This window comes from Centropristis striata, chromosome 18, assembly GCF_030273125.1.
Source record: "Centropristis striata isolate RG_2023a ecotype Rhode Island chromosome 18, C.striata_1.0, whole genome shotgun sequence".
NCBI lineage: Eukaryota > Metazoa > Chordata > Actinopteri > Perciformes > Serranidae > Centropristis > Centropristis striata.
The window spans coordinates 33790492-33862580 of NC_081534.1; the positions used below are offsets into that span (position 1 = coordinate 33790492).

Here is a 72089-nt window from a genome sequence, read left to right on the forward strand (position 1 = left end):
AAACAGAAACAAATTGACTAAAAATAGATGCAAAAATGACTCAAAATAGACACAAAATGAGCAAAAAAAGACCAAAAAATGCCACAAACGAGAAAAAAGTTACCCCAAAATGGTGCAAAATGATAAAAATAGAGACAAATTGACCAAAAATAGATATAAAAGTGACCAAAAAACACAAAAGTACCCTAAAATAGGGCAAAATTACCAACTAAAGACAAAAAAATGACCAAAAAATAAGACAAAATGCCAAAAATGACAGAAAAATTACCCCAAAATAGGGCAACATTACCAACAAAAGACACAAATTGACCAAAACAGATGTAAAAATTACAAAAAAAGACACAAAATTCCCTAAAATATGGCAAAATTACAAATAAAAGACACAAAATGACCAAATAATCTGAGGTCAACTGTTCCCCAGCAGAGAAAATAACTAAAATAATAAAAAATTAAAAATAACCATTAATAATAATAAAACCATGTTAAATGTCTAGATATCAGCTCTTAAATTAAACTCTTATCAGATATTTTTGTTGTCATCATTTCATGTGTCCAAACAATTGAACCTTTAGCTGACCCAGACATTAAAATAAACAATAAATTAAAGAAAACAAAGTGGTCTAATCAGTTTTTCCATGACTGTATGTGACAAACGAAGGTTCCTAGAAGAATAAAAGTTGTTCCAGAGCTGCTTAAAGAGGCTAAAAACAATAAAAACAGCCTGAGACATCAGTGAGTAAACATCCTCACAGCCATGCTGGAAACAAACACCCAGCGTGGAAGACAGGGGGGACCACGGAGACTGTTTCCAGGCAGTAAACAAACAAACAAACAAACAAAAATAAAAATAAAGGTGTCAGTAAACGACATCATCACTCAGTTCGTTATGGAGACAGAAAGGCTCGTTGGAGGAGCAGCAGCTGGGAGCTCAGTCACTGGAGCTCTACTGGTGGTGGTGTTGTTGTTGTTGTTGTTGTTGTTGTTGGTGCAGGTGGAACCCCGCCTCTCTGTCCTCAAGTGCAAAAAGGGACAAGACAGGAAAAACCTCCAAAACTGAGATAGTTAAAGGGAAAGTTTCTCTTTAGACGTGTGTTTGTAGGAGAAAATAACAGTCAGACGGCTAAATAATGAGAAAAGTAACAAACTTTATCTCCAGAAGTTTTAATTTCTGATGGGAGCCATTTCATCTAGATGGCGCCATAGAAAGTCTATGAGAAGCAATATGTCTTCCAAGTCACGTAGAAGGTCAATCTTGGTGTCAAAATCTACATTTTCTGGGTCAAAGAATCATTTAAAGTTATTGAGAATATCACTAGATTATCATTTTATCATAAAGATATGTTTATTTTGTTATTTTAGATTAATATATGTCCAACCCCTTAGGAACTGAACTGTTGGAAATCATGCAAATACTCCATTAATCATCTAGTGATATTCTCAATAGCTTTAAACGATTCTTTGACTAAAAAAATTTAGATTTTAACCCAATAATTGACGTTCTAAGTGGCTTGGAAGATGTATTGGTTCTCATAGACTTTATATGGCACCATGTTAACGAAGTGGCTCCCATAAGAGTTTAATTTCAGAGCTGATATCTAGACATTTAACATGGTTTTCTGGAGAATAACCAAAATCTTTACAAAGAAAACCATGTTAAATGTCTAGATATCAGCTCTGAAATTAAACTGTTGGTATACTTCATCAAGATGGCAGCCATATAAAATCTATGAGAACCAATACATCTTCCAAACCACTTCGAAGGTCAATCTTGGTGTCAAAATCTACATTTTCTGGGTCAAATAATCATTTAAAGCTATTGAGAATATCACTAGATGATTATTTGATCAAATACATATGTTCATTTTGTTATTTTAGATTAATATATGTGATATTCTCAATAGCTTTAATGGATTTTTTGACCCAGAAAACGTAGATTTTGACACTAAGATTGAACTTCTAAGTGACTTGGAAGATGTGTTGGTTCTCATAGATTTTATATGGCTGCCATCTTGATGAAGTGGTTCCCATTATACAGTGTTGGAAAAAAATAGTAGACCACTCTTTCTTCAATGTCTTGTTCATTTTAATGCCTGGTACAACTAAATGTTCATTTGTTTGGACAAATATAATGATAACAATAAAATGGCTGATAATAGTTTAATTTAAGCCGTATTTCTTGATAATGATTTTGGTTATTATCAATCAAACATGTTAAATGTCTAGATATCAGCTCTTAAATTAAACTCTTATCAGATATTTTTGTTGTTATCATTATATTTGTCCAAACAAATGAACCTTTAGTTGAACCAGACATTAAAATGAACAAGAAATTGAAGAAAACAAGAGTCTAATAATGTTTTCCATGACTGTTTATTAAAAAGGATGGCTCTTAGAACTATGAAAAGTTCGTCCAGAATGAAAACGCCAACAAACAAAGCAGTGGATGCAGCTGGAAACCAGTGAGGAACCAACTTTAGCCACGTTCTGCACCTCATAAAAGTAGTGTTTTTGTCAATAAATTCATTGTTCTCCAATGCTGGTAAAAGCTAAATAAGATCATTACTCTACTCCAAATACTACGAATACAAAAAACAAATGCTTGTTAGATAGAAAAGGGGTTCCCAGTAGAAAAACTTTGCCAACCACTGCTCTAAACTGACTAGAATCTCATAGAAACACAGTTTAAAAGAAGCCAAACTGTCCCTTTAAGTGCTCTGGTGCACCTGAGGTGGAGGGTGGAGAGTTTCAGGGAGTTTCTGGGTTCAAACCCCGCCTCGGTTTCCTCAAGTAGAAGAAGAAGAACGGGAGCAGGCGAGTCCTTGAAACGGAGGTAGTTAACGGACCCGCTGGTGGTTCAGGTTCCCTCAGAACTCACCTCAACATTACCTCTAGTCGAACAACAAGAAGAGCATCAGATCCCTCTAAACCACTCCAAACTTTAAGGAAACTAAAAGTGCAAAGACTTTTCCAGAAGCAAGTCCAGACTCAGGAAGTCATATCAGGGGGCAGAGGAAGGGGGCGGGGCTTATTATAGACTGACAGGTCGCCTCTTTCTTGTGTTTTTTTTTTTGCTCTTGTGATTATCTTGAGCCATGGCAGTTTGTCTGGAGGAGGAGGAGGAGGAGGAGGAGGAGGAGGAGGAGGAGGAGGAGGAGGAGGAGGAGGTGCTGCAGCAGCTCAGAGTGAGCCGGTCTTACCGTGGCGTGCGGCGGCGGCGGCCTGCTGCTGCTGCTGCCTGCAGCGTGTCGTCACGGCGACGACACACTCCATCAAGTCTTCATAGCGACACGTCACCAGCGGCCTCCACACCTTTCTCCTGCTAGTCAGGTAACAAAAGGAAGCAATTAGAGAAGAGAAACCAGGATTATATCACAGCTACACACACTTCTACTGGTCTGACACACACACACACACACACACACACACACACACACACAGGTTAGGAGAAAAGTGTGTGACATCATGAGTCAGAAGACAAACGGTGGATTCACAGACTCTCTCCGTTCTGGTTCAACATGCACATGATGCTTCAAACAGGACGACAAGCTGGGAAAAACTGGATGGAAGCTGATTTATGTCAGTGGAGGAAAAATATGGTTCAAAGTTCATCTACGACTCGTTAGAAGACGATCAAGATGAGTATTTTGTCTAAAATTAACAAGAAAATCAACAATTTATCACCAAATGATGATTTAGTATTATAATAAAAGTCTAAATCTTGAAATACCAATCTTCTGCAATGTGATAAAGTATTAAAACATGATTTAGTTTAGCATAATAACGACATATTTGAAAGAAAATGGCATAATAATGTAAAATAAAGACTTAATATTCCAAAAAACTAATAAAAATGACTAAATGATTTAGTTTAGCATAATAATGACATAGTAATTCAATGAAAATGGCAAAATAAAGTAAAATATAAACTTAATATTCGATTAAAAAAAACTATTTTTTCTAAAAATAATGATTTAGTATTGAAAAAGAGTCTAAATCTTGAAATAATAATCTTCTGCAATGTGAGTATTTAAAAAATGACCAAATTATTTAGTTTAGTGTAATAACAGCAAAGTATTTAAAAGAAAAAGGCATAATAATGTAGAATAAATAATTAATATTCCAAAAAAATAACTTTGTTTACTAAATTACTTTGCATCTTCAAATAACTTTTAAAACATAACTTACTGGGAAAAAAAGTTAATTTAACAAAATATAAAAATATTAAAAATGTCAAAAATATTTTGTTTAGCATAATAACGACATAATATTTCAATGAAAATGGCAAAGTAATGTAAAATAAAGACAGAATTTTTTTTTTTAAATAACTTATTTTTTCCCGAAATGGGATGTTTGGAATGTTTTAGTATTGAAAAACAATGACTTTGTTTGCCAAAATGATTTAGTTTAGCATAATAACAGCAAATTATTTAAAAGAAAATGGCATAATAATGTAAAATAAAGACTTAATATTAAAAAAACAACTATTTTTTCCCAAAAATAATCATTGAGTGTTGAAAAAAGTCTAAATCTTAAAATAACAATCTTCTGCAATGTGACAAAGTATTAAAAATGACTAAAATTATTTAGTTTAGCATAATAAAGACATAATATTTAAATGAAAATGGCAAAGTGTAGTAAAAAATAGACTTAATATTCTAAAAAAAACTGCAAATCTTAAAATAATAATCTTCTGCAATGTGACAAAGTATTAAAAAATGACAATATGATTTAGTTAAGCATAATAATGACATATTTAAAAAACAATGGAATAATAATGTAAAATAAAGACTTAATATTCCAAAAAAAACACCCTATTTTTTCCCAAAAATGTTTTTGTATTGGAAAAAAGTCTTAATCTTTAAATAATAATCTTCTGCAATGTGACAAAGTATTAAAAAATAATGACTTTGTTTGCCAAAATAATTTAGTTCAGCATTATAACATAATATTTAAAAGAAAATGGCAAAGTAATGTATAATAAAGACTTTATTCCATAAAAATAACTTATTTTCCCCCCCAAAAAATGATTTAGTATCCCAAAAAATTACTTTCTGGAAAATTAATGAGTTATCTTAAAATGACTTTGCATCTTCTAATAAGGACGGACTTTTTCAACATAACTTAGTATTGAAAAATAATGACTTTGACAAAATGATTTACTTTAGCATAATAATGACTGTAAAATAAAGTCTCAATATTCCAAAGAAATAACTTATTTTTTTTATTTAAATAATGATTTAGTATACGAAAATTACTTTCTGGCAAAATCAGTCATTGACAGAAATGACTTTTTTTGAAGTAATGTTCCAAAATAACTTATTTTTTCCAAAAATAATGATAAATAGTTGCAGAAGATTGTTATTTTAAGATTAAGTATTAAAAACAATAAATTTGTTTGACAAAAGTATTAAGTTTAGCATAATAGCGAAAAAGTATTTAAAAGAAAAAGGCATAGTAGTTTAAAATAAAGACTTAATATTCCAAAAATAACTTACTTTCCCCCCAAAAATTAAGATTTAGTCTCCAAAAAATTACTTTCTGGCAAAATAACGAGTTACTACGTCACGTTTCTCACTAGAACTTGTTTTATCTTCCCCTACATCACACCGACAGAAATTACTTTGACAAAATTATTTAGTTTAGCATTAAAAAATAATAATTTTCCCCCCAAAATTAATGATGTAGAATCCTAAAATTACTGTGTGGCAAAATAATGAGCCATAATCTTAAAATGACATTGCATCTTTAAATAACGAGGAAATTTTCCAACATACCTAGTTATTGAAAAATAATGACTTTGTTTGACAAAATGATTTAGTTAAGCATAATAATGAGTTTTTTTAAAAGAAAATGGCATAGTAATATGAAATAAAGACTCAATATTGCAAAATAACTTTTTTTTTTTCCAAACAAATAAAAATGATTCAGTATCTGAAAGTGACTGTCTTGCAAAACATTGAGTCATTATCTTAAAATGATTTTGCAACTCTAAATAACGAGGAACTTCTTCTATAACTTACTGGAAAAAATTATTTAGTTTAACAAAATAAAGACAGTATTCAGAATTTATTACTTAGCATCTCAAAATAAGGACATAAATTGTTCTTACTATGATTTGTTTATCTTCCCCTAAATCACTGACAGAAATTTATTTGAGGAAATGATTAAGTTTAGCGTAATAAAAGCCAAGTTTTTAAAAAGAAATGCCATCGTAATGTAAATTAAAGACTTCATGTTCCAAAAAATTACTTATTTTTTCCCCAAAATAATGATTTAGTACCAAAAAATTACTTTCTGGCAAAAATTTTTTTACTCCACCTTCAAATAACGAGGAACTTTTTCAACATAACTTACTAGAAAAAAACTAGTTAATTTAACAAACTGACAATTTAGCTTCTCAAAATAATGACGTAGTATCACAAAATAAAAGACAAATAATCCCTCAGCATCAACAAATAGTTAAAATTCTCACTCTGACTGATTTAGTTTGCCATTTTCTTTTAAATATGCTAAAGTAATGTAAAATAAAGACTTAATATTCCAAAAGGACAACTTATTTTCTCCAAAAATAATGATTTAGTATCCCCAAATGATAAGTCATTATCTTATAATGACTTTGCATCTTCAAATAACTTTTTCAACTTTACGTGCTAGAAAGAACGAGTTAATTTAACAAAACGACAATTTAGCTTCTCAAAATAATGACATAGTATGATAAAATAAATAATGATGTAATAACTCAACATAACGACTTGTGTCCTTATTTTGAGATGCTTAGTGATTATTTGTCTTTAAGTTAAATTTCTCACTAGGACTTGTTTTTCTAACCCCAAATCACACTGACAAATTACATTTGACAAAATGATTTAGTTTAGCATAATATTTAAAAGAAAATGGCAAAGTAATGTTAAAATAAAGACTTAATACTCCCAAAAAATTACTTATTTTTCCCATTTTAGTATGGATTTTAGATTTAGTATCTCAAAATAAGTCTTAAAATGACATTGCATCTTTAAATAACCTTTTCAACATAACTTTCTAGAAAAAAACGAGTTAATTGAAACAATTTAGCTTCTCAAAATAATGACGTAGTATCACAATATAAAGACAAATAATCACTCAGCATCTCAAAATATAAGGACACGAGTCATTACGTCATTATTTAAGTTAAATTTCTCACTCTGACTAGTTTTATCTAACCCTAAATCACACTGACAAATGACATTTTTGACAAAATGATTTAGTTTAGCATAGTATTTAAAAGAAAATGTGAAATAAAGACTTAATATTCCAAAAAAAACCTTATTTTCTCTAAAAATAATGAATTAGTATTCCCAAATGATAAGTCATTATCTTAAAATGACTTTGCATCTTTAAATAACTTTTTCAACATAACTTACTAGGAAAAAACAAGTTAATTTAACAAAACGACCATTTAGCTTCTCAAAATAATGACGTAGCATCACAATATAAAGACAAATAATCACTTAGCATCTCAAAATAAGTACAAGTCATTATGTTTTGTTACTACGTCATTATTGAAGTTAAATTTCTCACTCCGACTAGTTTTATCTACCCATAAATCCCACTGACAGAAATGAGCTTCCATAAAATCGGCCTCGTTCTGGATCAGAAATTAAAGTGAGGTGCAGCAGGTGAGACAGGTGGACACGCTCAGACAGACAGACAGACGGACACGCTCAGACAGACAGACGGACAGTCGGACACGCTCAGACAGACAGACAGACAGTCTGACACGCTCAGACAGACAGACAGACAGTCGGACACGCTCAGACAGACAGACAGACAGTCGGACACGCTCAGACAGACAGACGGACAGTCGGACACGCTCAGACAGACAGACAGACAGTCGGACACGCTCAGACAGACAGACAGTCGGACACGCTCAGACAGACAGACAGTCGGACACGCTCAAACAGACAGACAGACAGTCGGACACGCTCAGACAGACAGACAGACAGTCGGACACGCTCAGACAGACAGACAGTCGGACACGCTCAGACAGACAGACAGTCGGACACGCTCAGACAGACAGACAGACAGTCGGACACGCTCAGACAGACAGACAGACAGTCGGACACGCTCAGACAGACAGACGGACAGACAGACAGACAGACAGGAGGAGAGTTAAGAGCAGCCAGTAAAGACTAGAAGCGAGTCATGCACGGCAGTTATCTCTCACAGGAGCACAAGAATATCAGTCGTCCAGATAAAAACATGCAAGATTAGTATCCAGGCCTTCAACAGCTAGTAGATCCTTCTGGGACAAGGAAAAGCTTCACTTGGACGTCAATAAATCAAATTGTGCTTTAATTCCCCCCACGAGGAACAACAGGGGGCTCGTATGGAGGACTGGCAGGGGGCGGGGCTTACTACTGGTGCTGCAGCGACGGTGAATTTGTGGATTTGGACACCAATTTGTGAGAAACATTAATGTTTTTGGACATGTGAGGAACTGATAAAGGATGGAGTATGTCACCACACATACAGAGCACTTGAGAGATGCCGACTAGAAAAGTAGGTGATTTGGAATTTGATGGCATGCAAAGGTGACACTGTAGCATGTGGCCAACACTGGCAAACCTTTAGTCCATTTTCTTCCACAAGGAGCCTTTAAATTTGAAGGCAATTTGAAGAGAGAATTTGCCGAAACATGAATTTGCAACACAATTTGAAGTTTTGTACACGTGTGCGTGTATGTTTATTAAAGCAGACAAACAGCAAAGAATACAAGCCAAAATGTAAAAGCCAAAAAATAAGGACAGCAATGGTCCTTTTTTTTTTTTTTTTTTTTTTTTTCTTTCTTCTTCTCAATAACAAGACATTACTTTGTGACAATACAAATTGTATGTTCATTTGTTTTAAATACAAGTTTAGGAGACATATGCTTTGTTGCTGTTAGCTACTTAAAACATGGAAACCAGAATCTCTAAAAACATACATAAAGCTATAAGCCAAATAGACAGCTCGAGCACATATTTGCATCTAAAATTTTTTTCTCAAACGTTGTTATGGAAAATCTTTTAAAACGACCATCTTAAAAAACAAAACAAAAAAGGAAAAAAAAAGAAAAAGACCCAAAAGGAATAATAATAATAAAAGAAAACCAGTTGCCAGAGACAGGTGGGAGTGTGACTACTGTTTGAGTCCAAGCGGATTATTAAAATATGTACAAAAAGAGATCTTGCCAGATGTCACCCAATTTTGAGGAAAAAAATGCAGGCAACCGTATGGGATTGAGGGCCAATCAGATCAAGTCTCTAAATAAAAAAAAAGACAAAAACAAAAACAATAAAACACGTATTTTGTTGTTATCAAAGCCCTACTGGTTTACTTCCACTGTTGCCCAAAAGAATCCTGATAAAATTCCTGGTTGTCGGATTTGTAACCGGAATAGTTACCAGAATGATCACCACCTTGGAGCGGTTGCTGAGCAATGGGTTGAGAGCCCCAGTTCTGATTATTGGTCTGGCGCCGCTTGGAATCTGGCTGGTTGTACCCATCAGCTTTGCGCTTTCCTCCTACATTTCCACCGCGGCCACCCCGAGCACCACGTACCCCTCCTCGAGCTCTCGGCGGCAGCAATCCTCTTGATCCCCGCCCGCCGCGGCCCGGCCCGGGCCCGCCCCGCTGGGAGAAGTTGGCCCGTCCTCTGGGTGCCCCGGCGCCGCCGCGCCCCCGGGCCGGAGACGATCCTCCGCGGGCGCCCCGGCTGCTGCTCCGCCCCCGGCTCGGGAGTCCCCCCGTATGGAATTCGTCGTAGCCGTAGTAGGGGTCTTCGTAACCGCCGCGGTAGTTGTGGTTGTGGCTGCTGTAGTCGTAGCTGTAGTAGTCGTAGTAGGGGTCTTCGTAGCCGTAGTAGTCGGTCGGGTACGGAGCGTAGCTGCCGCGGCTGCCCCGGCCGCGGCCTCGGCCCGGCGGCGCCATGTGGGAAGGAGGAGGGTAGTAGTAATAATCATCATACCTGAGGAGGAGACAGAATAAGAAACATGACGAGCACGAAATCAGAGGATGGATCCTTATAGCACCCTATGATGTCATCATTTACTGATGATGTCATAAGGCCGGAAAATGTAACAACATTTGCACTTAACTCAATCGAAAATGTAATAACTTCACCAATGTTGCAATAACTCACCAACGTCACCAACAACATCAGCAATAACGCAATTACTTCACCAACTATGCAACAACTTCACCAACTATGCAACAACTTTACCAATAACTTCAATCGTGCAACAACTTTACCAACTGTGCAACAACTTTACCAACTGTGCAACAACTTTACCAACTGTGCAACAACTTTACCAACTGTGCAACAACTTCACCAACTATGCAACAACTTTACCAACTATGCAACAACTTTACCAATAACTTCAATCGTGCAACAACTTTACCAACTGTGCAACAACTTTACCAACTGTGCAACAACTTTACCAACAATGTAACAACTTTACTAATAATACAACAACTTTACTAACTGTGCAACAACTTTACCAACTGTGCAACAACTTTACCAACTGTGCAACAACTTTACCAACTGTGCAACAACTTTACCAACTGTGCAACAACTTTACCAACTGTGCAACAACTTTACCAACTGTGCAACAACTTTACCAACTGTGCAACAACTTTACCAAGTATGCAACAACTTCACCAAGTATGCAACAACTTTACCAACTATGCAACAACTTTACCAACTATGCAACAACTTTACCAACTATGCAACAACTTTACCAACTATGCAACAACTTTACCAACTATGCAACAACTTTACCAACTATGCAACAACTTTCATAATGCAACAACTTTACCAACTATGCAACAACTTCACCAACAACTTCACCAAAACTGTAATATCCTGACTGATGTAATAACATTTTTACTGATTATATAATACCTTATTACATTACTGGGAATTTATTACATTTTCAGAAGGGTTTTTACTCTGATCAGAGTCGTGTCCCTAGCAACGGTGTGTTACACTTAGCAACGGCTCTGTTGTTGCCGCCTATCTTGATCAATAGATGGTGGTATATTCTAGTAATTCTCCATATTCAACCTTTAAATTCAGCATTACATTTTCAATCAAGTTAAGTGCAAATTTTATTAAATTTTCAGGAAATGATAACATGATAAGGTGCTACAATCCTGCTTGGAGTAGAACTCGGAGGCGTTTCTTACATTTGTGTTTTGGCGGCTTGTCTCTGAGCTTTGCGTTCCTTCCTTTTCTGATCTGGCGGCTTGGCAAAAACTATCTCAATGGGTTCTCCCTCCAGCTCCTTCCCGTTCATCTCCTCCAACGCCTGCAAGTTACAAAACACATCAGTTATCTTTTCTAAAGACGTCTTCAGGCTCAGCTGTCCGTCAGAATCAAGCTGAGAAAGCAAAATAAAATGTCTCAGTGTGTAGAAGCGTTACCTTCACTGCTCCGTCCCTCTCCTCAAAGTGGATGAAGGCGTAGTCTTTGAGCTTCTTCACTCGCTCCAGTTTTCCAAACTCACTGAAGGAGGTCTCCAGGATCTCCTCCGTGACGCCGTTGGCAAGATTCCTCACAAATAAAACCTTTACCTGCAAAGAAGAGACAGAAAGATGGTCAGATTTACAAACCCACTGCATGAGCCAAGGCTGCAGAATATGAAAAATATATTATTGTTGCAACACGAGTCACATTACTGGAGGGAACCATCACTTTAACCCTGGGGAGTCTCAGCCAAGGTTATAGTTTTGGATCCAATAGTTTTGGATTTTTCATTAGTTTTAGTTTTAATTTCGTTGTGAATTTTTGTTTTCAAATTCAGTTAGTTTTTAGAGTGAGTTTTCTAGTTTTAGTTTAGTTTTTATTAGTTGTAGTTTTTTTTGTAATGGGCTATGTGTTGGGTGCCAGATTCAAAGAGGTCATAATAAATTTTGCCTTTATTTCTTTTGGTTTATCATCTCAGCCCCAATAAGGTGATTAATTCTTACAGTTCCAAGTGTTTTGAATTTTGTTTCGAGTGTAGACATCCCAGTCTCAGTAAACATATTCACCATGTGTTGCATGTTCAAATAGAAACACTGAATTATGAATGAAAAAAGTTGACAAAAACGAAAACTTAGGACATTTTCACTATAATTTTAGTTAGTTTTGTAATCTCACTATACAGTTTCAGGTAGTTACCATTTTTTTTAAAAACTCGTAAAAAATCGTTAGTTTTCTTTAACTATAATAACCTTGGTCTAATCCAATTTTTCCTGTTTATTTCTGCCTGTTTTTTTTTGTTTTTTTGTTAAATGCATGTATTTCTTCAACCCTTTGATGCAGAATAAAGTCATATACACCATTTTTTTTTTTCAGGGCTACCAGTGCTACCAGAATAAATGGTTCTGTCATATGTCACATGAATGTGCAAAAAGTTATATGAAGACAAAGGAACAAAGCAGAAATTTAATTTTACAGAAATATAGTAAAACCACTCACAAAAACATAACTGCAATGGTCTTTTTCAACTGAATGTTATATTTTTAGGTCTTGGGGATCAGAGGGAATACAAATAAACACTCTACATTACATATAATTACATATATTTACAAATGAGTTGAGACTTTTTTCTCAAGAATAGCTCAACTGTGCTTCACTTCAAAGCAATTCCTTCAACGTGTTTTAGTGACATTTTGCAAAGTAAAATTAATTGTTACTTATTTTACTGTAAAAAAAAAAAAAAAAAAAAAAAAAAACTTTCTTGCAAAAACAATGAGGGCATCCATCCGTCTCTGTCCAGGCTGAGCGCCACACAGACAGACGTATGATGTCACATCCTGTTTATTTCTTCTTCTCTTGTCTTATTATAGCAAACGATACGCAAACAGCGCAGCTTTATGATAGCAGAATGGGATCAACAGCTTATTTGTGAATCACTTTGGTTGGTCATTCTCCACCAGATGCATGCTGGGACTTCCTGTGGCTACCAGTTAGCAGCTTGCACCAAAACAACATCGTTTTATCGCGGAAACATGGATTATTATGCAAAAAAACGGATCAATATGGTTTGGATAAACTCCCCAAAAACACTGTTGTTCCATGTGGGATTATAAAAACCTCTTTTGAAAGCTGCAGATCCGACGGCGCGACCACTTTTTACAGTAAATTGATACAATCCTTCGTTCCGGAGCTATTCAAATATTTTATTTATTTTAGTGACCTCCGTTTGTTTACAACAAGCACCGGACACTGTGCACAGTTAGCGATGCCGGTTTGTTAACGATCAGCGGCTTGTTGTTGTGCAGGTGCTAAAAAATGAGGAAATTATTTAACAATAATTAACAATTTTAACGGTAGTACGAACCGTCTGGAATTTTTCCACGGTTTATCGTCATACCGGTAATGGCTACGTCCCCATCTTCTACATGTTCCTGTTTTTTCTACCACGGTAACATTGCAGCCTACCTTGGCCATGACTTCTGGGTCGGGGTCTTCGATGGGGTCGGCCCACTCCACCGTCACCACGTTGCCCCACACCTTCACCTTGCCGCTCATTAGCCGGCGGCGAGCCTGAGCCGCCGTTTTGTGGTCTTCGTACTCCAGGAAGCAGAAGCCGCGGTTCTTCTTCTTGTCGTCGGGTTGATGGTAGAGGATGACGTCACTCAGGCCCTCTGCAACCAGACGGAAATTAGACTTTATTAGATTTAGAAGTTTAACTCCGTTTTAAGATTGAGTTTTCATTCCTATTTTAGTGTTTTTAGTATTTTATTATATTTGACTTTATTAATCCCACAGCGGGGAAGTTTCTTTGTTACAGCTTTGTTAAAGATAAAAAAAATAATTTAATAGAAAAAGGCATTTAACAATATACAACTTAGTGCAAATTATATGCAAAATGTGCATTTTTCATTGTTTTTATTTACTACTATATTTGTGTATGATTTTTACTGTTTTAATTAACTGTGCAGCTGGTTGTTTTTAAATGTGCTCTGAAAAATGAACTTTGACTTGACATGACGGAGAACAATGACAGTCTGTAGAAACACAGCGAGGTGTTTTTCTTACCTGTGACTTTGGAGAACTCCTCAACAATCTGCTCCTTTGTTTTACTCTTGGGAATGGAGCCAACAAATAGCCTGTTGTTGGCCACAGATATACACACCCCGATGTGTTTGCCAGGGCGGATCTCATGGTTATTGCACTGCAGGACAGAAACAAACATGTCATTCATTCATATATGACGACAATAAATGAGTTCAACTGCTTTTAACTTGAGGCTTTTCCAAGCTACACGTTGCTCTGAGATAAACCTGATTTATTATCTTCATTTTTAAGGCGGGAAAGCATTACCGCATTTCTACCATTAAAACCTGTTGGGGTGCTGTTGCATTATTCTACCATTAAAGCAGGGAAAGCAGATACGTCGTTTTGTAGTATTTGTAGTTTTTTCCACCTATTTTCGGTCTCTTGGCCAATGAAATGCATCAGAATACATGTGTGAGTGTCGCAATGCATCATGGGGACTTTTCCAGAACTGAAATAATCACCAAAAAAAGACAAATGACCAAAAAAAAACAAACAAAATGACCAAAAAGACTCAAAATGACCAAAAAAAGACACATGACTGAAAAAAGAAATTACAAAAAAAAGACACAAAATGACTGAAAAAAGACACATGACTAAAAAAGAAACAAAAAGAAACAAAGACACAAAATGACTGAAAAAAGACACATGACTAAAAAAGAAACAAAAAGAAACAAAGACACAAAATGACCAAAAAGACTCAAAATGACCAAAAAACACACACAAAATGACCAAAAAAAGACAAAGACACAACATGACTAAGAAAAAGACAATGACTAAAAAAATAAATGACTAAAAAAATAAAAGACACAACATGACTAAAAAAAGAAACAAAAAGATACAAAATGACTAAAAAAAAAAAGACACAAAATGACCAAAAAACAAAAAGATACAAAAATGACTAAAAAAAAAAGACAAAATGACCAAAAAAGACACAATATGACAGACCAAATATGTGCCACAATAAGGTTTTTAGGATGGAAAATTCCATTTGTAATTCATATATGACGACAATAAATGAGTTGAACTACTTTTTATTTCATGCTTTTCCAAGCTAGACTAATACTGAACCTAAAGAACAAGATATTATGGTTGATAATTTAATCCTAAGCTTCTAGTTGACTGTTAGTGGAGAATGAAGGGAATGTTTTCTCACTCGGCTGCAGAACAAAAACGACTGTCACGAGCGTCTTTGTGCCAGCTTCACTTTCCCCGAGGAGAAAGTAGTTTTTGTGACGGACTCACCAGCTTGACGGCCTCCTGGGCGGCTTCTTTAGTGCAGAAGGTGACGAAGGCGTAGCCGCGGTTCAGGCCGCTCAGAGGGTCCATCATGAGCCTCAGGTCCCAGATAGGTCCAGCCTTCTCAAAGAGAGGAACCAGCTCATCTTCAAACAGGTCACGGGGAATCTTCCCCACAAATATCTGGGAGGAAACACACAGAAAGGGTCAATAAACAGAATCTCATCCACTCATTCATTACAGCTCTTTAGAAAAGCTGTTCTCAACCTGGGGGTCCCGACCCCAATTGGGGTCCTGAGATGATTTCTGGGGGTCCCCAAATCATTTTGGAAGTCAGCTCTGTCTCCACTGTGTTAAAGTGTTCATGTCTTTTAGTCTTTTTGGTCATTTAATGTCTTTTTTAGATCATTTTGTGGTCAATTTGTGTCTTTATTGGTCATTTTGGGTATTTTTTTTATCATCTTGTGTAATTTTTTGGTCAATTTGATTCTTTTTTGGGTAATTTAGTGTCTTTTCTGGTCATTGTGTGTCTTTTTTAGATCATATTGTGGTCAATTTGTGTCTTTATGGGTCATTTTGTTTCCTTTTTTTTGGTAATTTTGGGTATTTTTTTTATCATCTTGTGTAATTTTTTGGTCAATTTGATTCTTTTTTGGGTAATTTTGTGTCTTAAAACATATATAAATGCACAGACAGAGAGATGTTTTAGTTGTTGTCTGCTTCATTATTTGTCCAAAACTCGTCGTATCAACTGAGTTTGTCTGATCTGAACTGTGCGTTTGAGATTCTGCTCAGTGAGACAACATGATGTTAAATTGGGGGTTGCCACTCAAAAAGGTTGAGAACTGCTGCTCTAGAGGAAGAGAGGAAACTGACAACATCTACACAGACAATTCTATCTCACATGCAAATGTCTAAATGTTTCCTGGTGGAGCTGCATGTGAATGCAAATGTGTGAATCAACTGAACGAGACATCAAAAGGACTTTCCCGCCTACAGTGAGTCATTATAGGGAAAGTGTTTTTAATGGAGCCGTCACTATGTGGAACACTCACAGCGGCATGTTGATGGTGTTTTAACAATACAAACTCACAGGAATTGAGGAAAGAGCTGGAGTACAAGGAAACACAGATGAACATGTCAAACTAGAAACAGACAGGTTGTGGTAGTTCTTTCAGTAAGGCCCCACGCCAAAACATGCAACATGGGGACTTTTCCAGAACTGAAATAATCACCAAAAAAAGACAAAAATGACCAAAAAAACCCCACACAAAATGACCAAAAAAAAAACCACACAAAATGACCAAAAAAAGACACAAAGACACAACATGACTAAGAAAAAGACACAAAATGACTAAAAAAAAAAAGACACAAAATGACCAAAAAGATGATACAAAATGACAAAAAAAAAAAGAAATGACTAAAAAGACAAACATACTATGGTTGATAATTTAATTCTAAGCTTCTAGTTGACTGTTAGAGGAGAATGCAGGGAATGTTTTTACACTCAGCTGCAGAACAAAAACGACTGTCACGAACAAAATACTCAGACAAATCCAAGTAACGTCCACAGACTTTGTTGTTTTTGGCAAAAATGTAAACCAGCTACATGACCTGTATTTTTGCACCATGCACGCTCCAAACAGAGCGTTTCCATTGGTTAAATCCTGCCGTTTTTCCTTACCATGTACAGTCTGTAAAGCCCTTTGAGGTAAATCTGTGATTTGTGATTTTGGGCTTTATAAATAAAATTTACTTGACCTAACAACAGATCTGACATGGACAATCTTCCTGAATAAATACATGTATCAATTGCAAAGTTTTAACATTTCTGCTGATAGACAAAAAAACCCTAGTGAGGCTTCTTAAACATTTAAGCCACTGAACACCTATAACCAAGTGACTTTTAATTCGTTAAAGCAAACTAACATCTTCTTTCATACTAACAGTTAAATAAACTAGAAGGAACAAGATGTTTGGAAATAAACGATTCCATTAGCAAATTCAAATCCACAGCAAAAAAAAACAATATTTACAGGTCCTAAGGAAGTAACGCATAACTAAATTGTGGATAACTTTCCTGTAGACAGACTGACAATATTGCTCAATGTGTGTGTATCTAGAACAGGGGTCTCAAACTCTAATTACCTGGGGGCCGCTGGAGGCAGGATCAAAGTGACCAAAAAAAAGACACAAAATTACTAAAAAAAAACTTTTTTTAAAAATACAAAATGACGAAAAAAAGAACAATTTTTAAAAAAGACAAAAAAATGTTTTTTTAAAAAAGACAAAATGACCCAAAAAAGGACACAAAATGACATAAAAAAAACCTTAATTACTTTAAAAAGGACACAAAAATTACCCAAAAAATACACAATTACAAAAAAATAAAAAAATTTTTTAAAAAGACAAAAATTACCAAAAAGAGGACAGAATTACCAATAAAGACACAAAATTATAACTAAAAAAAAAAAAAGACACAAAATGACAAAAAAACGAAATTACTTAAAAGACAAAATGACCAAAAAAAGACGAGTTTGAGACCCGTGATCTAGAATAAATCTTGATGAGTAATAACACAGGATGTAAAGTCTGTTGTCCCCAGTTAAAGCTGAGTTCTGACTGATTCCCTGTGAACAGGACCAGGCGTACCTCTGTGCCAACGTTGGGTTGGGCCCCTGAGTACACAGACTCTGGGGGGGGCCCTCCGTACTTCCTCTGGCCTGTTGTCACGTCCAGTGTGTATTCGGTTCTGTCCAGGAGCTCTTTGATTTTGGCCTCGTCGGGTCCTTTAGTGGAATCTGAAACCTTCGTCCCTTGTTTCTCCCGCTGCCTGTAAGTCTTCATCACCCCACAGAGAAAGGCACTTTTGTTCTGGACGAGAGAGGAGAAAGAGGAGGAGAAACGTTAGAAACACCAGCTTCACCTCCTTTCGTGGAGAATCACTAAATGAACATTTTACAGGTTAGACGATACGATATATTAGGACCAAAAGTCATATCCCCATATATTTAGACTGAATATCCATTTCTGATATATATCCTGATATTTTTATCGCAAAGTTAGAGCAAATGTTCAGTCAAAGTCAATCCACTTCATTTATTTAGCACAAATTTAGCAAACAAGCTTTCCAAACTGCTGCACAACAATAAATAGATAACACAATAAAAAGATGTAGTAAACAATAAAACAGTAAAATACAATAAGATAAAATAAACTAATAGAATAAAATAAGATAAATAAATAGTAAATAAAATATGCAAGTGTACAAATAAAAAAATGAAATGATAAAAAAGCCAAAGTCAAATATGACATGTGGCAAGTAGTTTTATTGAAACAGTTCATTTCAGTTTGTTTGTTTTTTAATAAATATAAAGTGAACATTTAAATGAGTAGAGGATAAAGAACATTACAGAAGAACTAAATATGACTAACCCTGGTAACGGCAGTATTTCTATATGAAGAAAACATTTTGAACTATAGTTCTATAGAACCTTTCCTTAAAAATCAAAGCTCCATAAAGTGAACATCTGAAGAAAAAATATCTTAAATAAATATTAGCCTATGAAATAAAATAGGCCAATCTTTTTCTGAAATAAATTTATTTATATGAGAAAAGAATAACGAACATTAAGAAAGAAAGAAAGAAAGTATAGAAACTATACAGAAACTATAAAGAAACTATATCGATATGGTCTAATTCCATATCACATTTAAAAATATATCGATATATCGCCCAGCCCTACAATATATATATATATACAGGGTTGGTACACTTTAGCAGTGGTCAAGTTAAAGCATTTTTCAAGGACTTTCAGGGTAAATTTCCAAGCTTTTCCACTATCTTCCACCTGTTGTAAATCACATGTTTTAGATGAGTTCTTACATACTAAAAGGGCAGATTTAACTGAACCATAGCAACAGAGATGGTGTTACACTTTTAGGAGGAACGCTCTTCATTTCAGATCGGCTACTCATTATTTTCTACATTGAACATGTGATTATCTACAGTCTATAGATAGATATACCGTAATTTTCGGGCTATAAGCCACGCCTTTTTCCCCCATTTTTCAATTCTGCGGCTTATATAACGGTGCGGCTAATCTATGGATTTCACAGGTTACAGTCCACCAACTTTAACTCTCTGGGCTCTATGACCGGTCCGCGAGGAGCGGAGGGCTCCAGCAGGGAAAGCTGGAGGCAGGTGAAGGTACCAGATCGGCTCGGGGTCCTTCAGATACTTTTAAGCTATTTTTCACAGGTGTGTATTTGTGTCGAAAGCTACTTAGTTTGTCGGAGTCGCCGTGCCGTAATCAGCGGCAGACGAAGGACCCCGAGCCGATCTGGCAGGACGCCGGAAAAGAGTGAAACAGGTAGCGCGCAAAAGTAAAAGTGAAACAGAGAGTGGAACGAGAGACAGAACGAGAGACAGAGCGAGAGACAGAACCAGAGACAGAACCAGAGACAGAACCAGAGACAGAACCAGAGACAGAACCAGAGACAGAACCAGAGACAGAACCAGAGACAGACCGAGAGACAGAACGAGAGACAGAACGAGAGACAGAACGAGAGACAGAACGAGACAGAACGAGAGACAGAACGAGACAGAACGAGAGACAGAACGAGAGACAAAACGAGAGACAGAACGAGACAGAACGAGACAGAACGAGAGACGGAACGAGAGACAGAACCAGAGACAGAACCAGAGACAGAACCAGAGACAGAACCAGAGACAGAACCAGAGACAGACCGAGAGACAGAACGAGAGACAGAACGAGAGACAGAACGAGAGACAGAACGAGAGACAGAACGAGACAGAACGAGAGACAGAACGAGACAGAACGAGAGACAGAACGAGAGACAGAACGAGACAGAACGAGACAGAACGAGAGACGGAACGAGAGACGGAACGAGAGACGGAACGAGAGACAGAGCGAGAGACAGAGCGAGAGACAGAGCGAGAGACAGAGCGAGAGACAGAGCGAGAGACAGAGTGAGAGACAGAACCAGAGACAGAACCAGAGACAGAACCAGAGACAGACCGAGAGACAGACCGAGAGACAGACCGAGAGACAGACCGAGAGACAGAACGAGAGACAGAACGAGAGAGAACGAGAGACAGAACGAGAGACAGAACGAGAGACAAAACGAGAGACAGAACGAGACAGAACGAGACAGAACGAGAGACAGAACGAGAGACAGAACGAGAGACAGAACGAGAGACAGAACGAGAGACAGAACGAGACAGAACGAGAGACAGAACGAGACAGAACGAGAGACGGAACGAGAGACGGAACGAGAGACAGAACGAGAGACGGAACGAGAGACAGAACGAGAGACAGAACGAGAGACAGAACGAGAGACAGAACGAGAGACAGAACGAGAGACAGAACGAGAGACAGAACGAGACAGAACGAGAGACAGAACGAGAGACAGAACGAGAGACAGAACGAGAGACAGACCGACATTACGAGAGCGAGATAGTTTGTGCAAAGGAAGTTTTCATGCACAAACCGTCATTATGGAAAACAAAGGTAGAAATGCATATGATGCAGCTTTTAAGTTAAAGACAGTCAATCTGGCTGTAAAAGAAGCTTCCTCAAGCAGCCATCTCTTTACCCACAATCCCCTCTGTGCACCAACCCTTACATATGGTAAGTAAACATTAAAACACCTGCGGCTTATATATGTACACATCATTCAATTTAGCTGCTGCGGCTTATACTCCGGTGTACCTTATAGTACTGAAGACATGTTTTCAGTTATTTCACACTTTTGTTAAGTTCATAATTCCACATGTGTTCATTAATAGTTTTGATGAATTTACAATGTAAACAGTCATGGAAATAAAGAAAACACATTGACTGAGAAGGTGTGTCCAAACGTTTGGCCTGTACTGTATATATATATTTTTGCTAAATCAACATGTGAACCTTTGAGCCTTTAGTCCGTCAGGTGATGAAACTTACCTGCACGTGTGACAGGTCGCTCTCTTTGAACTGGACCAGCACCTGCAGCGCTCCCTCCTCGTTGAACTCCTTCAGAGCTTCAATAGCTCGTTCGTCCAGGTCGCTGTGTGCTACTAGACCTGGTCAACAACAACAAACAAACACATGGAAACACTTGTAAACAAAAGGGGAAAGAAAGGATCATTTCAGCAGGTTGGTACTGAGAAACAAGAGACCGTGCACGACTCCTGCAGCTATGAAACAGTTGCATAACAGGATTAATATTGATTATAGAGCTGCAACAATTATTCCATTAATCAAACAATAGATTATTAAATTAATCAACTACTTTTATAATCGAATAATGGTTTGAGCAGCTTTTTTTAAAGACAATAAGTCCAAATTCTCTTATTTCAGCTTCTTGAATGTGAATATTTCTGGTTTCTTTGTTCCTTTATGACAATAAACTGAATATCTCTTTGGTTTGTGGACATTTTTATTTTATTCACTGGCTTTAAACTCAACATGAGCCTTTGCTCCGTTTTATTTGTTTTTATTTGTTCTTTGTGGTTTTTAAAATTAAGATTAAAAGGGTTCTATAAATAAAGTTGAGAACAAGAGATTTGAGAACGTCATCTTGTGGTTTTGGGAAACACGGATTGATATTTTTATACATTTTATTCACCAAACAACTAACAATCGACAGATTAATCCATAATGAAAAAAGATAGTTTCAGCCCTAATTTATTGCTATTTTTTATGCCTGCTACAACTAAGGTTACATTTGTTTGGACAAATATAATGATAACAAAAATCTAGCTGATACAAGTTGAATTTAGGAGTTAATATCTAGACATGTTCCATGGTTTTGATAATAACCAACATCATTATGAATAAAACCATGTTAAATATCTAGATATCAGCTCTTAAATTAAACTCTGATGAGATAAGACTTGTTTGGAAATAAACAACTCCATTATCAACAACTTCACACAGTTAAACATTTTTACAGGACGTAAGAAAGTTAGGCCTAAAGTCATGGAAAAAATTATTAGACCCTTAGCCCTTTATCTTCAGTTCCTGGTTCATCTTAAGATCTATTTGTTTGGACATATAATGATAACAAAAATATCTGATACGAGTTTCATTTCAGAGCTGATATCTTAACATTTAACATGGTTTTATTGATAATAACCAAAATCATCATCAAGAAAACCATGTTAAATGTCTAGATATCAGCTCTGAAATTAAACTCTTATAGTCTAGACGGAATTGTCCAAAAAGTCAAAGTGAGGAGCATTTATGGGTACAAGTCAGGAACCGGCCTACTTGGAACCTAAATGGTTCCCAAGCAAAATTTTGAGTTTGCATATCAATATGGCGGCCAAATTGCCCATCTTGCACAGTGATTGGACCATTTCCCATTAGTTTTTTTGTGAGTAGGCAATCAAAGATGAGGAAATTAAGTTTCTGGATCTATAGTCTAGAGTCAGAGCAAGGATATAGTGGAGGCTCAGTGTCATATATATATATATATATATATATATATATGCAAAATACCAACTTTTAAGGTGAAATTAAGCATTATTTGTGTGGTTTTTTTTAAAGCCGACATAAATATTCAATCAATATCACTTTTAAATGTTCCAGTTGGTATTTTGCATTTATATATATACATAAAAAAAGACACTGAGCCTCCACTATATCCTTGCTCTGACCCTAGACTATAGATCCAGAAACTTAATTTCCTCATCTTTGATTGCCTACTTACAAAAAAACTAAGGGGAAATGGTCCAATGACTGAGCAAGATGGGCATTTGGCCATTTGATACAAATTATAAGGTCAAAAACTCAAAATTTCGCTTGGGAACCATTTTTTTTGGACTCAGATCTGTAAAGTAGGCCGGTTCCCGACTTGTACCCATAAATGCTCCTCACTTCTTATAGGAGGCCTTTATTCTGAAATCCGTCTAGACTATCATGAGATAGTTTTATTGATATTCTATTTGTCCAAACAAATGTACCTTTAGTTGTAGCAGGCATTAAAATGAACAATAAATGTAGAAAAGGGTCGGTCTAATCATTCTTCAGTGACTTTTGGCGTGTCAGGTGTTTACTTGTAGCAGATTAATCAATAATGAAAATAATGGTTAGTTGCAGCCCTTATTGATTATTAATCTGAACCAGCAGGAAGGTTAGAAAATGATATCTGAGAACACAATGAATGTTCTGCTTGTGTCCAAGTTTCACTATTACACATGCTGGTTTATAGTCCGTACAGAGCCAAGTTACAATACAATCAACATGTGATGAAAGCAGAAGGACAGCGTCTTATTTTAACCTGCAGCGTTCTAATGAACGGTTCTCTGAAGAACATCTCTAACAGAACAATACACCTGCTGCAGACAGACAGACAGACAGACAGCTGCTGCTCTATTGTCTGTGTGTGTGTCACAGAACCAGCTGGTTTCAGTCGTTCACACAGTTTAAACACTCAGCAGCTTCCACCTGAAGCTCAGTGGTGATTTAAAGACGGACGGCAACTCTACCAGCAACAAAAGTTTCCTCTTCATTTTAATGTCTGGGACAACTAAAGGACAAATAGAATGATAAACAACAAAAATAGCTGACGAGAGTTTAATTTAAGAGCTGATATCTAGACATTTAACATGGTTTTATTCATAATGATTTTGGTTATTATCAATAAAACCATGTTAAATGTTTAGATATCAGATATATAACTCCAACGCTGCTGGGGAACATTTACCTCAGATTCTTTGGTCATTTTGTGTCTTTTGTTGCTCATTTTGTCATTTATTTTTTGTCATTTTTACATCAATTTTTGGTCAATTTGTCTCTTTTGTTGATAATTTTGCCCTTTTTGGGGAAATTGTTTGTCTTTTTGGTAAATTTGTATCTATTTTTTGGTAATTTTGTGTCTTTTTGATCATTTTTACATCCATTTCTGATCATTTTGTGTCTTTTTTAGTCATTTTTACATCTATTTTTGGTAAATGTGTGTCTTTTGTCTGTAATTTTGCCCTTTTTGGGGGGATTTTTGTCTTTTTGATAAATTTGTTTTTTTTTTTTGGTAATTTTGTGTCTTTTTGATCATTTTTGTGTCTTTTATAGTCACCTTTCCATCTACAGTCATGGAAAATGTCTAGATATTAACTCCTAAATTAACATCTTATGAGCCATTTGTGATTTTATTTGTCCAAACACATGTACTTTTCGTTGTACCAGAGATTTAAATGAACAAGAAACTGCAGAAAATAATGAACTTAACTGTTATATTTGATTTCCAGAGGGAAACAGGCCTCTTGTGATTGAGGTTTGAATACCAAGTAACACATTAGTGAAGAGGAACGAAGCCAAAAGCAACAATTAGAGGAATTATTACATCAGACATCCTGCTGCTTTAATTACTAGTTTCACTCACAAGTACAACCTCATTTACACTTAATAGGCAATTATACCACAGAGGCACGGATTCATAAAAGGCCAATTATTCCACTATTGTTTAAACCAAATAATAAAGGTTGATCATTTTCTTATCGTCAACAAATTCTATGAAAAAACAAACAATCTGATCCTATTAGTGGCTCTCAGGCCCATTAGTTTCTACCAGAGATATAAATATTTAATAACACATCATAAGTATGTTGCTCAGAGATTTCCTGAAACAGCTACACGCCTTAAATAGAGCATCTGCTGGACACTATTCTCATTTCAGCCTTTAATAACTATATGTATGTGGGCTAAAGTTAAATAAAAACACATTGTGCAACTACATTTACTCAGCTATTGTACTTGTACTTTACTAGTATTTTAATTTAATGTGTAATAATTCTACTCCACAACATTTATTTGATATTTTAGTCACTAAGAAATCTGCAGATCATACAAAAAATAAGTCAACCGATAAATTATGATGCAAAATTGTGAGTTAAGATACATAAAAGTATATGCATTTAAAATTTGCTTTACATTTAACAGCTGCAACATCACAGGGCTTAACACATGAATGCATTAATAATCATAATCCAAGATTATAACATACATTCATGGAAATGCCTATAAAAAATGTAGAATAGACTGGTTTTATAACAGGGTTTGTTTTGTTCTTGTAATTGTACTAAGATATTAAATTAAATATGAATTGCTGAAATGAGAGGAGAAAGAATGAGAGCCTCGATATGATTATTTATAACACAGTCATGGAAATATTATTAGACTGTTTTTGTTTTCTTCAATGTCTTGTTCATTTTAATGTCTGGTTCAACTAAAGGTTCATTTGTTTGGACAATATAATGATAACAAAAATTGCTGATAAGAGTTTAATTTAAGAGCTGATATCTAGACGTTTAACATGGTTTTATGGTTTATTTAATGATTTTGGTTTTTATCAAGAATGTTTCCATGACAGTAGATGTAAAAATGACCAAAAAAAGACACAAAATTATCACAATAGGAACAAAAATACCCCTAAATTGGGCAAAATGACCAAAAAAAGATACAAAATGAAAAAAGAGACACGAAAATACCCCTGAAAAGGTCAAAAGTACCAACAAAAGACATAAAATTACCAAAAATAGATGTAAAAATTAAAGAAAAAAAACAGAATTACCCCAAAATAAGGCAAAATGACCAACTAAAGGTACATTTGTTTGGACAAATATAATGATAACATAAATATCTCATAGGAGTTTAATTTCAGAGCCGATATCTAGACATTTCATATGGTTTTCTGGATAAAAACAGAAATTATTACCAAGAAAACAATGGAAAAAGGCTAGGTATCAGCTCTTGAAAATAATTCTTAAGAGCCATTTTGGGAAAATATAATGATAACAACAAAAGTGTCTCATAAGTTTAATTTAAGGATCGATATCTAGACATTTTATATGGTTTTCTGGATGAAAAAACAAAATAATCATCAAGAAAACAATGGAAAATGACTAGGTATCAGCTCTTTAAAATAATTCTTATGAGCCATTTTGGAAAAATAGAATGATAACAACAAAAATATATCAAAAGAGTTTAATTTAAGGATCGATATCTAGACATTTTATATGATTTTCTGGATAAAAAAACAAAATAATCATGAAGAAAACAATGGAAAACGTCTAGATATCAGCTCTAACATAATTCTTATGAGCCATTTTAGAAAAATAGAATGATAACAACAACCAAATGTGCCTTTAGTTGTACCAGACATTACTATAAACAAGAAATTGAAGAAAACAACGACTTTTGGCATGTCAGGTGTTTACTTGTATCAGTATTTCTAGTGTAACTTCAGCAAATCAAACTGATTCCAGTTCTACAAAAACAACAGAAGTATTTCCTTACAAGACAAAATAAACCAGATAATCCACCAGTGTTCCAGGTCCCTGCAACGCCTCAACCCACGAGGTGTGTATGAACACGTTCAGTGCTCAGAGCGAGTGAGGACAGAGACAATCAGCAGCAGGACACACCCAACACACCCAGCCAACGGTAACGCTGCTGCTCACCTGCTACGTAGAGCTCGTCCAGCTTCTCGGCCACGTTCTGAGGTAGCCCCGCCTCCAGCAGCGCCGGGAAGTGTTCAGAGCGGCTCGCCTCCGCCGCCGTCGTGTCCATCGGCTCCTCTGTCCCGTTCCCGTTTACATGATCTGTGGCCATGTCTCCAGACATCTGGGAGGAGGAAGAGGAGGAGGAGGAAGGTTTTAACACAGTTAGATACCTGCAACAACAACACAACTCTGGCTGCAAGAGCAACAACCAACAGAAAGGGCGGGAAAGACCGGACACGGCTCACAGAGCTGCATGTTAACTTCTTTTAAATCACTTCTTAAAACCCACTTTTATAGACTTTCTTCTATGTAATGCTTTCTATCTCACCACTACTTTTTACTTCTTTTCTTTACTCTTTTTTGACAAAAAAAAAAAGATAAATTTACCCAAAAAAAGTGACCAAAAGTGACAGAAAGTTACCCATTGAGTTACCCAAGTGAACAAAAATATACATAAGATCACAAAAAAAGATGTAAAATTACCAAAAGTGATAGAAAGTTACCAAATAACAGACAAATCTGTTATTTGCTTTTATGGAATTATTTCTATCTCACCACTACTTTTTACTTCACTTTTTTTACTCCTTTTTGACAAAAAAAGAAAAGATACATTTACCAAAAAGAGAGACTAAGTGACCAAAAATATACATAAAATCACAAAAAAAGGTGTAAAATTACCAAAAGTGACAGAAAGTTACCCATTAATAGACGTTATTATCCAGAATCGGCACAAAATGACCAATTAAAAAAGATATAATCACCAAAAAAAAAGGGACTTTGTGACCAAAAATATACACAAAATGACGCAGTCAGAAACTTTATTTAAATCACTTCTTAAAACCCACTTTTATAGGCTTGCTTTTTTGTAATACTTTCTATCTCACCACTCCTTTTTGACAAATAAAAAAATAAAATTTACCAAAAAACGAGACTAGGTGACCAAAACTATACATAAAATCACAAACAAAGATGTAAAATGGCCAAAAGTGACACAAAGTTACCCAATAATAGACGTTAATATGGAAAATCGGCACAAAATGACCAATAAAAACAGAAAAAGGGACTTTGTGACCAAAAATATACACAAAATGACGCAGTCAGTAACTTTACTTAATCAGTACCCACTTTAATAGACCTGCTTTCATGTAATGCTTTCTATCTCTCCACTTTTTAACTCCTTTTCCCTTTTATTTTCTGTGTATGTGAGAATATCTTGGGATTCCTCCTGCTCTGTCTCTTATTGTTTCTTTTAATGTAAGAACAGTTTTTATCTGCATGGCTTCATTCTCTGTGTAATTATCTGCTCTCTGTCCCAGCACTTTGTAAACTGTTTAAGCTGTTTTTTAAAAAGGTGCTATGTAAATAAGGTCATTATTATTATTATGAATTAACAAAAAAAGATGTAAAATGACCAAAAAAATGAGGACTACAAATATACATAAAATCACAAAAAAGTAAAGTGACCAAAACAGACAGTTACCCGATAACAGACGTTATCCAGAATTTGTGCAAAATGACCAAAAAAAAAGAGATACAATTACCAAAAAGGGACTTAGTGACCATAAATATACATACATCGACACAGCGTCAGTGACTTTACTTAATAAAAAAGGGACCTAGTGACCAGAAAGCCATAAAATGACAAAAAAAAAAGCTGTGAAATGACCAAAAGTGACACAATGTTACAGAATAATAGGTGTTCAACTCCACAATCAGCACATAATGACCAAAGAAAGTCACAAAATTACCAAAAAAAAGGGACTTGGTGACCAGAAATACACATAAAATTACCAAAAAACTATGTGAAATGACGATTAGTAACACAAAGTTGCCCACGACCAAAAAAAGCCACGAAATGACCAAATAAAAGAGATACTATTACCAACAATGGGGACTTAGTGACCATAAATATACATAAACTCACAGAGTCAGTAACTTTATTTAAATCACTTCTTAAAACTCACTTTTATAGATTTGCTTTCATGTAATACTTTTTATATCACCACTCATTTTACTTCTTCACTTTAAAACAAATGTATTAGTGCTTTTCCCTTTTATTTTCTGTGTATGTGAGAATGTCTTGGGATTGTTCCTGCTCTTGTTTTTCTTTAATGTAATAAATGTTTTTAACCTTATGGCATCATTCTCTGTGATTAACTGCTCTCTATAGTAACACTGCATAAACTGCTGTTTTTAAAAAGGTGCTACATAAATAAGATTGTTATTATAAATTCACAAAAAGAGATGCCAAATGACCAAAAGGGACACAAAGTTACCCGACAATAGACGTTATTATGCAGAATTTGCACAAAATGACCAAATAAAAGAGATACAATTACCAAAAAAAGGGACTTAGTGACCATAAATATACATGAAAAGCAGGAAAAAAAGGTGTACAATGACCAAAAGTGACAGTTACCCAATAACACACGTTAATATCCAGAATCTGCACAAAATGACTAAAAAAAGGCACAAAACCACCAATAAAAACAGCTACTATTACCACAAAAAGGGACTTAGTGACCAAAAATATACATACATTGATGCAGATAGTAGCACTTTATAAAAAAGGTGCTACATAAATAAGGTTGTTATTATAAATTCACAAAAAGAGATGCAAAATGACCAAAAGGGACACAAAGTTACCCGACAATAGACGTTATTATGCAGAATTTGCACAAAATGACCGATAAAAAGAGATACAATTACCAAAAAAGGGACTTAGTGACCAAAAATATACATACATTGATGCAGAGTCAGTGACTTTACTTCATAAAAAAGGGACCTAGTGACCAGAAAGCCATAAAATGACAAAAAAAAGCTGTGAAATGACCAAAAGTGACACAAAGTTACAGCATAATAGGTGTTCAACTCCAGAATCAGCACATAATGACTGAAGAAAGTCACAAAATTACCAAAAAAAGGGACTTGGTGACCAGAAATACACATAAAATTACCAAAAATATATATGTGAAATGACCATTAGTAACACAAAGTTGCCCACGACCAAAAAAAGTCATGAAATGACCAATAAAAAGAGATATTATTACCAACAACAGGGACTTAGTGACCATAAATATACATGAAAAGCAGGAAAAAAAAGGTGTACAATGACCAAAAGTGACAGTTACCCAATAACATACGTTAATATCCAGAATCTGCACAAAATGACTAAAAAAAAAACAATAAAAAGAGATACAATTACCACAAAAAAGGGCCTTAGTGACCATAAATATACATAAAACCGGACTGTATTAGTATCGGGGCTCGTGCGGGTCCAGGCCGCAGGTTCCTCCTCCCGCATGGAGCAGAACCACAAGAACCACAAGAAAAAAAACACTAAACACGTTTAAAAACATTCTGCAACATGTGATTTTACCTGCAAACATTACCTCGTGCATACAACACGTGTTTAACCGGGAGGGACGCTAAGCGGCCCGTTTTACACAAAATGCCGGCTAGCCATGCTAACGATGCTAGCATGCTAACGATGCTAGCCATGCTAACCTGCTAGCCACTGTTAGCTCCTCTTAGCCGGTAACACAACAGTTAAATAAAACAGCGTGTTTTCATTGAATAACCGTCAGGTCTCGGTGTGTTCCTACCGTGTGGTTCTAAGCTCGGTGCCCGGTGCCGCTCCGCCGCGTTATGGAGGTCCAGATGGAGGAGAAGGTAGACGCCGGTTCTTCTCTAACGGTGCTTCTTTACTCCCGGTCAAACAAAATGGCGGCGACGTAACGTCGCGATCTCTGCTTCTTCTTGCCTGCATGTACAGGGCTTCCGGCGCTGTTTCGCAGGGGCGGCTCGGCTTTCACACTTCCGGTTAAACAAAACAGTTTTTATTTGGATTTTTGTGTTAAAAAAAAAAAAAAAATATATATATATATATATATATATACATATATGTTAATATTCATAATAATATGAAAATTAATTAATGTTTTAAAAAACGTAGATGAAGTAGAAACAATTTTAGTTAATTACCATAATAAAGTCGTAAATAGTTAATTAATTACGATACTAAAGTCGTGAATATTTAATAAATTAGAGGAGGACAGATGTTAAAATACAACGGCGTATTATACGGACCTGGATCCGTATTGTATTTGAAGCACAGTGTAGTATTTTATTTAATTTTTACTTAGGTCAAACACAAATGTATGACAGAGGATTAGGGCCACATTTGGAAAGTTGTAAAAAATGAATTAATTACGAGAATAAAGTAGAAAATAATTAATTAATTACGAGAATAAGGTGTTAAATATTTAATTAATTACGAGAAAAAAAGTAAAACATATTTAATTATTTACGATAGTAAAGTCGTAAATATTGAATTGATTATGAGGATAAAGTCGTAAATATTCAACAAATTAGAGGAGGAGAGTTGTTAAAATACAACTGCGTATTAGGGCCAAATATGAACGAAAAAAAATATGGACCTGGGGGAGGAGGTGATATTTATATTATGAGATTAATAGTGGCAAATCTACCAGAAAAAAATGGCAGATTTATGAGATCAAAAGTGGCAAATCTACGAAATAAAAGTAGAACTAAACTGCAACTTTTTTCTCGTAAATGTGCCACTTTTTTCTCGAAATAGTACAAGTAAAAAAATATTTAATTTACAATGTAAACAGCTATCCCATTTTCATGTACAACCCTACAATGTGTAATGTAAAATAGAAGAAGCAGAAACTGACTTCACTGATTTGTGTCTGAATCACAATGTAGTATTTAATTTAATTTATTTAATTTGTCAAACACAAAGTAGTAATTCTAAAAAAAAAAAAAAATATTTCTCTCTTTTATTTTGTATTTTTTGTTTATGCCGGAACTACGTCACACAATGGGGGCGCGGCCTTCTGACGCGCCGTGGAATCCTCGCGTTGCTATTGGCTGAGCGCGAATTTCAAATTGTAGTTTGGAACAACAGCAACAACAGCTGAACGAAGTCAGCGGAGATAAAGTTAAAGTTAAAGAGGAAATGTGTTTATAAAAGCCTGCCAACCACAGAAAGATTGGATCGGAAACAGGACTAAAATACATCTTTGAGGACTTTTAGTCAACCTAAGCGAAATGGATATTGCCTCTTATTTACAGTAAGTCATAACTGATCACTGTCTCCGGTGTTAGCTTCATGCTAGCTGTTAGCTCAGGCGGCACGCTGGATTTATGGCATTAAAAGATAAAAACAAAGCCATGCCTTCTTCTAATTCTGCCTAATTTCACTGTTTTAGGTGCTTTGAAGGCAATTTGAGCTCCTACACAGGAGACGACCCGCTGGAGCCGTGGGACAAGTGAGTCATCTGACTGTTAGCTAACTATTTATGGAGGAAAACATTCACTTACTGTTTCCTCAGTGATAAAAATGACATTTACTCAATTGTTGTTCATGTTTTTAAACATGCAAAATGATCAGTTTTGCTGGTTTTACTATTTATACGTATGCGTTTGAGTAAAATGAACATTTCTGTTTAATTCTATGAAGTGCTGACAACATTTCTCTCAAATTTGAAATTAAAATATTGCCATTTAGAGCATTTATTGACAGGAAATGACAACTGGTCAAAATGACAAATAAAAAATGCAAAAGGTTTTTTCAGACCTTGAATAATGCACACACACATTTCTACACTTTTGTTTTATTTTACTTTTAATATTATTAATTTTGCAGCATTTTAATGTGTCATCATTTTTTTCCTATATCATAATTACTAATAACTTTCCTTTATTTGTTATCTCTTTATCCTTGTCTTTTGTCTTTATTATTGTGCAAAAAAAATATAATTTCAGTGATAAAAATGACATTTACATGACATTTAAGCGTTGTTCATGTTATAAAAATTAAAGAGACCACTGCAAAATGATCAGTTTTACTGGTTTTACTATTTATAGGTATGCGTTTGAGTAAATTTGAACATTTATGTTTCATTCTACAAAGTGCTGACAACATTTATCTCAAATAAAATTAGTCATTTCAGAAATTGACACCTGGTCAAAATGACAAATAAAAGATGCAAAAAAACCTTGAATAATGCAAAGACACGCATGCACACACACATTTCTACACTTTTGTTTTATTTTACTTTTATTATTATTATAATTTTGCGTCATTTTTATGTGTCATAATTACTTACTACCTCCTTTTGTTGTTATCTCTTTATCCTTGTCTTTTATCTCATTATTGTGCAAAAAAAAAAAATTAAAACTTCAAAACATGTTCATATTCATTTTGAAACAACACAACACTAATATTTTAACACAGGAAGAGTTTAGTAGTCATTATTGGTGGATTAATCTCAATCTTTAATCACAGCAGTGGTTTTTATAATCTTCCTCATAAAATCAGATTGGGTGATCAGCTGATCAGTGTCTCATTAAGATTAAAATATGAATGGACTGGACATTAATTTACTGTTATAAAGTGATAAAAAAGACATTTACTCAATTGTTGTTCATGTTTTTAAAAATTAAGAGACCACTGCAAAATGATCAGTCTTGCTGGTTTTACTATTTAAAGGTTTGTGTTTGAGTAAAATGAACATTTCTGTTGAATTCTATGAAGTGCTGACAACATTTCTCTCAAATTTGAAATTAAAATATTGCCATTTAGAGCATTTATTGACAGAAAATGACAAATAAAAGATGCAAAATGTTTTTTCAGACCTTGAATAATGCAATGCAAATAATGCACACACACATTTCTACACTTTTGTTTTATTTTACTTTTAATATTATTAATTTTGCAGCATTTTAATGTGTCATCATTTTTTTTCTATATCATAATTACTAATAACTTTCCTTTATTTGTTATCTCTTTATCCTTGTCTTTTGTCTTTATTATTGTGCAAAAAAATATATAATTTCAGTGATAAAAATGACATTTACATGACATTTAAGCGTTGTTCATGTTATAAAAATTAAAGAGACCACTGCAAAATGATCAGTTTTACTATTTATAGGTATGCGTTTTAGTAAATTTGAACATTTATGTTTCATTCTACAAAGTGCTGACAACATTTCTGTCAAATTTGAAATTAAAATATTGCCATTTAGAGCATTTATTGACAGAAAATGACAACTGGTCAAAATGACAAATAAAAGATGCAAAAGGTTTTTTCAGACCTTGAATAATGCAATGCAAATAATGCACACACATTTCTACACTTTTGTTTTATTTTACTTTTAATATTATTAATTTTGCAGCATTTTAATGTGTCATCATTTTTTTTCTATATCATAATTACTAATAACTCTCCTTTATTTGTTATCTCTTTATCCTTGTCTTTTGTCTTTATTATTGTGCAAAAAAAAAGCTTCAAAACATGTTCATATTCATTTTGAAACAACACAACACTAATATTTTAACTGAGGAAGAGTTTAGCAATCATTATTGGTGGAATAATCCCAATATTTAATCACAGCAGTGCTTTTTATAATCTTCTTTCTTTATAATCTGCCATACACGTAGAGATGATAATTTAAGAAACATTTGTCAGAGTAGTCTCTTATTTTTTTCCACAGCTGTATGTACCAAAAGAGAGACAAAACACACAAACAGTTAAATATTTAAGAGTTGGACTCACAGCATGATATTGTTATTATTGTAAGTTTTCTACAAGATAATAAAATTATCAGTATTAATGCTTACTTTTAATATGTCCTCAGGTTTGTGCAGTACCTGGAGCAGAGGTCCCCTGCAGACAGCAGCATGTCTCTAGTCTTTGACCGACTCGTTCAGAGGTTTTTGGGCGTCGAGCAATACGCAAACGACATCAGATTCGTCAACTACTGCATCAAATGTGTGAGTACCACTGAACTATCACCGCCAGAGGCGAGGACTCGAGTCACAGGACTTGGACTCGCGTCTGGAATTTAATGGCTTTTGACTCGACTTGACAAAATGTAAAGAGACTTGCAACTCGTTACAGTCTAATATGCTCTTGTTATGCACTTGGTTGTTTTTTTTCTCCAATGTGTTTGAAGAATGTTCTTGCAAAAAATGGTTTTGATAAATACAGATTTTAAAAGCAGACATGATCACTGTAAATATTATTATTTTGTTATTAAAAGGACTTGAAACTCAAACTGTTGGACTTGGGACTTGACTTGAGACTTGTCGGTCTTGACTCAGGACTTCCCTTGGGACTTGTTGGTCTTGACTGGGGACTTGTTGGTCTTGCCTTGGGTCTTGCCTTGGGACTTGTTGGTCTAAACTTGAGACTTGTTGGTCTTTCCTTGGGTCTTGACTTGAGACTTGTTGGTCTAAACTTGAGACTTGTTGGTCTTGCCTTGGGTCTTGACTTGAGACTTGCTGGTCTTGACTCGGGTCTTGACTTGAGACTTGCTGGTCTTGACTCGGGTCTTGACTTGAGACGTGTTATTCTTGCCTTGGAACTTGACTTGGGACTTGTTGGTCTTGACTTGAGACTTGTTGGTGTTGCCTTGGGTCTTGACTTGAGACTTGCTGGTCTTGACTCGGGTCTTGACTTGAGACTTGCTGGTCTTGACTCGGGTCTTGACTTGAGACTTGTTGGTCTTGCCTTGGGTCTTGACTTGAGACTTGCTGGTCTTGACTCGGGTCTTGACTTGAGACTTGTTGGTGTTGCCTTGGGTCTTGACTCGGGTCTTGACTTGAGACTTGTTGGTGTTGCCTTGGGTCTTGACTTGAGACTTGCTGGTCTTGACTCGGGTCTTGACTTGAGAGTTGTTGGTCTTGACTCGGGTCTTGACTTGATACTTGCTGGTCTTGCCTTGGGACTTGACTTGGGACTTGTTGGTCTTGCCTTGGGACTTGAGGGCAAAGACTTGAGACTAACTTGTGACTTGCGACACAATGACTTGTTCCCACCTGTGGCAGTGGTTCTACTGTAGTGGACTAGTTCCTGTAGCAGGTCCTGACTGTGACCCTGTTCTCCAGGCCGGGTTCTACCAGGACCCCATCTCTATGTACAGTCACGTGTACAGCCGAGGCGTCGGGACCCGGAGCTCGGTTCTCTACGTGGCCTGGGCTCAACAGTTCGAGCAGCGAGGGATGAACGAGCAGGCCGAGGCCGTCTACCAGAGAGCTATGGAGAACCAGGCCCAGCCCGCAGACATGGTTCTACAGGAACACAGGTCAGAACAGAGAGACAGACAGGGTTCTACAGGAACACAGGTCAGAACAGAGAGACAGACAGGGTTCTACAGGAACACAGGTAACAGAGAGACAGACAGGGTTCTACAGGAACACAGGTCAGAACATAGAGACGGACAGGGTTCTACAGGAACACAGGTCAGAACAGAGGGACGGACAGGGTTCTACAGGAACACAGGTCAGAACAGAGAGACAGACAGGGTTCTACAGGAACACAGGTAACAGAGAGACAGACAGGGTTCTACAGGAACACAGGTCAGAACAGAGAGACAGACATGGTTCTACAGGAACACAGGTTAGAACATAGAGACAGACAGGGTTCTACAGGAACACAGGTCAGAACATAGAGACAGACAGGGTTCTAAAGGAACACAGGTCAGAACAGAGAGACAGACATGGTTCTACAGGAACACAGGTTAGAACATAGAGACAGACAGGGTTCTACAGGAACACAGGTCAGAACATAGAGACAGACAGGGTTCTACAGGAACACAGGTCAGAACATAGAGACAGACAGGGTTCTACAGGAACACAGGTCAGAACATAGAGACAGACAGGGTTCTACAGGAACACAGGTAACATAGAGACAGACATGGTTCTACAGGAACACAGGTAACATAGAGACAGACATGGTTCTACAGGAACACAGGTTAGAACATAGAGACAGACAGGGTTCTACAAGAACACAGGTTAGAACATAGAGACAGACAGGGTTCTACAGGAACACAGGTCAGAACATAGAGACAGACAGGGTTCTACAGGAACACAGGTCAGAACAGAGAGACAGACATGGTTCTACAGGAACACAGGTTAGAACATAGAGACAGACAGGGTTCTACAGGAACACAGGTCAGAACATAGAGACAGACAGGGTTCTACAGGAACACAGGTCAGAACAGAGAGACAGACAGGGTTCTACAGGAACACAGGTAACATAGAGACAGACAGGGTTCTACAGGAACACAGGTCAGAACATAGAGACAGACAGGGTTCTACAGGAACACAGGTCAGAACATAGAGACAGACAGGGTTCTACAGGAACACAGGTCAGAACAGAGAGACAGACAGGGTTCTACAGGAACACAGGTTAGAACAGAGAGACAGACATGGTTCTACAGGAACACAGGTCAGAACATAGAGACAGACAGGGTTCTACAGGAACACAGGTCAGAACAGAGAGACAGACAGGGTTCTACAGGAACACAGGTTAGAACAGAGAGACAGACAGGGTTCTACAGGAACACAGGTCAGAACAGAGAGACAGACAGGGTTCTACAGGAACACAGGTCAGAAAATAGAGACAGACAGGGTTCTACAGGAACACAGGTCAGAACAGAGAGACAGACAGGGTTCTACAGGAACACAGGTTAGAACAGAGAGACAGACAGGGTTCTACAGGAACACAGGTCAGAACATAGAGACAGACAGGGTTCTACAGGAACATAGGTCAGAACAGAGAGACAGACAGGGTTCTACAGGAACACAGGTCAGAACAGACAGGTCAGAAAATAGAGACAGACAGGGTTCTACAGGAACACAGGTCAGAACATAGAGACAGACAGGGTTCTACAGGAACACAGGTCAGAACAGAGAGACAGACAGGGTTCTACAGGAACACAGGTTAGAACAGAGAGACAGACAGGGTTCTACAGGAACACAGGTCAGAACAGAGAGACAGACAGGGTTCTACAGGAACACAGGTCAGAAAATAGAGACAGACGGGGTTCTACAGGAACACAGGTCAGAACAGAGAGACAGACAGGGTTCTACAGGAACACAGGTTAGAACAGAGAGACAGACAGGGTTCTACAGGAACACAGGTCAGAACATAGAGACAGACAGGGTTCTACAGGAACATAGGTCAGAACAGAGAGACAGACAGGGTTCTACAGGAACACAGGTCAGAACAGACAGGTCAGAACATAGAGACAGACAGGGTTCTACAAGAACACAGGTCAGAACAGAGAGACAGACAGGGTTCTACAGGAACACAGGTCAGAACATAGAGACAGACAGGGTTCTACAGGAACACAGGTCAGAACAGAGAGACAGACAGGGTTCTACAGGAACACAGGTTTTTACATGTTAACATCATATAGTTTTTGTTAACTTATAGTCAAATCAATCACATCAGTTTCTACTAAAATTATGAACTGTTTTTCTGACATAAACCTTTTTTAAAGAACCTTTAATTTGCTAAATGAATAATAAAAGACATATTTGATCCTCAGGCAGTTTCAGACCAGAACCGGCAGCCTCCCAGCTGTACCAGGTAACAGGCTGTTTAACTGGTTTGTTTATTAAAGGTTCTTCTATTTATCACGTCAGCAAATATTTAATTGAAATGTTTTCTTCCATCAGGAAGTCGAACCCCTCTGCAGAACTCCAGTCTAACCAATCAGATGACGTCACACAGGGAGCAGCAGAACAAGGTCAGAATCATTTCAGAACCACAACAACCTATGATGATAATAATAATAATAATAATAATAATGATAATGTCCTCCTAATGTTCCAGGCCTCTGGAGACTGTCCTCCCAAACCCCCCACACACAAGACCACCATATTGTAAGTTTATTTTCTTCCTTCTGTTTTTTTCCCCCGACAATTACAGAAACACCTCTTTCCATTAAACAATTGTGACTGATTTATTATTGACAGATAAAGTGTATATGTTATTAAAAATGTATTAAACGATCTTTTACAAACATCACAATGAAAATGGAACCACAATTAACAGGATTGTTGGGCAGCCGTGTAGATATAACCCTCAAAAACTATTATTTTCATAAATGTATCCAAATTTAACCCAATAGGTTATAAAAATCACAGGATAAAAAAATGTGGGGAATATGTATCCAAATTCATATTTTGAATTACCCATAATCTTTGTCTTACATAATACAAATGTATTACTAATATGTTGTAGTAATATGTTATATCAAATATATCATGTGATTACCTACATACAGTGTTTAACAGATGTGTTAGAGCAGCCGTTTGTGCCACAGTGTCCTAAATTAACAGCATTAGTATTGAGCAAAATTATTGTTTATGTTTCTGTGATGGTTAGTACAGCAGAATGTAGAAGCTCTTTGACTGAAATGAACAAAAAAAGATGGAAAACAAACCAAAAAGTGACTAAAAAAAGACATACAATGACCAAAACAATACACAAAATGACCAACAGAGACGTAAAATGACCAAAGAAAAACCATGAAAATAAACAAAAACACACAAACTAGCCCCCAAAAGAGCCATACAATGACTAAAGAGTGACATAAGATGAGCAAAAAAGACACAGAATGTTTTTGTTTTTTATATATATATATATATATATATATATATATATATATTCATAAAATTACCCAAAAAGACATAAAATTACCCAACAAAAAGCCATACAGTGACCATAAAGTGACAAAATATGAACAAAAAGACACAAAATGAACAAAAAAGACACAAAATTACCCCAAAAAAGACCTAAAATGAACAAAAATTATACAAAATCACCCAAAAGAAGACATACAACGACCAAAAAGTGTAATAAAATGAACAAAAAAGTCACAAAATTACCACACAAAAAAACCCATAAACCTCCCTCTGGAACCCCCTTCATCATGATGTCATATCAGACTCTGACAGCTGATTGGTCAGCAGCAGTGAGGTTCTCTCGTCCTCTCCTCCTCAGCGTCTCTCGCTCTGAGACGTCTGGCTCCCTGGCCTCCAGTCAGAGCTCCGGGGTCCAGACGGTGTCGGCGTACCTGAAGGAGGCGCTGCTCTGTGAAGGCTCCGAGCTCTGCTTCGAGGAGGTCCGAGCAGAGAAATACTTCAGGAAGCTCCGGGAGAAGAAAGACCTGGAGGACAGAGAGAAAAGTAGGCTGGCTCTTTCTTCATTCTCCTCTCTGTGTTCTTGTGTTTCACTGCAAAATATATAAAATCTGTATAAATCTCTAAGTCCTGCAGCTCTGTGGAATCACAACAACTCAAACAGTCTTTGTGCAGAATAACACAGTTAGAATGACAGAAATCAGAAAAATGAATTTCTCTGATGAATTATTTTCAAAAAATTGGGATAAAAATCCCAAAAGTGCCACGAATGTTGAAAAAAAACCCTACAAAATGACAAAAAAAACATGAAAATATAACAAAAATGTCCACATATTCTCAGTATTGTCATGTTTCCAGCCTCTCCTGTCCTCTCCTCTCTGCTCTGTGTAAACAGCCTCTCCTGTCCTCTCCTCTCAGCTCTGTGTAAACAGCCTCTCCTGTCCTCTCCTCTCAGCTCTGTGTAAACAGCCTCTCCTGTCCTCTCCTCTCTGCTCTGTGTAAACAGCCTCTCCTGTCCTCTCCTCTCAGCTCTGTGTAAACAGCCTCTCCTGTCCTCTCCTCTCTGCTCTGTGTAAACAGCCTCTCCTGTCCTCTCCTCTCTGCTCTGTGTAAACAGCCTCTCCTGTCCTCTCCTCTCTGCTCTGTGTAAACAGCCTCTCCTGTCCTCTCCTCTCTGCTCTGTGTAAACAGCCTCTCCTGTCCTCTCCTCTCTGCTCTGTGTAAACAGCCTCTCCTGTCCTCTCCTCTCTGCTCTGTGTAAACAGCCTCTCCTGTCCTCTCCTCTCTGATCTGTGTAAACAGCCTCTCCTGTCCTCTCCTCTCAGCTCTGTGTAAACAGCCTCTCCTGTCCTCTCCTCTCTGCTCTGTGTAAACAGTGTCTCTGAGGAGCAGAATTTAATGTTGTTAAATATTTTAAATGTGGAATAAAGTGACAGACAGAAATACCACAATTATCATAAAAGAAGTTTAGTTTCGGTCACTTTTCAACTGATGATCCATTCAAGGACCGTTGGAAAGTTGATGTTTGTGGTTGAGAGGCTGAAGTGTGTTAATAAGTGTGTGTGTGTGTGTGTGTGTGTGTGTGTGTGTCTGTGTGTGCTTGTGCATGTGTGTGTTATGTGCATGTGGGTGTGTGTGTCTGTGTGTGCATGTGCATGTGAGTGTGTCTCTGTATGTGTGTGTGTGTGTGTGTGTGTGTGTGTGTGTGTGTGTGTGTGTGTGTGTGTGTGTGTGTGTGTGTGTGTGTGTGTGTGTGTGTGTGTGTGTGTGTGTGTGTGTGTGTGTGTGTGTGTGTGTGTGTGTGTGTGTGTGTGTGTGTGTGTGTGTGTGTGTGTGTGTGTGTGTGTGTGTGTGTGTGTGTGTGTGTGTAGGGGAGCTGTCCCTGCGGCAGCAGGAGGAGGAGATCCAGAGGATGAAACGAGAGCTGGAGGGAGTCAACGCGGAGCTGCAGGGGGTCTGCTGGACCTCCTGCAGCCAGACGCCCTCACTCAGGGTGAGACTGGAGACAACTAGTGTTGTTGTTGTTGTTGTTGTTGTTGAGTGTTTGCTGCTTTACAATCTGGGTTAAACATGTGATATACAGGTGCATCTCAATAAACTAGAATATCATGACATAAAACTCCCCCAAAATAAGCCATACAATGACCACAAAGTGACATAAAATGAACAATTTTCTGGTCATTATATGTCTTTTTTGGGGTAGGTTTTTTTTGTATGGCATTTGGGGGGGGGGGGTTTGTCTTTTGGTAATTGTCTTTTTTTGTTAATTTTATTTTACTTTTGTTTGAACAAAAGAAGACACAAAATTACAAAATTCAAGCCATACAATGACCAAAAAGTGACATTAAGTGAACAAAAAAGACATAAAATGAGCAAAAGTTGTAGTTTTAATCTGACTGTTTGACTATAACTAGTGTAAATGGTCTTTCCATCATATTTTAGTGAACTGAGATGATCCTGTATAACAGTAGGAACACCTTAATGAAGCCTTGTTGTCTCTTGTAGCCGTCTGTACCAGAACCAGCCTCCAGTCTGGTCCCAGACCCGCCCCAGTTCTCCTCAGGACCTCCTCCACCCTCCCTCCGCCCCTCCAACAGGCTCTCTCTGGGCCTCAGGCTGCACACAGAGCCCCCCTTCATCCAGGAGACCACCTCCTCCTTCCCCGAGCCTCCTTCTCCTCCTCCTCCTCCTCAGCAGGAGCAGGGTGCTCTGGTCTCAGATGGGCCCCTCCAGCCCTGGGTGCTGGCTGACAGGAGCCTCCTCCAGACCTCCACTCAGCAGGAGTCTCTGTTTGAGCCCCCCGGCTCCGAGGACCTGCTGCTCCTCAGAGGAGCCCAGCAGCTCCCTCAGGAGGAGCAGCTTCACCCCGAGGAGCACAACACCTCACACCAGTACGTCTCTTCTTCTTCTGCTCAGATCATAACCATAACCGCCATAAACGGTCCCAGGACTTGTTGCAATATTATCATTTTTCATTTTTTAAGAGCTGATATCTAGACATTTAACATGGTTTTATTGATAAAAACCAAAATCATGATCAATAAAACCATGTTAAATGTCTAGATATCAGCTCTTAAATTAAACTCTTATCAGATATTTTTGTTGGTAATTTTGTGTATTTTTTTGGTCATTTTTACATCTATTTTTTGTCTTTTTTAGTCATTTTACATCTATCTTTGATCAATTTGTTTCTATTTCGATAATTTTATGTACTTTTTTGGTCATTTTGTGCCTTTTTTGATCATTTTTTCATCTATTTTTTGTCTGTTTTTTGTCTTTTTAGTCATTTTACATCTATTTTTGGTCATTATTACATCTTTGTGGTCATTTTGTGTCTTTTTTTGGTCATCTTTTTTACATCTACAGTTATGAAAACTTTGTTGATATAACCAAAATCATTATCAATAAATCCATGTTAAATGTCTAGATATCAGCTCTTAAATTAAACTCTTATCAGATATTTTGTTGTTGTCATTATATTTGTCCAAACAAATGAACCTTTAGTTGAACCAGCCATTAAAAATGAAGAAACTGAAGGGAAAAATTGTCTAATAATGTTTTCCATGACTGTCTGTACCAGTAGATCTGCTGGTGTTTAAGTCCTGGTTTGGGCCAACATTTATTTATTTTTGCAGTACTGTTTAAAAGATTATTCTGCATTTTTTAGTCATGGTCAGTGTAATAACTGCTGGTGTTTTGGGTCCTGGTTACGATCAGGAAGCTCTAGTCCTTTAGACAAGTTTAATGGTTTAACTCTAAAGTTCAGTCCTGTATAGTTTTAAGTCTTTTTATGTGTTTTCAGCTTTTATTTTGCACCTTGTGAGATATGTTTAGATTTTACTGAGACCAAGTGTAAACAGGTTTATAGAGACAGAAAACGCTCTCATTCACTCATACGGGCGATTTAGAGTCACTAGTCTAATCTAAAACAAACAAAGTGTTCAGTTTAACTCTGAATCTTTTCTGTTCTTCAGGTTTGCTGCTCAGCCAGCGGAGCTCGAGGAGAAACTCAACAGTAAGTTCTCCTGATGTTCTCCTGATGTTCTCCTGCTCTTCTCCAGCTCTTCTCCTGCTCTTCTCCAGCTCTTCTCCTGCTGTTCTCCTGCTGTTCTCCTGCTGTTCTCCAGCTCTTCTCCTGCTGTTCTCCTGCTGTTCTCCTGCTGTTCTCCTTCTCTTCTCCTGCTGTTCTCCTTCTCTTCTCCTGCTCTTCTCCTGCTCTTCTCCTGCTGTTCTCCAGCTCTTCTCCTGCTCTTCTCCTGCTCTTCTCCTGCTCTTCTCCTGCTCTTCTCCTGCTCTTCTCCAGCTCTTCTCCTGCTCTTCTCCTGCTCTTCTCCTGCTCTTCTCCTGCTCTTCTCCTGCTCTTCTCCAGCTCTTCTCCTGCTCTTCTCCTGCTCTTCTCCTGCTCTTCTCCTGCTCTTCTCCTGCTCTTCTCCAGCTGTTCTCCTGCTGTTCTCCTTCTGTTCTCCTGCTCTTCTCCAGCTCTTCTCCTGCTCTTCTCCTGCTCTTCTCCAGCTGTTCTCCTGCTCTTCTCCTGCTCTTCTCCAGCTGTTCTCCAGCTGTTCTCCAGCTGTTCTCCTGTGATATTCCCTGCTGCTCCTGGTTCTCCTGGTTCTCTAACCCTGTCTGTCTGTCTGTGTGTCTCAGTGTCTCAGGGTGGGACAGTGAACCTGTCTCACATCACTCCCAACACGTCTCTGGGCTTCGTCCAGGCCACGCCCTCCAGGGTTCTACCGTCCCCCACCGTCAACACACGGGAGGCTCTGGGTCAGCACACACACACACACACACACACACACACACACACACACACACACACACACACACACACACACACACACACACACACATTTCACTCATTGAAATACTTGCAAATTCTAAATTTCAACCCTAGAGAATATTGGAGGATATTACATACAGCCAGAATGTGTAAAAAAACAAAAACATACGGAGGGGGTAATATTTTGAGAAAAAAGTTTACGAGATTTAAAGTGGTGAATCTGCGAGAAAAAAGTAGTTTTTTCCCCACTTTTTTCTTGTAAATCTGCCACTTTTTATTCTTGTAGACTTTAATCTAGTAAATTTGCAACTTTTTTCTCTAAATATTACCCCCCTCCCACTGGTTTGTATTTTTATTTTTATTCATACTTGGCACCAATATGCTGTTATAGTCAAGTTCTCCTGGTACAAGTCTTTGAAGGATAACTCTGCTTGTACGACTGTTTCTTGCAGATTTTTTTCATTTTTACATTGGAGGTCCAGGCCAATAAAGTGAATATTATTATATTATTATCATACAGGTAGCCTGATCTTTGCTGATTAGCTGGAATAAATCCATGTGGTTCTACGACCAAACAGAGAGACATGGGGACCAGTTAGATATCCACTGAAGTTACCAAATATAGTTCTTCGCCCGATAAAGGGTTAAATCTCTGCTGTTGAATCTGTGAGGTGCTGCATTTTCATCCTAAATCCTGAGCAGGCAGGACCTCAGCAAACAGCAGTGAGCCTGAAAACATCTGTATGAAACGGTGTTAGTGTTCAGAACTGAGTCTCAGTAGATCCACTGAGGGAACGTTTGGTCGTGATGCATCAAAAATGCACCAAATTCTGCTCTGAATCTCTGAGTTACAGTGAATAACATTGAATCTGGTGTGATGTGTGTTCTACAGACGTGATCATGGACATGTTCCAGGCTCCGACCCTCCTGGACGACCCGTTCAGCACCACGTTGGGGCTCCACGCCGCCGAGGCCGAGGCCGACCCGGGCTACACCACCAACGGTAGATATGCTGCAAAACACACAGAAACTTTTATTCAAACTAATCAGAATGTGTCTAAACCAGGGGTCTCTAACTCTCAGACTAATTTTGTGTCCTTTTTTTAGTTATTTTGTGTCTTTTTGTAATGATTTTGTGTCTTTTTTTTTTGTCATTTTGTGTCTTTTTTGGGTAATTTTGTGTCTTTTTGTAATAATTTTGTTTCTTTTTTTTTAGTCATTTTGTGTCTTTTTTGGGTCTTTTTGTGCCTTTTTTGGGTCATTTTGTGTCTTTTTTTAATATAATTTTGTGTCTTTTTTATACTTTTGTGTCTTTTTGTAATAATTTTGTGTCTTTTTGTAATAATTTTGTTTCTTTTTTTTTGTAATTTTGTGTCTTTTTTAAATAATTTTGTGTCTTTTTGTAATAATTTTGTTTCTTTTTTTTAGTAAATTTGTGTCTTTTTTGTGTTATTTTGTGTCTTTTTTGGGTCATTTTGTGTCTTTTTTTAATATAATTTTGTGTCTTTTTTATACTTTTGTGTGTTTTTGTAATAATTTTGTGTCTTTTTTAAAATAATTTTGTGTCTTTTTTTAGTAATTCTGTGTCTTTTTTTAGTAATTCTGTGTCTTTTTTTGGTCATTTTGTGTCTTTTTTATACTTTTGTGTGTTTTTGTAATAATTTTTTGTCTTTTTTAAATAATTTTGCGTCTTTTTTTAGTAATTCTGTGTCTTTTTTTGGTCATTTTGTGTCTTTTTTTAAGTAATTTAGTATTTTTCTGGTCATTGTGATACTGCCTCCAGCGGCCCCCAGGTAATTTGAGTTTGAGACCCCTGGTCTAAATTTACTGTCATGATTTAAATAATATAACGTTATATAGATAAAAGCTGAGAATGTTGTTTTTCACAATAAAAGCTGTCTTCCTGCCTGTTTAATGTGTCCAGTGTGAGACTTTAATCAAAGTTAATATTATTTTTTTCCAGCTGGCAGCTCTCTATGTTCTCCTCACTCAGAGAACCAGGGTTACTGATTCTGAACTGCTCTGGGATTTAAGTTATTATCTTATTTTGAAGCCTTTTATTAAAGGAAAACAGTTGAAAAAAGACCAAAAGCTGCTGTTATTGAATCGTATAAGGTACAGGGAAGTTAACAGATTATTAATTATTGAGTTGGATGTTATTGTGGATGATGGATTCTGTCGTTCTGTTGCATCTGTTAAAGTTTTCTTTGTTTACATGTTTTTCAGACGTGTCCTCTTGTACGAAGCCGTCGACCCCCGCCGTGTTCACCGTCTTCCAGGACGAAGACACGGACAAAGAAAACGGAAGGTAAATATGAAGAAGAATATGAAGAAAAAATAAAAAAGGTTAGATAAAAAAAGCCCTAATGAACATTTGATATAATGACTGTTTGTGTTGTTTTGTCCCTGTTTGTTTGTTCAGTGCTGCTGCTCCTTCTACTCTTCAGAAGTCTAAACCAGTCAGAGCGCTCGCTGAGATCAATGTTTCTACCAAAACAAACGTGAGTAGAAACATTTTAATCATGTTTGTCACGCACAGTTGGACTTTAAATCTTTGGAGTTTTGGGCTATTTTGTCCCATTTTGAAAAAAACTTTTTTTTTGCAACCTCGCCTATATGTTCAACATTTAGAACACAAAAAACTAGTTGATTACACAGCAAAACATCAAGCAGGTGCAACACAAAACATAGTAAACCAGCTAATATTACTAACATATTTTTCTGCCTGTATATAAATTTAAACCTCTCCTATATGACCTGATTATTATTGTTTCACTTTAACTCACTGGATCAACATTTTAAACCCAAAAACGCCGAAAAAAAGTCGATAACGCAGAAAAACATCAAGCAGCTGCAACACAAAACATAATAAACCAGCTAATATTACTGATGTAAATATTTATTTTTCAGCACAATAAACTAGCCGATAACAGAAAAACATCCAACTCAAGACATAATAAACCAGCTAATATTACTGATATAAATATTTCTTTTTTTAACACAATAAACTAGCCGATAACAGAAAAACATCCAAGACAAGACATAATAAACCAGCTAATATTACTGATATCTTTTTTTTTTTTTTTACACTATAAACTAGCCGATAACGCAGAAAAACATCCAAGACAAGACGTAATAAACCAGCTAATATTACTGATTAAAACATTTTTTTAACACAATAAACTAGCCGATAACAGAAAAACATCCAACACAAGACATAATAAACCAGCTAATATTACTGATATAAATATTTATTTTTTGACACAATAAACTAGCCGATAACAGAAAAACATCCAAGACAAGACGTAATAAACCAGCTAATATTACTGATATAATTTTTTTTTTTTTAACACAATAAACTAGCCGATAACAGAAAAACATCCAACACAAGACGTAATAAACCAGCTAATATTACTGATATAAATATTTCTTTTTCAACACAATAAACTAGCCAATAACAGAAAAACATCCAACACAAGTTGTAGTAAACCAGCTAATATTAGTGACTAGTTGGGGGAACATACAAACTCAAAAATTGGTACATTTTGATCCCAAAAAACCCACAAAATATAATATAAATCTAGTAGTTGTAAAAGTAGTAAAAAGAACAACTACTTCTTTATTTTTATACGTCATGTATTTTAGCTTCTCTCGTCTGAAGGCAGAACTTTAGAGGGAGACGCTGCTGAAGGTCTGACAGCCATGAAGATTTATGGTTTCAGTTTTTAATGCAGATGTTTCTAAACCCCTGGTCCTCCCCCCTGATCAGGACACCGCTCCCCCGGAGCTGACCCCTGATGAGACCCTGTGGGGGGCCCGCTACAACTCCCTCCACTCCCTGGCTGCGTGTCCCAACAGCACCTCAGACTTCGCTCTGATGGCTCGCTGCGTCTCCACGCCGTCAGCACGCAGCGCCAGGACGCAGGACCAAGGTAACACACACACACACACACACACACACACACTGTCACACACACACACACACACACACACAGACATACACACACACACCACACACACACACAGACATACACACACACACACACACACACACACACAGACATACACACACACACCACACACACACACACACACAGACATACACACACACACACACACACACACACACACACACACACTGTCACACACACACTGTGACACACACACACACACACACACAGACATACACACACACAGAGACATACACACACACACAAACACACAGACATACACACACACACACACACACACACAGACATACACACACACACCACACACACACACACACACAGACACACACACACAGACATACACACACACACACACACACTGTCACACACACACACACACACACACACACACACACACACACACAGACATACACACACACCACACACACACACACACACACACACACAGACATACACACACACCACACACACACACACACACACACACACAGACACACACACACACACACACACACACACAGACATACACACACACACACACACACACAAAGACACACATGCACACAAACACTGTTTCACACAAACACACGCTCACATGCACGCACACACACTGTCTCACACACACATTCAGATTCACACACTCGCATACACACACACACACACACTCTCTTACTTACACACTCAAACTGTATCACACACAAATACACACACTCTCACATACACTGTCACAGACTCACACTCTCACATACACAAAGACACACATGCACACACACTTTATTTTAATTTAAATCAGGTCATGAGTAAGTAAAGTGTGTCTTCGTCCTCCAGAGAATAACTGTGACGTTGGAGACGTTGAGGATGATGAAGGTTTTATGAGACGTCAGCTGAAGAAACTCAGGTAAATCATCTGACTGTTTCTATACGATGTGTAGTCAGAACATCTTTGCAACTAAAATTATTCGGCAAAAACTCCCCCCAATGTAACCCTATGGAGAGACAAGAGTGATGACATCATCGCTAGAGTAATGACATCATCACTAGAGTGTAGAGAGAGAGAAACATTTGTAAACTGACCATGTGAAGCTGATCTGATGTTCTGATGTGTCCCCTCTCAGTCCCATCATGGAGCAGAGTCCTCTGGACGAGACGGGCTTCAGCCAGCTGGCCCCGTCCTCCGGGGGCCACGGGACCATCGTGGGTGAGGGCCTGGCCTCGGCCCCGCCCTTCCTCACCTCCTCCTCCTCCATCACCCTGGTGCAGCCTCCTCCTCCGGCTGTCCTCTCCTTCAGGGACCACACCGTCTGTCCCTCCGAGTCCTCCTCCGTCCCCGGGGCCACGGCGGGGCCCGGCTGGGAGGTCTACACCAGCCCCGCGGCGGCCCCCAGACCAGCGTCCCCGCTGGGACACGAGGCCGAACCCTTCACCATCATGGAGGACGTGGAGGAGCCAGAGGAGCTCCAGGAGCCGCTCCACGACGTCCCCATGTCCCCAGAGTGTCCTCTTAAACCGGACTGGCTGGCCATCAGGAGCCCCGAGGCCCCGCCGGAGCCCGACCTGGACCTGGACCTGGACGCCTTCCTGACTCCCCGCCGCCTCCACAGAGGGGACGTGGTCCCCAGAGGGCCCCAGGACGTCCCCATGAGTCCCCAGCAGCCCTGCAGGGACGTCCCCATGAGCCCCCAGCAGCCCTGCAGGGACGTCCCCATGAGCCCCCAGCAGCACCTAGTCCCCGAGGACCAGCACATGACCAGTCCGGACCGGGCCCCGAGGCCGGGCGGGGCCCCGGGGCCCCTGCAGCTGGTGGAGGACCCCTGGGACGAGCAGCTGATCTCAGAGCTGCTGGGCTCTCTGGCCACGCCCCTCACCGCGCACACACACTGCATCACCTGGAACTGTAAACTGCCCAACATCTCCCCCAAGACCACCATCAGGATGGGTGAGACACACACACACACACACACACACACACACACACACACACACACACACACAGAGTCTCTCACACACACACACACACACACACACACACTCACACACACACACACATACACACAGAGTCTCACACTCACACACACACTGCCGGTAGACTGTGAGCATCCAGAGTCAGAACATGCTGCAGAAAAACGTTGCAGAAGCAGAATTGAGCATTTTAGTCTCAAAGTCTGGATGGGCTAGTCCGGCTGTAAACATCAATTTCTGTCACTTTATAAACGTCATCTGGTATAACTGATCTGATTGGCTAAGAGCTACCTACAGACGCTTTGATAGACATTCTAAGCGTCCAATAAACAGCTCCGGAGGATCGTAAACCACACCTCCTCTACGGAGAAATGAACGGCAGGTGTCCAGACTAGATCCCATTAGTGATATAGTTGATATATTCTGGTGTTAGCCAGGCTGGGTCTGATGTGTAACTGAGATAATAAAACCTGTTTTCCTCCTGACAGGTAAAGAGTCTCTGCGGGTCGACTTCGTCCTCGGTGAAGGAGCGTTCGCTAAAGTTTACCAGGCGAGCGACCCGACCACCTCAGAGAGGATGGTGCTGAAGGTGAGACAGCAGGCCGATCATCCAGTGGTTCTACCAAACTGTTATTGTCCCTCAGCAGCTGAAAAGAAGACATTCTGTGTCTTTAACCCTTAATAGGACACTCCAAATTTCAACCCTAGAGAATATTGGAGGATATTACATACAGCCAGAATGTGTAAAAAAAAAAAAACATACGGACCCGGGGGAGGGGGGTAATATTTTGAGAAAAAAACAGAAAAAAAAGTGCAGATTTATGAGATTTAAAGTGGTGAATCTGCGAGAAAAAAGTTGTTGTTTTTTTTCATTTTTTTCTTGTAAATCTGGGACTTTTTTCACGCAGATTTGTCGCTTTAAATCTCTTAAATCTGCACATTTTTTCTTGTAGATTTGCCACTTTAATCTAGTAAATGTGCAGATTTATGAGATTTAAAGTGGTGAATCTGCGGAAAAAGTCGCAGATTTACAAGAAAAAAGTGAAAAAAAACAACTTTTTTCTCGTAAATCTGCGACTTTTTTCACGCACATTTGCCACTTTAGATCTCTTAAATCTGCACATTTTTTTCTTGTAGATTTGCCACTTTAATCTAGTAAATGTGGTTCTACGACCAAACGGAGAGACATGGGGAAATCCACTGAAGTTACCAAATATAGTTCTTCACCTGATAAAGGGTTAAGTTGTTATTAACCCAACTTGTAACATAGTTAGATTTAATAAATAATATTGCGTGCAATCTGTTGCCTCAATTTGTTTGAGTAGCTATTGTTTGTTGTTTACAGTATAACCCGTCCTTGCTTCACAGTGAACTTGTGTTATTTTTCCCTGTGCCCTGTCTGCAGGTGCAGAAGCCGGCCAACCCCTGGGAGTTCTACATCCACACCCAGCTGGAGTCTCGACTGCGTCCTGAAGCTCTGCGTCTGTTCAGCAGCGTCCACTCAGCTCACCTGTTCACCAACGGCAGCGTGCTGCTGGGGAGCCTGCACAACTACGGCACGCTGCTGGTAATACTGGTTCTCCTCCCAGAGACTCTCTAAACCAGTAGTTCTCAACCTTTTAGAGCCACGACCCCCAATCTAACATGCATGTTGTCCACGACCCCCACTCACTTTATATTTATTGTTACTTTTAATCTAAGTGCTTTGCTATCAGTTTAAAGGTCCATTCTGACCTCCTGAGCCTCCTTGGAAAGTAACAACTTGATACTTTGGGATTTGTCAGAAGAGACACAAAATTACCCAAAGAGAATCAAATTGACCACAAAATGATCAAAAAAATACACAAAATGACCAAAAAATTACATTCAAAATTAAGCAAAAAAGGACTCAAATTGACCAAAAACTGACCACGAAAAGACACAAATTGACCAAAAAATACACAAAATGACCAAAAAAAGACACAAAATTAGACAAAATTACCAAAAAAGACATTAAATGACCCAAAAAAAGAACAAAATTACCCAAAAAAAAGACACAAAATGACCCAAAAAAACATTAAATGACTAAAAAGAGCATTAAATTACCCAAAAAAAGACACTAAAGGACAAAAAAAAGACTAAATTACCCAAAAAAAAGACATTAAATGACCAAAAAAAGAAACAGAATTATCAAAAAAAGACATTAAATGACCAAAAAGACTAAAACACATGAACACTTTAACACAGTGGAGACAGAGCTGACTTCCAAAATGATTTGGCGACCTCCAGAAATCATCTCAGGACCCCCAGGTTGAGAACAGCTGGTCTAAGGGCCTCCTCCTCCTGACCTCCCGTCTCCTCCTCCTCCTGACCTCCCGTCTCCTCCTGACCTCCTCCTCCTGACCTGCCGTCTCCTCCTCCTCCTGACCTCCCGTCTCCTCCTCCTCCTCCTCCTGCTCCTCCTCCTCCTCCTCCTCCTCCTCCTCCTCCTGTCTCCTCCTCCTGACCTCCCGTCTCCTCCTCTCTCCTCCTGTAGAACGTGGTGAACCTGTATAAGACCCAGAGTGAGAAGCTGATGCCTCAGCCTCTGGTGCTCTACTTCTCCGTCTGTCTCCTCCACATGGTGGAGCAGCTGCACGCCGTCCGCATCATCCACGCCGACATCAAGCCAGACAACTTCCTGCTGGGGGAGAGGTAACCGCCGTTACCATGGTTACACATTCTCCACACAATGAACAGAAATCATTTAACAGACTTTTCTCTTGTAATTCAAACAACTGGAGACACACAAACTGATCTGAGCCTCTGATAGAATCTTTAATATATTAACAAGCTGACAACTTTTTAATTTACTCCATGTTGTAGTTCACAGTTTGACCACTTGGTGTCACTGTTGTCTGCTCTGTGTAAACAGCCTCTCCTGTCCTCTCCTCTCAGCTCTGTGTAAACAGCCTCTCCTGTCCTCTCCTCTCTGCTCTGTGTAAACAGCCTCTCCTGTCCTCTCCTCTCAGCTCTGTGTAAACAGCCTCTCCTGTCCTCTCCTCTCTGCTCTGTGTAAACAGCCTCTCCTGTCCTCTCCTCTCTGCTCTGTGTAAACAGCCTCTCCTGTCCTCTCCTCTCTGCTCTGTGTAAACAGCCTCTCCTGTCCTCTCCTCTCTGCTCTGTGTAAACAGCCTCTCCTGTCCTCTCCTCTCTGCTCTGTGTAAACAGAATCAATCATGTCTTCAGTGTCTCTGAGCAGAATTTAATGTTTTTAACAGGTTTATCTGGTTTATTTTAATGACACATGGAGAATAAAGAGATTCTGACACTAATATCAACATTTTAAGCTTCGCTTGGTCACTTTTTGTAACTGATGATCTGTTCAAGGAGCGTCGGAAAGTTCAAACTCTGGCGATAACGCCTGTTTTTACAGATCTTTCTATGATACGGGGGATTTGTGTCGGTCTTTTAAAGAAAACAACTTTTCAGAGGGTTAAATCGTTCTTCTTCTTCTTCCTCCCTGTCTGTGTTCCAGCTTCCTGGAGAACAAGTGTTTCGAGGCGGAGAACGTGGACCACGGTCTGGTTCTCATCGACCTCGGGCAGAGCATCGACATGCAGCTTTTCCCAGAAGGCACTGCGTTCACCGCCAGGTGTCTGACCTCGGGCTTCCAGTGTACGGAGATGCTCAGCGGGAAACCCTGGAGCTACCAGGTGAATATGTCACCATTACTTTTTCACTTTTTTTTATTGTAAATTTGTGATTTTTTTGTCGTAAATTTGTGATTTTTATTCTCATAAATTTGAGGTTTTTTTCTCATAAATTTGAGGGTTTTTTTCTCATAAATTTGTGATTTTTTTGTGTCAGAATTTTTTTCTTGTGTGTTTTGAGCTTTTTTGTTGTAAATTTATAAAAAAAAATTCTCTCATAAATTTGAGTTTTTTCTCACAAATTTGAGTCTTTTTCTCATAAATTTGTGAGGTTTTTTTTCTTGTGAGTTAACTTTTTTTTGTAAATTTGTAATTTTTTTTTCTCATATCTGAGTTTTTTCTTATGAATTTGTGAGTTTTTTCTCGTGAATCTGAGTTTTTTTTTTTTTTTCTCGTGAATCTGAGTTTTTTTTTTTCTCGTGAATCTGAGTTTGTTTGTTTTTTTCTCGTGAATCTGAGTTTTTCCAATGTATTTGTAGTTTCTGGTCATGATAAGAGTCTCCTCTCATAGTTCAGTATCCAGACTGTAATAGGATAAGCTGGGATCATAAGAAATGTCATCAGTCCAGAAGTATTATTACATGTAATGTATGCAGCTCAGTGGTTCAGTGTGTGTTCTGGTCCTGTGTGGTTTCAGACGGACTACTTTGGCATTGCGGGGACCGTCCACTGTTTACTGTTTGGGACCTACATGCAGGTGACCAATGAAGGAGGAGTCTGGAAAACCAACGGAGTCTTCAGACGGTGAGACGCTGCACACACACTTTATAGAGTTTAGATAAAGAAACGGCTAAACGGAGAAGTGATACCTGCTGTTGGAGAACCAATGCCACAAATGGAACCAGAACAGGTTAAATAATGAAATAAAAAACATCAGGGTTTGTATAAAGTCTTGAAAGTGCTCGGTTTTGTTTGGAATATGCTTGAATTTAAATATACTTCTTAAAATATGCCGTCTTTAATGTTTAAAATGAACGAGTTGAGACAGCCGACGGTTAGATAATAGAGATGATGGTAATTTTGTTTCTGTCATTTTGTGTGTCTTTTTTTTTTGTCATTTTGTGTCTTTTTAAGTAATTTAGTGTCGTTTTTTGGTCATTTTGTATCTTTTTTTAATTAATTTAGTGTCGTTTTTTTGATCGTTTTGTGTCTTTTTCGTCATTTTGTGTTTTTTTTTTAAATAATTTTGTGTCCTTTTTTGCTCATTTTGTACTCTTTTTTTTTTTTAGTAATTTTGTGTCTTTTTTCTTAGTAATTTTGTGTCTTTTGTAAATAATTGTCTTTTTTTGCTCATTTTGTATGGTTTTTTTTTTAGTCATTTTGTCTTTTTTTAGTCATTTTGTGTCTTTTTCGTCATTTTGTGTATTTTTAAAATAATTTTGTGTCTTTTTTTAGTCATTTAGTTTTTTCTGTAATTTAGTGTCTTTTTTCATCATTTTGTGTCTTTTTTGGTAATTTTTGTCTTTTTAAGTAATTTATTGTTTTTTCAGTCATTTTGTGTCTTTTTTTAGTCATTTTGTGTCTTTTTTTAATAATTGTGTTTTTTAAATAATTTTGTGTCTTTTTAAAGTAATTTATTGTTTTTTCAGTCATTTTGTGTCTTTTTTTAATAATTGTGTTTTTTAAATAATTTTGTGTCTTTTTTTGGTCATTTTGTGTCTTTTTTTGTAATTTTGTGTCTTTTTTTGATCATTTTGTGTCTTTTTAAAGTAATTTAGTTTTTTTTTCTGTCATTTTGTCTTTTTTGGTCATTTTGTGTCTTTTTTGGTCATTTTGTATCTTTTTTTGTCATTTTGTGTCTTTTTTTTAATAATTTTGTGTCTTTATAGTAATTTAGTTTTTTTTCTGTCATTTTGTCTTTTTTTTGGTCATTTTGTCTTTTTTGGTCATTTTGTGTCTTTTTTTGGTCATTTTGTGTCTTTTTTGGTCATTTTGTGTCTTTTGGTCATTTTGTGTCTTTTTAAAGTAATTTAGTTTTTTTTTCTGTCATTTTGTCTTTTTTGGTCATTTTGTGTCTTTTTTGGTCATTTTGTATCTTTTTTTGTCATTTTGTGTCTTTTTTTTAATAATTTTGTGTCTTTATAGTAATTTAGTTTTTTTTCTGTCATTTTGTCTTTTTTGGTCATTTTGTGTCTTTTTTTGGTCATTTTGTGTCTTTTTTGGTCATTTTGTGTCTTTTGATCATTTTCTGTCTTTTTAAAGTAATTTAGTTTTTTTTTCTGTCATTTTGTCTTTTTTGGTCATTTTGTATCTTTTTTTGTCATTTTGTGTCTTTTTTTAATAATTTTGTGTCTTTATAGTAATTTAGTTTTTTTTCTGTCATTTTGTCTTTTTTTTTGGTCATTTTGTGTCTTTTTGGTCCTGTTGATCCAGCCTCCCCAGGTAATAATTAGAGTGTGAGACCCACTAACAGAAGTATTAAAGTCTAACCCCCCCTGGTCTGGTCTGGTCTGGTCTCCATCAGGAACCCTCACAGCGAGCTGTGGCAGGACTTCTTCCACTCGCTGCTGAACGTGGCGAGCTGCGGCGCCCCGCCCCCCCTCGCCGCGCTGCGCCGCCGCCTGGAGGCGGAGCTACGCCAGAACTACAGCAGCCGGCTGCCCACGCTGAAGAGCCGCCTGGTGGTGCTGCTGCTGGAGGGCCACCGGGCGGGGCCCCGCAGGTGACCCCACCGGGACCCCAAAATATGTTAGCTTTAGAGCGTTTTAGCTGCTTTTCTATTGGTCTGACTTCTCACAGTGATGGTAGTTTTACTTTGAAAAATAAATGTTTGTTGAAGTGAAGAAGACCAGATTGTTGATTCAGCAGTTTTTCTTTTTGTCCCCAATAGTTTTTATTTAATGTAACAGTTTATTTGTAAAGGATTTATCCTCATTTTTACTCCTCTAACTGTTTTTTAAAGCTGTTTTTATATTTACACTTTGTATAAAAAGGAAACTGAGAAGAAGTTTTGCTTCTTTCTTTCTTTTTGTCTCTGTTACAGAATTATTTTAGGTGAAATTAGAAGTCTGATCAGTTTTAAATCTGTAAATATTCTTCAATGTCTGAAAAATATTTTCCCTTGTTCAGCTTTAAACACATTAAAACAACATTAAAAACATTTATTTTGTTTTTGTTTTTTAGAATAAAGTCTCAACAATTTAACTTTATTATTGACATTTTTATATTTATTCTCAACGTTTTCTATATTCAGTCAGAATGTCGACATTAAGGTGGAAATGTTGAGATAAATTAAAGGTGGATTATTGAGTCATTTCAAAATGGCAAGATTAAAATAGAAACGTTGGGATTAAAGTTAAAATGTTGAGATTGAAGTAGAAATATCAAGAATGATTTTTTTTTTAATAATCATTTAGAGATTAAAGTAAAAAATTAGAAACCTTGAGATAAAAAAGTCAAAATGTCGAAGGTTTACATTGCAAAAATCAAGAATAAAGACGTTTACATTTCTACTTTGATCTTTATAATTTGAATTTTCTCTCAATATTTCAACTTTAATACAGAAAACAAGGTTGAAATGTTGAGTTAAGTAGAAATATAAAGAGTTAATAAATTTATAGTAGAATAAATTCTGGATTAAAGTAGAAATGTTGAGTTTATGGTCGAAATGTTGACGTTAAAGTAGAAATTTTGAGAGTAATTTCAAATGACGAGGTTAAAGTGGAAATGTTGAAATAGATGTTGAGAAAAAAAAAAGTCAAGCCGCAGAGATTAAAGTAGAAATATCAACTCAACTTTAGTTTTAAAACAACCACAGCTGAAACAAACTAGAAAATTTCCTCTGGGTAAACAGTGAAAGGGCCACGGGGGCTACTGCCGGTGTGTGTACACTATGATGAGATTCTTCAGAGATTTATAACAATTAATACTAGTAATGTTATGATACTATATAATATACAAGGAGCACACCTACAACAAGCATTCCTTTACAAGTATTTATTTATACAGCAACCTATGACCTTTGACCTCAAAATGTGTGTGTGTGTGTGTGTGTGTATCTGTAACTGTAATCACATCAAAGATCAAAGCAATCAACAGAATTAACTGCCACCAACTGCCAATGTTCCGTAACAGAGGTGGACAGACTGGAATTTCTGGCCTCGAACAGAAAGCATTTTTGGCAAAACCATAATACCTATCATTGATCCGACTTCACTTTGAGCGTCCTGAGTTCTTCCTGAACCTCTACATATGTTTTTTTAAGAAAAATGAAGAAATAGCTTTGTTAGAGCGATCTAAAAAAACTGTTACACCTCCCTTTGTGTTTACTGCGTGTGTGTGTTGTGTTTACTGCGTGTGTGTGTGTTAGTATTGTGTGTTACTGTGTATGTGTGTGTGCTCTTATTGTGTGTTACTGTGTGTGTTAGTACTGTGTGTGTGTGTGTGTGTTCGTATTGTGTGCTTACTGTCTGTTTCCTGTGTGTTTCCCGTGTGTGTGTGTGTGTGTGTGTATATTGTGTGTGTGTATTATGTGTTGTGTTTACTGCGTGTGTGTGTGTGTTACTGTGTATGTGTGTGTGTTCGTATTGTGTGTGTGTGTGTGTGTGCTCGTATTGTGTGTTACTGTGTGTATTGTGTGTGTGTGTGTGTGTTCGTATTGTGTGCTTACTGTCTGTTTCCCGTGTGTGTGTGTATATTGTGTGTTGTTTCCTGTGTGTATTTTTCCTGTGTGTGTGTGTGTGTGTTATGTGTTGTGTTTACTGCGTGTGTGTGTGTGTTCGTATTGTGTGTTTACTGTCTGTTTCCTGTGTGTTTCCCGTGTGTGTGTGTGTATATTGTGTGTTGTTTCCTTTGTGTCTGTGTGTGTGTGTGTGTGTTGTTTCCTGCGTGTGTGTGTGTGTGCGTGCGTGTGTCTTGTTTCCTGTGTGTGTGTGTGTGTGTGTGTGCGTGCGTGTGTCTTGTTTCCTGTGTGTGTGTGTGTGTGTGTGTGTGTGTGTGCGTGTGTGTGTGTGCGTGCGTGTGTCTTGTTTCCTGTGTGTGTGTGTGTGTGTGTGTGTGTGTGTGTGTGTGTGTGTGCGTGCATGTGTGTTGTTTCCTGTGTGTGTGTGTGTGTGTGTGTGTTTTCTGTTTCTGTGTGTGTGTGTGTGTGTGTGTGTGTGTGTGAGTGTGTGTGTGTGTGTGTGTGTGTGTGTGTGTTGTTTCCTGTGTGTGTGTGTGTGTGTGTGTGTGTGTGTGTGTGTGTGTGTGAGTGTGTGTGTGTGTTGTTTCCTGTGTGTGTGTGTGTGTGTGTGTGTGTGTGAGGGATGTAAAGAATGCGGGTGTGTTCTCGTCTGTATCGTGTTCAGACCTGCATCCGGCAGCTCGCTGCATTTTTCTCTCTTCTTCCTTCAGGAGAAACCAGTTTTCTCCTGATGTGAAACAAAATAAATCAGCTGATTATATAATTAAATATTAACGAGTCGATTCAGACGATAAAAACTCTGATGTTTCCTCACAGATTTTACTCTTCACGCTCTTATTTTAAACACAAACAGAGGACTGACTTTGATCCTTTCCCAACAGTTCGTTGGGCCCCTGAAGGCACCGTGAACACTCCTCTCAGCCTGCTGCCTTCAGGCTCTGTGGGAAATATGTAAACTCAGCCGGACTGGGGAAGTCGGGCACCAATAAAAATAAAAATACAGCAGTTATTAAACAGGAGATGCATGAATGAAAGTGTTAAAAAAATAAATAAACATTTATTATTTATATTTTTCTTTTATTGGGGATGGTATCCTGTTGTTGCCAATTTAATAATAAAAATCATAAAATGTATTTCTACTCCAGAATGATAAAATATTCTTACCTACTTACTTATGATTTTTTTTATATTAAAACAAAAATATTTTTTCTTAACATCAAAGCAGAAATTATTCTATTTCAGCATCAAATCTTTCTTGTTTAATCAACATATTTATCATAAAAAATGTTTAAATGCTTATTTAAAAGAAACAGTTTTCTTAATATAAAATAAGTTGGTTAGATGTTTATTATGTTGTAATAATAAAAAAATATATAATTATAAAATCTCTTAAATGTTGCAGCAGTTTTATTATTAGAATAAACACTTTAATAATTTAATTATTAGTAATAGCAGTAATAGGTAATAACTGAAGTATGAGCAAAATGATTTACTTTCGAAACAAAGTAATTGTTTGTATTTATTTTTAAATCTCTACTGGCTTTTTAGATGAAAAGACAATCTACAAAGAGGAATATATATATATTTTTAAATATATTAAATTAATAAGTACATTCGTGGGGGGTTTAAAACTATTATATATATTATTATTATTATTATTATTATTATTATTTTTATTTATTTTTTCCAGTTATAAAAATGGCAATAACATTTAATAAGTACCACTTTTGCTGCAACATTAAGGACATTTAGCTGTTATCAGAGTCTTTTTGTTAAGTAAAAGCTCTCAAAATCAATGCAATAAAATAAAACAAAAATAAGTTAAAAGCAGAGTTATAAAAAATGAATAAATCTAACATGAATATAAATATTCCCAGTCAGTTATGATGCATTTACAAGTGTTTTCAGGTGTGTAATTGTGCAGAAATAGACACTATATAACTGTACATGTGATACCTATAACAGGTGAATAAGCATTGAAGAAAAATAATAAAAACCATCATGCACTTCTCCTCAAAACGTCTAAAAAATTCACATAAATGACATAAAAGCAGATTATTATGAAACAATAGTTGTAGCAGCTTCTACCAAGAATATCTCAGTTATTTTAGTTCTGCTGAACCTTAAATATTGAGATTATTGATCATTTTATTGCAGAAAATCAGCTTGTAGCTGCAGAAACTGTTGGAGAGAAACACTGTGATAATATCTGAATCTGTGAACATTTTTACAACTTCACAACCTAAAAAAAATCACTTTATTCTCCACATTTTGACTTTTTTCTTGAAGTGCATTCATGATTTTTCTCTTCCGTGAAGGAGAAAAAAAATGTCTTCATGCACTTTGAGAGAAAAGTTAAAATGTGGAGAATAAAGTGACAAGACAGAATCTCTGCACTGTAGCTTTTATAAACTATTGAAATATGAAACTATTGACCCAACATAAATCCATATACAACATAAGAACAACACATTCCACCAAATTATGAGAGGAGGAAAAAAAAGGCACTTCCAGAAAAAGGTTGAAATATTACGAATTAAGTCACTTTTTGAATTAATAAAGTCGACGACGAGATGTTTAAAGAAAATAACATAAATGACATAAAAGCAGATTATTATAAAACAATAGTTGTAGCAGCTTCTACCAAGAATATCTCAGTTATTTTAGTTCTGCTGAACCTTAAATATTGAGGTTATTGATCATTTTATTGCTGAAAATCAGCTTGTAGCTGCAGAAACTTGTTGATCTGAATCTGTGAACATCTTTACAACTCAAAAAAATCACTTTATTCTCCACATTTTGACTTCTGCATGATAAAAAAAGAGGATCAGGGCCACATGGGAGGAAAAATAGGGGGGGAAAAGAGAGAGAATATAAATAAAATAATGAGAATAGGAAAAAAATAAAGAGAATAGAAAAAAATATGAGAATATATTTTTTAAAAATGAGTATAGGGGAAAAATGTCATTATGCACTTTGAGAGAAAAGTGAAATGTGGAGAATAAAGTCACTTTTTGATTGTTAAATCCTCGTTTGTTTCTCTCCAAACGTCTAAAAAAATCACATAAAAATTCACATAAATGACATAAAAGCAGATTATTATAAAACAATAGTTTTGTTGCAGCTTCTACCAAGAATATCTCAGTTATGTGTCGGGGGATTTTAGTTCTGCTGAACCCTAAATATTGAGGTTATTGATAATTTTATTGATAAGAAACAGGTTCAAAAAGAAAACAATGTGATAATATCTGAATCTGTTAAGAGCTTTAATACTTTACCAACACGGAAAATCACTTTATTCTCCACATTTTGACTTCTGCATGATAAAAAAAAATCCTCCTTCCTGGTCCTGATCTACAGAAGAGGATCAGGGCCACATTGGAGAAAAAAATAATGAGAATATGAATAAAAAAATGAGTATAGGGGGAAAAATGTCATTATGCACTTTGAGAGAAAAGTGAAATGTGGAGAATGAAGTCACTTTTTGATTGTTAAATCCTCGTTTGTTTCTCTCCAAACAGTGACTGCAGCTCCAATCTGATCAATACATCTAAAAAAAATCACATAAAAATTCACATAAATGACATAAAAGCAGATTATTATAAAACAATAGTTATAGCAGCTTCTACCAAGAATATCTCAGTTATTTTAGTTCTGCTGAACCTTAAATATTGAGATTATTGATCATTTTATTGATAAGAATCAGGTTGTAGCTTGTTGAAAAAGAAAACAATGTGATAATATCTGAATCTGTTAACCCTTTATCAGGCAAAGAACTATATTTGGTAACTTCAGGTCATATTTTGAGAAAAAAAGTTGCAAATTTACTAGATTAAAGTGGCAAATCTACAAGAAAAAAAGTCACAGATTTAAGAGATTTAAAGTGGCAAATCTGCGCGAAAAAAGTCGCAGATATACGAGAGAAAAGTGGGAAAAAAACAACTTTTTTCTCCCAGATTCACCACTTTAACCCTTAACAGGACACTCATTGAAATACTTGCAAATTCCAAATTTCAACCCTAGAGAATATTGGAGGATATTACATACAGCCAGAATGTGTAAAAAAAAACATACGAAAATAATATTTTGAGAAAAAAGTTTACGAGATTGAAGTGGCAAATCTTCGAGAAAAAAATTTGCAGATTTAAGAGATTTAAAGTGGTGAATCTGGGAGAAAAAAGTTGCAGAATTACGAGAAAAAAGTGGGGAAAAAAACAACTTTTTTCTCCCAGATTCACCACTTTAACCCTTAATAGGACACTCATTGAAATACTTGCAAATTCCAAATTCCAACCCTAGAGAATATATTAAATATTGATCATTTTATGAAAACTTCACCATCTCAAAAAGTGACTTTTTTCTCCACATGTGGACTTTATTCTCCCCCTGCATGTTATTTCCCTCCCACCTGGCCCTGATCCTCCCTGGAGTAATGCATACCTGTCACACCTGAGGAGCTGAGAGTTCCCAGCAGCCCTTGAAGGCATCGCAGCAGCAGCAGCAGACAGTAGCAGCAGTGATCCAGAGGTCTGGAGCATGGAGGGCCGGGGAGGACTGTCTGACGAGGCGGTGGCTGCAGCCTGCCAGGAGGGAGACCCCATCACCAAGGTAACGCTTTATTTATTATTATTATTATTATTATTATTATTATTATTATTCTATTGAAAGAGGCGAGTCAGAGGACAGAGTGTGCTGAGGCTGTAAAGCAGTCAGACCTGTTGGCTTCAGGTGCTGCAGGCCACAAACACTCACACACTCTGCTGAAAACACACTTTTTATACTGGAAACTCACTTTTTAAAGAGATACATGTACATATACACATACTTCTAGTCACATGCACGCTTTAGTGCACATTTTAAAACATGTTGAGGGTTTTTAAAGGCTGTTTAACCTGATTTACTCAGAGAATTAGATCACAGCTGGAGCAGAGAGTTTCAGCTTCATGTGCCAAGATGTTAGAAAATCTCCACCTGAGAATAATGGAGGAGAAACTCGACACGACACGTAAATAAAAGTTATTTACAGAGAGGTTTTAGATTAATCACAGCAACACAGACAGACTGACTGTGTCAGCAAAAGTTTATTATATAATAATACTTTCTGTTAATATTTGAAGCACTACAAATCAAATTTTATTAACCTTTATTATATTAAAGTGCTGGAAGGCTTTTCAGAGATGCCTCTCTTATTTTTATATTTAAAATGTAAGGTTCACTGTCATTACTCTGTTTTATTTAGCCAATGTATTTTATTATGAGTTTTTAAATAATTCCCTTAATTTTTTAATTAATTATTTCCTTTTGTTTTATCAACATTTGCTGTTGACCACTGCGTTTTATTTTATTTTATTTTATTATTTTTATTCTATTTTGTTTTAAATGTTAAAAAATTTTGTAAATGATACAAAGTACAAACTCGTTTTTCTCAGCTCTGTGTAAACAGATTCTCAGTGAATATTTGTCTCAGAAGAAAAAACAACAAAAAAACCCTGTAAAAATAATAATAAATAAATAAATACGAAAAAGTAAAAAATAAACAATCTGTAAAACTGTTAGAAAAACCATAAGAACATTTTTTTTAAATAAATGAATATAAAACAGGACAGTAAAAACCTATAAAAAACTGTAAATACCTGTAAAAACCAGTCAAGAAAAACTGTAAATAAAATAAAATAAAATAAAACAGTAATAACGAGAAACTTCTCTCCTGTCCTCTCCTCTCAGCTCTGTGTAAACAGTCAGAAAGTTGAAATTCTGACGATTCTGCCTGTTTTTTTTTTACAGTTTCTACAATAAACTGTATTTTTGGCAAGTCTTTAACATATTTTTTCCCCTTTTTTGGCTGAAAGTGAGTGTTTGTTGTTTGTGACTCTGGTCTCTGCAGGACTTCATGATGCAGCAGACGATGCTGAGGGTCAAAGATCCCAAAAGATCTCTGGACTTCTACACCAGAATCCTGGGAATGACGTGAGTCATGTGATCATTATTATTATTATTATTATTATTATTATCATTATAATAATAATAATAATTATTATTATTATCATTGTCATTTTTTATTATTATTATTATTATTATTATTATTATCATTGTCATTTTTATTATTATTATTATCATTAATATTATTGTTATTATTATTATTATTATTATTATTATCATTATTATTATTATTATTATTATATTATCATTATTATTATTATTATTATCATTATTATTATCATGATTATTATTATTATCATTATCATTATTATTATTATTGTTATTATTATTATTATCATTATCATTATTATTATTATTATCATTATTATTATTATTATTATCATTATTATTATTATCATTATTATCATTATTATTATTATTATTATCATTATTATTATTATTATTATCATTATTATCATTATTATTATTATTATTATTATTATCATTATTATTATTATTGTTATTATTATTATCATTATTATTATTATTATTATCATTATTATTATTATTATCATTATTATTATTATTATTATAATTATTATCATCGTCATTTTTATTATTATTATTATTATTATTATCATTATTATTATTGTTATTATTATTATCATTATTATTATTATCATTATTATTATCATTATTATTATTATTATTATTATTATTATCATTATTATTATTGTTATTATTATTATTATCATCATTATTATTATTATTATTATTATAATTATTATCATCGTCATTTTTTATTATTATTATTATTATTATTATTATTATCATTATTATTATTGTTATTATTATTATTATTATTATTATCATTATTATTATTATTTTTATTATTATTATTATTATTATTATTATCATTATTATTATTGTTATTATTATTATTATCATCATTATTATTATTATTATTATTATTATCATTATTATTATTATTATTATAATTATTATCATCGTCATTTTTTATTATTATTATTATTATTATTATTATCATTATTATTATTGTTATTATCATTATTATTATTATCATTATTATTATTATTATCATTATTATAATAATTTTTATTATTATTATTATTATTATCATCATCATTATTATTATTATTATTATTATTATCATTATTATTATTATTATTATTATTATTATTATCATTATTATCATTATTATTATTATTATTATTATTATTATTATTAGTATTGTTCTACTCTGGTTCTCCTCCAGTTTACTCCAGAAAATCGACTTCCCTAAGATGCGCTTCACGCTCTACTTCCTGGGTTTCGAGGACAAGGCGGACATCCCGTCCAACGTCATCGACAGGACGGCGTGGACGTTCTCTCGCCGCGCCACCATCGAGCTCACTCAGTACGTACCACCACCACATACATGCTCATGATGAGGTAAAACTCAATGCTACAGAATACAACATGACCAACAACACAGTTCTTCCACTATAACCAAGTACATTTATTTATATATTTATACTTTTTACTGCACTACATTTATCTGACAGCTTTAGTTACTTTTCAGGTCGAAATTTAACATGAAAACATAAATATTAGTCATTATTATGATGATGAATTATTTAAAAAACTGGACACTGAAATACAGATTTATTAATGAAAACACAAGTGAGATATATTCCGGTCTAGTGAGGTATTATCCAGAATAATGAGGTATTATCTGGACTAGTGAGGTATTATCCAGAATAATGAGGTATTAGCTGTACTAGTGAGGTATTATCCAGACTAGTGAGGTATTATTCGGACTAGTGAGGTATTATTCGGACTAGTGAGGTATTATCCAGAATAATGAGGTATAATCTGTACTAGTGAGGTATTATCCAGAATAATGAGGTTCAATCCAGACTAGTGAGGTATTATCTGGACTAGTGAGGTATTATCCAGAATAATGAGGTTCAATCCGGACTAGTGAGGTATTATCTGGACTAGTGAGGTATTATCTGGACTAGTGAGGTATTATCTGGACTAGTGAGGTATTATTCGGACTAGTGAGGTATTATCCGGTCTATTGAAGTATTATCCGGACTAGTGAGGTATTATCTGGACTAGTGAGGTATTATCCAGAATAATGAGGTTCAATCCGGACTAGTGAGGTATTATCTGGACTAGTGAGATATTATCCAGACTAGTGAGGTATTATCCGGACTAGTGAGGTATTATCCAGAATAATGAGGTTCAATCCGGACTAGTGAGGTATTATCTGGACTAGTGAGGTATTATCTGGACTAGTGAGGTATTATTCGGACTAGTGAGGTATTATCCGGTCTATTGAAGTATTATCCGGACTAGTGAGGTATTATCTGGACTAGTGAGGTATTATCCAGAATAATGAGGTTCAATCCGGACTAGTGAGGTATTATCTGGACTAGTGAGATATTATCCAGACTAGTGAGGTATTATCCGGACTAGTGAGGTATTATCCAGAATAATGAGGTTCAATCCGGACTAGTGAGGTATTATCTGGACTAGTGAGGTATAATCTGGACTAGTGAGGTATTATCTGGACTAGTGAGGTATAATCTGGACTAGTGAGGTATTATCCGGTCTATTGAAGTATTATCCGGACTAGTGAGGTATTATCTAGCCAAGTGAGGTATAATCCAGACTAGTGAGGTATTATCCAGAATAATGAGGTATAATCCGGACTAGTGAGGTATTATCTGGAAGAAAAACTCAGATTTATCTTTAAAACGTGATCACTGATTGTGTGTGTGTGTTTCAGTAACTGGGGCTCAGAGTCGGATGAAGATCTGTCGTACCACAACGGGAACAACGAGCCGAGAGGATTCGGTGAGAAGTTTTAACTTTCTGTCTCAGTTCTGCTGCTTCTATCTCTCTGTGTGTTTGTATTGTAACAGATTGTGTCTTTCTGAAGGTCACATCGGTATCTCGGTGCCTGACGTCCACGCCGCCTGCAGAGTGTTCGAACAGCAAGGAGTGAAGTTTGTCAAGAAACCAGACTCAGGTGAGCCGGAGATGTTCAACATTCAGACGCATTAAAGAGCCTGGAGGTTGTTATTAGGGAAAAACTGCAAAAAAAAACCCAGTTTCCCTTCCTTACAACAATATTAATCATATTTATCTTTGACTTAATAATGGTGAAATTCTCCTCACGTATCAGTATGAATATTATAAATGCTCAGATCTTAGTAAAAAATGCTCTTTTACTTAAGTTCACCTCCACAAATTTAAGTTTTAACAGTAAAATTGTATATTTGAACCATTTCAGAATAATTTATTATTATTAGCACTGGTCCCATACAGCAATAGCTGTAGGGACCAGCACTTGACCTTGACCTGCACTAACCTGTGTGTGTGTGTGTGTGTGTGTGTGTGTGTGTGTGTGTGTGTGTGTTGGTTTAGGGAAGATGAAGGACCTGGCCTTCATCCAGGACCCTGACGGATACTGGATCGAGATTTTAAGTCCCAACAAGATGTACTCACTCATGTCGCCTTGAGACAAAGAAGACTTTTATTTTGAAATCTTTTATAAACTCAGTTAGACGTTTATTCTGTTTCCTGTTTGTGCTCCAGGTGCTCCTTTATTCAAAAAGAAGAAATAAATAAAAACAACAAACAGGAAGCAGTCGCGGTTTCTTCTTCTGTTGGGTCTCGGGAAGATGCTTCACAAATTATTATAATTGGAATTATTTTAAATAATTATTGTTGCAGGCCTGAAGACGTTTAATTGTCCAATATTTCACAGAAAAAGCAGAAGAGAGCGTGAAAAAATGTCTTCTTTAAAACAATATTAATCAGATTTATGTATTTGTATTAATATTTTAATCATCAGTGGAAGAAATGCTGAAATATTAGTAGAAAAATACACTTTTACTTGAGTTAACCTGCACAAATATAAGTATGAATACAAGTATTAACAGTAAAATTGCTCATTTTAGCCATTTCAGAATAGTTATTTATTTATTTTTTATTATTAATGTTACTTTTCTTACCTTGTTTTATTGATAATGTTGCAGCTGGTAAATGTGCAGCTCATTTAATCTACTTTACATAACGTAACCTTCAATAATACATAAAATAAATCATCATTTATTTAGTAACTAAATTGTCATAAGTGTAGCGAAGTAAAAGCTGTAATAGAAAAGTTCATGTGCAAAAAAAAGCCAGAAAAAGTCATTTTAAAGATGAATGAACCAACACTTCTCTAAATTATTTCCTTTTGATAGTAGAATTTTCGTGAAGAAAAACAAAAATAAAACACAAAATGATCAGAAAAAGACACAAAATAACGATAAAAAAACGTTTTCTCCACATATTGTACATATTAATGTGTTGTTTCCAGCCTCTCCTGTCCTCTCCTCTCTGCTCTGTGTAAACAGCCTCTCCTGTCCTCTCCTCTCTGCTCTGTGTAAACAGCCTCTCCTGTCCTCTCCTCTCTGCTCTGTGTAAACAGCCTCTCCTGTCCTCTCCTCTCAGCTCTGTGTAAACAGCCTCTCCTGTCCTCTCCTCCTCATGTTGTGGTACCACACTCTAAAAAAGTGTTGTGCTTAAAAGTCAAGAAGTTTTTTTCTGACAGATAAATACTAAAAGCAACAAACATAGAAAAAACTCATGTAACTCAAAATTTGTCCAAAACCAGACTGGGAAATAATTTGCAATCTTGTGGGACTATTCATTTATTCAATTAAGCAATAAAAACAACAAGCAATTAAAACAATGATGAGAAAACAAGCAAGACTTCATTTTAACAACATTCATTCTGCCCCTGCAAGGACACATATTACGTACACTGTAAAAAATAAATTAAAAAAATCTTGTTTTTACGGTAAAAACCAGTAGCTGGTTGCCAGAACTTTACCGTAATAAATACGGTGCAACTTTTTTAAAATATTACGGTAAAATGATATTACCACTGTTGATTTCACGTTTAAGATTGCCATTTTATTCCATATTTTACCATAAAAATAAAAAGTTTTTCCATCAAAAGAAACGCTGTTTTAAATTTTAAATTAAAGATTTTACCATTAAATATTACAGTATATTTCTGTTGGAGATATGGTGTTTAGTACATTTGGGAGGAAAAGTATTTTTACAAAAAATAAATGCAAAAATGATGGTTGTATATATATTACGTTATATTTTTGCTACAAACACGGTGCCAGAGTATTTTACAGTGGAGTAATGTATTTAAAAAACATAAAAAGTAAAAAATACAGTTTTGGCTGATATATACATTTATGGTGTTTCATTGTTAATGACACTGAATTAACTCATTTATCATTTTACGTCTTTTACTGTCATGGTTTAACAGTTTTTCACTGTAAAATCTACAGACATTTTTTACAGTGTAAGAAGCCAACATATATTTAGCTGCTGCTGTATTTTCACTTTGCCATCGTTCAGCCAAACAGCTCATATCTTATTTAAACTCTACTGGATTTATCCATAAAATGTCAAATCTGTGACGCAAAAAATATCTTACAGCTTTACTTTTTGGGTTTGTTGACGGTGGCGTAGAGGTCAATGGGATCAGCAGCAGCAGCAGCAGCAGAAGAAGAAGAGGCTCTCACAGTGCTGTAGGTCACCTCATCATCTTCATCATCAGCATCATCAACTCGGGCCTGGTGGGAAAGATCACAACTCATAAATACTAATTTTTCTAGTTTCTTGCTCTGTATAATTCTATGTTCCTTGTTCCTTTTTTATTTTTTTGTTATATTAGGGAATCCCACTATTCAAGCCCCATGAGGGTTTTTTGGGTTTTCCTGGCATGTCTTTATTTTATTTCAATATGTATATGGAATATATAAATTGTATTATTAGGGCCTCGGGGCAATCGCACCGAGCACTGGTCCCATACAGCAATATCTGTAGGGACCAGTACCAACAGCCTCATTGGCTCCCATATTAAAAACGCCGGAAGATTTATGAAAAAGGGAGATGTAACAGTTTTTTTTAGATTGCTCTCACAAAGCTATTTTTTCATTTTTATTTAAAAAAACAAAATATGTAGACGTTCAGGAAGAACTCAGGAATCTCAAAGTGAAGTTGGATCAATGATAGGTATTATGGTTTTGCCAAAAATGCTTTCTGTTCAAGGCCAGAAATTCCAGTCCACCTCTGCTGTCACTGTGCCGGAACAGGTGTCAGTTAATTCTGTTGATTGCTTTGATCTGATTGCCTTTGATCTTTGATGTGATAACAGTTACAGATACACACACACACACGTAACTTTATGCGATTTTAGCTACACACAAATGCGCGTGTAAGCGCGCACACTCCTCCAGATACACGTTTCACACACACACACACACACACACACACACACATTTTGAGGTTAAAGGGCATAGTTTGAAATCTCTGAAGAATCTCATCATAGTGTACACACACCGGCAGTAGCCCCCGTGGCCCTTTCAGAATTTCCCCAGAGGAAATGTTCTAGTTGTTCATTTTCTTTCTTTTAAAACTGTGCCAAAAATAAATAAATCAAATATACATAAATACTCCCGTGACCCCTCCAGAAGTCTCGGAGGGTAAAGAGCTGGTCCGTTGTTCCACGACCAGGACGGAAGCCGCATTGTTCCTCCTGAATCTGAGGTTCCACAATCGTCCGGAGCCTCCTTTCCAGCTCCCTGGAGTAGACTTTCCCAGGAGGCTGAGCAGTGTGATTCCACGATAATTGGAAAACACCCTCCGGTCCCTTTTTAAAAATAGGAACCACCACCCCAGTCTGCCACTCCACTGGCACTGTCCCAGACCTCCACGCGACACTGAAGAGGCGTGTCAGCCATGACAGCCCAACAGTGACCAGAGCCTTCAGCATCTCAGGGCGAATCTCATCCAACCCTGGCGCCTTGCCGCCGGACAGCTTTTTAACTACCTCGTTGACTTCTGCCAGGGATACTGATGAGTCTTCCCCTGAGTCTTCAGACTCTGCCTCCTCCACAGAGGACGTGTTGGCTGGATAAAGGAGTTCCTCAAAGTGCTCTTTCCACCGTCTGATGACATCCCCAGGTCGGGTCAGCAGGTCTCCTCCCCCTCTGAACCTCAAAGAGTCCAGCCTCTCACCCTGGGTAACAACAGAAAAGGAGAGAGTCCAGCCTCTCCAAGAGTTTGGTTCAGAGCCAGGCTATGTGTGGAGGTGACGCTCCACCTCCTCACAAGCTCGGGCTCCTTCCACGCCAGCGAGGTGACGTTCCACGTCCCAAGAGCCGCTGGGGCCGGGGTTCAGGGGTCAGGAGTCAGCACGCCCAGGTACCCTCCTTCGCCTGCCACCCGGCTCACACTGCACCCGACTCCTATGCTCTACTCTGCGGGGGGTGGGCCCACAGGTCGACACTTCTACTGTTATTCATGTGTCATTCTTCCAGAGTTACAAGACTAAAAATCTTCCAGATACACGTTTCACACACACACACACACACACACACACACACACACACACACACACACACACACACACACATTTTGAGGTTAAAGGGCATAGTTTGAAATCTTTGAAGAATCTCATCATAGTGTACACACACCGGCAGTAGCCCCCGTGGCCCTTTTAGAATTTCCCCAGAGGAAATTTTCTAGTTATTAAATACAGTCCTGCAATATAAACTTAAACTGAATTTCCCCTCTGGAATAAATAAAGGCTTTTTGGGGGTAATGAGGGTCAAAGGACAACGAGCGTTGCACCCCGGACAGACTGTAAATCCCTTTCAGGCAAATACAATTGACTTTTAATATAGAAATAGATTTCTTCTTAATTTAAATCAGTGAGCTTACTCTGGCTTTCTTTTTGGTCTTCTTGTTGAAGCTGATGGCGTTGTAGGTAACATCTTCAGGATCATCCTACAGAGAGAAAACAT

At 36.7% G+C, this 72089-nt stretch overlaps 3 protein-coding genes across 5 annotated transcripts; 2 read left to right on the forward strand and 1 right to left on the reverse strand.

Annotated features, from left to right (window-relative positions):
* Positions 1 to 3139: 3139 nt before the first annotated feature.
* Positions 3140 to 30558, reverse strand: LOC131991036 (heterogeneous nuclear ribonucleoprotein Q-like). Of its 3 annotated transcripts, none has more exons than XM_059356322.1 (11): positions 30419 to 30558; positions 26772 to 26934; positions 21274 to 21392; positions 17957 to 18178; positions 15311 to 15487; positions 14048 to 14183; positions 13448 to 13653; positions 11443 to 11592; positions 11206 to 11327; positions 9580 to 9985; positions 3140 to 3316 (listed from the first exon to the last, which is right to left on the reverse strand). In XM_059356322.1, exons 2-11 carry the CDS (start codon positions 26932 to 26934, stop codon positions 3278 to 3280), a joined length of 1740 nt encoding a protein of 579 aa, XP_059212305.1. In that variant the 5' UTR covers positions 30419 to 30558; the 3' UTR covers positions 3140 to 3277. The 3 variants fall into 3 exon arrangements, with proteins under 3 accessions (XP_059212305.1, XP_059212304.1, XP_059212303.1); XM_059356321.1 differs by having other exon boundaries at positions 3140 to 3319; XM_059356320.1 differs by lacking the exon at positions 3140 to 3316 and having other exon boundaries at positions 8692 to 9985.
* A 1105-nt stretch (positions 30559 to 31663) lies between these two features.
* On the forward strand, positions 31664 to 56754 carry bub1 (BUB1 mitotic checkpoint serine/threonine kinase). The gene is made up of 24 exons (XM_059355869.1): positions 31664 to 31912; positions 32051 to 32110; positions 34482 to 34617; positions 35734 to 35930; positions 38181 to 38221; positions 38311 to 38381; positions 38468 to 38517; positions 39641 to 39825; positions 41151 to 41272; positions 41785 to 42170; positions 43254 to 43294; positions 43924 to 44043; positions 44949 to 45059; positions 46283 to 46364; positions 46479 to 46557; positions 47826 to 47988; positions 48856 to 48925; positions 49143 to 49963; positions 50475 to 50575; positions 51392 to 51553; positions 52502 to 52659; positions 53483 to 53660; positions 54295 to 54401; positions 56122 to 56754. Exons 1-24 carry the CDS (start codon positions 31890 to 31892, stop codon positions 56321 to 56323), a joined length of 3666 nt encoding a protein of 1221 aa, XP_059211852.1. The 5' UTR covers positions 31664 to 31889; the 3' UTR covers positions 56324 to 56754.
* A 5796-nt stretch (positions 56755 to 62550) lies between these two features.
* Positions 62551 to 67874, forward strand: LOC131991337 (lactoylglutathione lyase-like). The gene is made up of 6 exons (XM_059356715.1): positions 62551 to 62886; positions 64163 to 64245; positions 65474 to 65614; positions 66995 to 67062; positions 67148 to 67237; positions 67636 to 67874. Exons 1-6 carry the CDS (start codon positions 62815 to 62817, stop codon positions 67728 to 67730), a joined length of 549 nt encoding a protein of 182 aa, XP_059212698.1. The 5' UTR covers positions 62551 to 62814; the 3' UTR covers positions 67731 to 67874.
* Positions 67875 to 72089: the final 4215 nt, after the last annotated feature.

Bases quoted from the DNA above. Each gene is read 5' to 3' on its own strand.
- bub1 (XM_059355869.1), top strand. From the start codon at position 31,890: ATGGATATTGCCTCTTATTTACA. The intron at 35,931-38,180 runs GTCAGAACAGAG...TTTGATCCTCAG, and splicing joins ATGGTTCTACAGGAACACAG to GCAGTTTCAGACCAGAACCG. The intron at 38,382-38,467 runs GTCAGAATCATT...CTAATGTTCCAG, and splicing joins ACAGGGAGCAGCAGAACAAG to GCCTCTGGAGACTGTCCTCC.
- LOC131991337 (XM_059356715.1), top strand. From the start codon at position 62,815: ATGGAGGGCCGGGGAGGACTGTCTGACGAGGCGGTGGCTGCAGCCTGC. The intron at 62,887-64,162 runs GTAACGCTTTAT...TGGTCTCTGCAG, and splicing joins AGGGAGACCCCATCACCAAG to GACTTCATGATGCAGCAGAC. The intron at 64,246-65,473 runs GTGAGTCATGTG...GTTCTCCTCCAG, and splicing joins ACCAGAATCCTGGGAATGAC to TTTACTCCAGAAAATCGACT.
- LOC131991036 (XM_059356320.1), bottom strand. From the start codon at position 26,934: ATGTCTGGAGACATGGCCACAGATCATGTAAACGGGAACGGGACAGAG. The intron at 14,184-15,310 runs GTGAGTCCGTCA...TCTGTCCTGCAG, and splicing joins CCCAGGAGGCCGTCAAGCTG to TGCAATAACCATGAGATCCG. The intron at 11,593-13,447 runs GTAGGCTGCAAT...TCTTCTTTGCAG, and splicing joins ACCCAGAAGTCATGGCCAAG to GTAAAGGTTTTATTTGTGAG.